The sequence below is a fragment of the Macrotis lagotis genome, chromosome 1 (assembly GCF_037893015.1).
Source record: "Macrotis lagotis isolate mMagLag1 chromosome 1, bilby.v1.9.chrom.fasta, whole genome shotgun sequence".
In the NCBI taxonomy this organism is placed as follows: Eukaryota; Metazoa; Chordata; class Mammalia; order Peramelemorphia; family Peramelidae; genus Macrotis; species Macrotis lagotis.
The window spans coordinates 899213496-899274443 of record NC_133658.1 but is presented as its reverse complement, the minus strand read 5'-3'; the positions used below and the strand labels follow the sequence as shown (position 1 = coordinate 899274443).

General features: G+C 48.5%; 2 protein-coding genes and 1 pseudogene across 3 annotated transcripts; 2 read left to right on the top strand and 1 right to left on the bottom strand.

Annotated features, from left to right (window-relative positions):
• The first annotated feature begins 2152 nt into the window (after positions 1 to 2152).
• LOC141509330 (tyrosine-protein phosphatase non-receptor type 11-like) lies at positions 2153 to 37907 on the top strand. Of its 2 annotated transcripts, none has more exons than XM_074218790.1 (16): positions 2153 to 2218; positions 20013 to 20135; positions 22523 to 22717; positions 29162 to 29357; positions 29433 to 29552; positions 31033 to 31146; positions 31594 to 31690; positions 32117 to 32196; positions 33101 to 33256; positions 33347 to 33478; positions 34003 to 34157; positions 34285 to 34352; positions 35771 to 35922; positions 36091 to 36188; positions 36646 to 36746; positions 36876 to 37907. In XM_074218790.1, the coding sequence occupies exons 1-15, from the start codon at positions 2205 to 2207 to the stop codon at positions 36728 to 36730; spliced, it is 1785 nt and encodes a 594-aa protein (XP_074074891.1). In that variant the 5' UTR covers positions 2153 to 2204; the 3' UTR covers positions 36731 to 36746; positions 36876 to 37907. The 2 variants fall into 2 exon arrangements, with proteins under 2 accessions (XP_074074891.1, XP_074074892.1); XM_074218791.1 differs by lacking the exon at positions 2153 to 2218 and adding an exon at positions 11073 to 11138.
• Positions 37908 to 39794: 1887 nt separating this feature from the next.
• RNF223 (ring finger protein 223) lies at positions 39795 to 55342 on the bottom strand. Its single transcript, XM_074192515.1, has 2 exons — positions 55028 to 55342; positions 39795 to 41577 (listed from the first exon to the last, which is right to left on the bottom strand). Exon 2 carries the CDS (start codon positions 41566 to 41568, stop codon positions 40837 to 40839), a length of 732 nt encoding a protein of 243 aa, XP_074048616.1. The 5' UTR covers positions 41569 to 41577; positions 55028 to 55342; the 3' UTR covers positions 39795 to 40836.
• Positions 55343 to 59033: 3691 nt separating this feature from the next.
• LOC141491580 (large ribosomal subunit protein uL5-like) lies at positions 59034 to 59543 on the top strand (annotated as a pseudogene).
• The last annotated feature ends 1405 nt before the right edge of the window (positions 59544 to 60948 follow it).

The window sequence follows — 60948 nt, the reverse complement described above, 5'->3', positions numbered from 1 at the left end:
GACATTATCCTGAATGGACAATGTCCCCATTCACTGGACACTTCTTTGGGGGACAGTTCTCAGAAGGTCACTGTGCTCACCAGGCATTTTTCTTGAAAGATATCGTCCTTCCTCTGCCTGTCTTCCTTGACCACCATCCATGAGAGATATTATTTTTACCTTTCGTGAAGGAAAGGGGAAAAGACAAGAGGGAAGGGAGTTCCTTTAACTTTTTACACCCCGGTCATGCTTATAAAATCCTTATGTAGCAGAATTCAGACTTCTTGAGGGTAGGGACTGTGCCAATTTGTTTTTAACCTTGGTGTCATCCTCAGGCTCCAGCTCAGTGTATTGACTATATTTGATTGAAAATTTCATTTTGAATGAATTTCTCCCTCCCCACACCCACTCCTACCCCCATCCTTTGGCACTTAGAAGACCCCTAGCTTTGCATGGGACAGTTAAATATGGCAGACCTGAAATGTTGCTTCTTTCCTAACCACCTCAGGATGGCCTTCCCCCACTACGTTTGCTTAAAGGTGATCTCCCCTCCAGGTCAAGATTTCCACCTATTAAAACCCACCCATTCTCCAAGGTGTAGCCTGGATGGATGTCACCTCCTCTAGGACAATCATTCAGTCTATTTATGAAGCCTACTAAGTGCTAGGCCAAGCACAGTCTGAAGTGTCCTCACTCTTCCACCTCACTATTTTCTAGAAACTTTTTTTGTAAGACAATGGAGTTGTGATTTGCCCGAGGTCACACAGCAGTCTCACTATTTAATCCCAATATGAATGCCACACATTTGCAGGTGGACCTGGAGGGTGGAGAACCATTATCTGTTTTGTTGATCTGAGATATAATGCTTTTCCAGAGTGCTCACTCAGGCTCCATGTGAGGGGAGGAGTGACTCCAAGGCTCCAAGCCTGGGTTCTCCCCACCCCACAAGGTGACTATTGGCAACTCCCCATTAGCCACTAGAATTTATCCTGACTTTGATGGGCCTCCTCCTTGAGCGACTCTATCTTTGGTGGCCATTAACTTTGAGTGGTGTTACCATCATTGGACACTACTCTCACTCAATGGAGGCCACAGACTTTGGCTTCCAGATCAGGTATGGAATCCCCTGGAAGACGGGCATCCCTCATAGCCTGTGAAGGGAGAGTCAGCCACAATTGACGTTTTCTATTTTGTTGCAACATTTTCAGTCCATAACAAACCAGGGGGACATTGTAGGACCTTAGAAGCTGCTCCCCCCTTCCCAGCTCTGGTTCCCCAGCGAGCTGAGGGTCTCTCCGCATCTCTTCTCACCTTCTGTGACCCTTCCTGGAGGCCAAGTTGGAGGAAGCTTTGGTTAGGACCACGTGGGAGAGGGAGAGCCACTTTGCCCCGCACCTGTGGGATGAATCTGCTGCCTGGGGGCCTAATCCCACGCCTGGGGGGTATATTTAGTAAATGATCAGGCAAAGGGAGTTATTAATAGCTGGGAAGGGAGGGGAGACATTCTCTGGCAGGGCCTGGGGGTTGGCCACCAGCATCCTCACCTTCCTTGCCTCCGATCTGTGGACCAGTGTGTGTGTTTATGTGGGGGACAGCTCCCCCTCCACTGAGGCCCCCGGGATCCGGGGCCAGACTGATCAGGCTTCGGGGGCGCAGGCGGGCAGGGCAACAGTCCCATTCCCAAACCACCCCAGTCCTCTGACCCAGGTCCGGGGAAGGGTGCGGGAGAGGAGGAAGGGGCCGCTGTCCCCAGCATCTCCCGGAGAGGTCTCGAGCTGAGGGTGTGCCAGGGGAGAAACTGAGGCAGAACTTCAAGAAGGAGAGTGCCCAGAAGCTGCTCTTCCCTTTCGCGTGAGGCGCCCTCGGGAAACCTGACCCGGCCGGTAGCCAGGCTGGGCACCGCCACTTTTCAGGAAACTGGGGTTGGGGTGGAGCGGCCCCTTTAAGAGCCAGGGCCTGGATGACAAGGGGCGGGGCCCTGGAAGAGCGGCCTCCGCGGGGGGCGGGACCTCCCGGGGCGGCCACGTGGTTCCAGGGCCCATATAAGGCCAAAGGAGGCGGAGACTCGCGGAGGAAGAAGGCGGGGCCTGGCCATAAGGGGCCGGGGGCGGCCCCGGGGGCGGGGCCTGCCGGCGGCCGGGGCGGGGTGGAGGAGGGCAGGGCCGGGGCCGGGCCGGGCCAGTGCTCCCGAGCGTGCCAGGGGCTCCGGGCCGGGCCGTGGAGACATGACTTCCCGCAGGTGAGCCCGGAGCGGGTGGGGGCCCGGGGTGGGGGGCTCCGAGGCTCCGGGCCTCGGCCCGGCTGCTCCCGCCCGCCTTGACTTGCCGGCTTCGGGCAATGGGCCGGCGCCCTTGCTCCATCTCCACCCTCCTGCCCCGCAGGGCCCCCTCGGCCCGGGGCAGCGGGGCTGGCTACCCCGCGCTCGGCCCCACCGTCCCACTCAGGCTCCCGCGGCCCCTTCGGGGACTGCCCGGCCCCAGGACTCCTGGGCTCCCGGCCGGCCGGGGCTCCCGGGCGGTCTGACTCACAGCCCGTCAGAAGGGAAACTCCGGTTTCCTTGCGCTGAGGAGCGCTGGGCGGGCCGGGCCGCCCTCGCCTGCCGCCGCTGCCTCAGCCCAGCTGCCATTGGGGACCCGCGCCCAAGGGCGCTCGGGGACCCCTGGGCACCTCCCCTTCCCCCAGCCCCAGCTGAGGAGCCAGCCTCTCCCTGCTCCCCCCTGCCCCCCAGTCCCAGGGGGCGCTGACTCACCTCCTCAGGCCTGGCCTCGGGGGCCTTGGATCTCCTGAGCCCGTCCCGGGCTGAGACTGAACCCCTGGTCCGTAGAGGATGCTGGAGCCCAGGGCCTCCCGCCAGTACTGTGTGACTGGGGCCCCCAGAGCCCTGGAGGGGGGGGCTAGCCAGAAAACTTGAGCCCACCCTTCTCTGTAGTCAACCCGCCCCCTCACCCCATGGGCTCCTCCTAGTGCTCCTCAGGTCGGAGCATTACCCAACCCTAGGTGAACAGTGCTTTGGCTCAGCGCACACCCATCGAGGGAGTGGAGTTCCTGCCAAGTTGGTTCTGTTGTTTGGGTCTCCTGGAGGGGACTCTTAGTCCCTTAGACTCTTAGTGCATGGGCACTTCCAGGTTCTTTGGAAGCCTCCCTAGTCTGTCTGAACTCAGATCTCAGGGCCAATCTCTGAGCAATTCAGCCACAGAAGTCTTCAAACCTTCTCCTGATCATCTTTTGAGTCCAAAGAAACTTCCCTAGGGCTGTTTGGTGGTGGCTGCGAGGGCAGTCCTTCCATTCTGCCAAGCACCATGGGAATCTGAGCTGTAAGACTGATTCTCAAGCTCCAAGGAGTTCCCACCAGATTCCAGATCTCACAAAGAGGACTGGGATGGCCCTGCCTCCCTCCTCTATCCTTTTTTTTTAAAACAAGGATTGGGTCTCTGGACCCAAGTCTTCCCAAGTGAGAAGGGAATCATCTGTTCTCTTAGGATCTGTTTGATCCTCGAGCTAGTTGTGAATTTGGGGTGGGGAGGAAGAGAGAAGCTGAGAGCATGTTTGGGAATATCTTGGGCAGACTGTAGAATTTAGGGCTGAGAAGCATCTCAAGAGATCTCCACAGTCCAATCCCCTTATTTACAGATACAGGGATGTTATCTGTCTTCAGGGAAAATCATTGGCCCAAAGACAGACGTGTGAAAAATGGCTTGGGCAGGTGTTTGGACTGAGGTCCTCTGATGCTGATGGATTACCAAGCAATCATAAAGGCCACTGTATGTTGTTCTAAAGATACAGAGAAAATTAAAAAAAAAATCCTTGCCCTCAAGAAGTTTACAATCTAATGGAGGAGCCTTGGGACATACATCCAGAGGTGAAGGGTAGCCCTGGAAGGTCTGGCATTAGCCTATGGAGTGCTGAAGAAAGGCCTCTGAGAGAAGAGTAGTGGGTGATCCAGTGTTGTTTCCCACTGTCTCTCTCTGCTTCTGATCTGGGATTTATTTCCTGAGTGGGGAGGAGAATTGCACTCTCTGTTGAAGGGATAGACTTTGCCCCACCGCCCACTTCCCATGAGATACTGGCCCTCCTACTGTCCCTTCATGTCCTATAGCATACCCTGCTCATTGGTCGGTAAAGGAAGTGTGTATGGGGAATTCTAGGTCCCTTTCTTAGTTCCCAATTTAATTAGTTCTCCCTAGATAGGGGGTGGATGTTGAAGGCTTGGAATTGGGGGCATGCCTTCCCCTTCCCATCTACCAAGTTCTCCTGGGTCGAGGTGGGGGTGGGTGGGTGGGAATGAAAGCAACAGGAAATGGGGGAGGACAGGACAGATGTCGGGCCCAGGCTGATGCTTCCTGTCTGAGGCGGGAGGGAAGAAGGAAACTCTCGCAGGAACTGGGCACTTCCTGCTGTTTCTGCCTGGGTTCTCACTCTGGAGGTGGGAGGGTGAGAACTAGGGCCACATGCCCCCCATGGCAGCTCTGTGTTAGAGAGAACACCTATCTCCTGCCCCTTATGTGCTATCTGAAAGATTCCTAGGCATCAATTTGGAATCTGAGCCCTTTATTTGACAGATGAAGAAACTGAGGTACTGAGGAATAAAAGTCACTAGTCTAAATAGAATTAGAATTCCAACCAGTTTCTCTGAGTCCAAATCTAGTGCTCTCTTTGCTATACTCCAATCTTCCCCCACATTGGCCATAGTAGGATTAATCTATCTACCACTAGCCAGAGTCTTAGTATCTAGAAAACTGGGTTTGAATCCTTCCTCAGACCTTTGGGGACAATAATTGCCTATAGTCTTTTCCGTCCAGGCCTGGGGTAGGAAATTGCATGTGATGATTAATAATAATAATTAACTAGAATTTATAAAGGACCTATTAGGCTCCAGACATTGTGTGAAAGATGCTATGAATGTTACCCCTTTGGATCCTCTCGCCAATCCTGGGTGGCAGGTGTTTTCATTTCCCTCATTTTACAGTTGAGGAAACTGAAGCAGGCAGGTGTGAAGTGACTTGCTCAAGGTCATACAGCTTGGAAATGTCCAAGATGAAACTTGAACTTACTTACTCTTCACCCTGTTCTATAAAGCCATCAGTAAATCTTAAAACACTTTGAAACTGAAGACCAGCCTTCTGACGCTTGGAGCTAAAAGATACGCACAATTTATTTCTACCCACTCAATGAATAAGGCACTTCATTTTAAGTACGTCAGTCTCCTCATCTGGCAAAATGGGAAGTGGGTGGGCTAGACAACTTTTGAGGTCCTTTCCTTCTTAATATGACCAGCCTTTACCCCTTCTAGTTGATAAGATATTTTCTCTGCTGAAGCAGCCTCCCAGGATGAACCATCCCTGCCTGGGGCTCACCCATTTCCCACTCCTCTCATGTCAAACTGAGGTCTGAGATGAGTGGAATGACTTAATCCTATACTAAACACCCACTGAGATGATCAGGGAGCAAGCTATCAATAGCCAGAATGCCTTTCCCTAGGCCATTTCAATTCAGTGCCTCCCCTCTGTTGATTATCTGGCTTCTGGCTATGGTTTGCTTATACATTAGATTTCAAATTTCCTGAAGGTAGACACTTTCTTTGACCCCCCCCCCCCCCTTTTTGGTATGCTGAGCTCTTTGACCAATGACTGGCACACAGTAGGTGCCTAATAATTGCTTATTGACCCCACTGGGAATTCTGCTCCCAGCGACCTGGGCTGTGATCTCTGACACAGTATTCTCAGGAGCCTAGGGAGGAGTGAGGGGAGAAGAAAAGGGTCTTTCATGTCACAGGAGGGGAATCAGTGAGGCTATCCCCTAAAGGGCTGTGTCCATCGTTCTTCTGGATGTCAGCAGCAGTGACCTTCAGGGCCTGAGAAAGATGATCACAAGGTCTTCCAGTTAGTCCCCTGGGTAGGAGCTGCTAAAGCCCCTGGACCTGGGGAGGGGCTGTTGAGAGTTCTCATGAGGAGAATTGGGAATTCTCCCATGTGCAACAACATTTGGGGACTGGCCCTAAGGAAGTCCAATTGCCAGGCCATAGCCTGGCCAGGGCTTTTGCCCCAGTTCTGAACCTTCCCCTTCTCCTCTATCGCCCATGGAAATCCCCGAGTCTGAGAGCGTACAGAGAGAGAGAGAGAGGGCCTGGCATCAACCTTTGGACTGATTCATAGATCTTAGAGCTAAAAGTGACTTCAGCTATCATCTCTTCCAGTCTCTCAAATGACACAGGAAGAAACTGAGGCTCCAAGAAGGGAAGGGACTTTCCTATAGTCAGATGCTTAGTGACATAGTGAGGATCTGAATCCAGGTTCTTTGAATCCCAGAATTCTCTGGGATCACACCACACCCATCTTCCCCCTGGGCCTGGAAGAGGGAACTTGGGAGAGGGAACTCAATTCACATGCTATGGGGATGGGTGGAAAGTTTACAGCTAAGAGGGACAGGCCTTATTCATTGCCAGGAGAATTATTACTGCTCAGGGAGCTTGCCTCTTGGTTCCATATAGCCCCCTCCCCCCCCATAAAAGCTCCTTCACCCTGCTTGGGAGATGGTTATAATGAAAAGATGAGTAGGTTTATAGTCAGAGACCCTCTGTTCAGATCAGAGTTCAGCTGGTTACTACTGCCTGAGGCCTTGGATAAATCACTTCCTCTCTTTGTTCCTCAGTTTCCCCATATATATAAAATGAGGGAGTTGGACTAAATGTTTCTAGCTCTAAATCTATAAGTCCATAAGTTGGTCTCTCCTCAAATCTCTGAAGGAAACTGGTGAAAGAAGCAAATCACTACCCCACTGTGAACTTCTCTGTACGTCAGTCTCGCCACCTGTAAAATAGAGATAATGCTTCTCAGGTTTGCAATAAGAGGGGTGGATCAGTGGATTTCACCCTGACATAACTATAACTGGACAGGGTGACTAGGGCTCTGCCGCAGGGCGGCCTTGGACAGTGTTTATCCCTCCTTCAGTGGAGGGCTAACATGCTAATTCTTTGATTATCCTTGCCCCAATTTGCTAGATACAATCCTGGAGAATTGTTCCTTTGTATCTCTGACCTTGCAGATGAGCTTTCCCTCAGTGATGATGGTAGACAGTTTTACTTCATAAGCATTTATTAAGCTCTTACTGTGTTCAAGAGTCCCTTGACTTGTATAAGACACACAAGAGAAAACCAAATTAGCAATCTCTGCTTTCAATGAGTAAATTGTGGGATGCTGCTGGATGATGGGACAGGTGTCTTAATAATGTCACATCACTATGCACACTTTCAAAGTGTGCAAATCACTTCCCTCCAACATCCTTGTGAAGTAATAGCGTGGCTATTGTTTCCTCTGTTGGAGAGGTTACACATCTGGCACTGAAGAAGTTTCTGAAGATAGTTACTCTGATCTCCTTGTTTGGCACATAGGGAAACTGAGGCCTAGGGAGGTCACCCTAGGTAGATTGAGTTAGAGCTGCAAGAAAGCCCTGAGTTGATCCACTTTGGGCTTTACAGATTTGGGGGCTGTGGTGGACCTGGCTGCAGATAGGGGGTGGTTGATGCCATTTCCCCCCTCCCTCTTTGGGCTTTTATACCTACTGGGGAGTGCTCCCCTCCCCCATCCTCAGGGAAAGCTCTAACTGCTCCATCCCCTTCCCCTCCCCCAAGCTCCAGGTGTCCTAGACACAGCAACTGAAATCCTTCGAGTGCCAGCTCCTTTGATCACTCCCCCCCCCCAAAAAAAAATTCCTCATGAAGTGTGAAAGCAGAAATAGCTTCTCTGTACTTGCCCAGGGCTAAAAGTAACTCTGTCCTGGTGCCCAGGCTCCTAATTTAACCCTGATGTTCTTAATTTGGCTCCTACACTTGGACCATGGGGTAGGGGGAGGGAGGGAGCCTGGGGTGGGAACAGGGGTTTGGCCAGCATCATTGCCAGATATTGAATGAGAACCAAGTCAGAGAGAGTACCCCCTGTCCTCATCCTCCAGTGTCTGCTCTCTGCCTTACCTCTCCCTTACTCTGAAGTCACCTCCAAAGGGGCCTTACCCTGACCCATGCCCCCAAGATCAGGTTGAGGATTCTCTTTTTTTGGTTTTCTTTTAGTTTTGTGTTTTTTGCAAGGTAGTGGGGGTTAAGTGACTTGCCCAAGGTCATACAGCTAAGTATTATGTGTCTGAGGCTGGATTTGAACTCAGGTCCTTCTGACTCCAGGACTAGTGCCCTATCCACTGCACCACCTAACTGCTCCTGAGGAATCCTCTTAAAATATTCCCATTGGATATGGAAGGAGGGGAAAATGCCCTAAATGTTCAGGAAGAGGGACTCAGGTCAAATTCTGCCTTGGTTGAATTCTAGTTGGGTGACCTTGGACAAATCATTCTACTTCTGTGAGCAGAGCCGTGGGAGGATTGGAGTAGGAAGTGGGTTAGAGGACCAGAATGGAGGATCCCCAGTAGCCTGCCTCTCCCACCCTCAATCCCCAAGAAATCAAGAACCAGATTCTCTGGAAAGTGGATTGTGCCGCCCCCCCCATTTCTTGGTAGTTCTCTGGATGACAGTCCCTATTCTTTTTCACCTCCAACCAGTTCAGATGAACTTTCTCCACGTTTACAAACTCCTAGTTACGGCTCCATCTCGAGTCTCATCTGTGAAATGAGACTTGATGACCCAAAGGTTCTGAATCATAGGATCTTGTGTCCTCCTTGTTTGGGTCTCCCCTGCACATCTGTCCGACTCTCCCTGACCTTCAGCTTTCCATCTGTAATGAGGATGTTGGACCAGAGGTTGGCATCTGAGGGCTCCCCTCCAGCTCTAATCACCAGTGACTCTATTGAGCTGGATGGAAGGGCTGCTCCTTGCAACATAGGGAGGACTCAGACTCCTCTTATCCTGGAGCTGGACAGCTAGCTCTGCCACAGACCCAGCAAGGGCTTCCTGGACCAGGGCTGAAGTGCCTGAGAATGACAGGGCTTGAGGGGTGATGGGAAAAGAAGACAAGGAAGCGTGGATCAGAGCCTTTGGACACTTGACTGTTTGCTATTCTGTTTGTGTTTCTGGGTCCTATCTTTGTCTATTGTGGTTTCCAAAAGACTGGGCTTGGAATCAGGAAGACATGAATTCAAATTCTCTCATTCATTCCCTAGTTATGACCCTGGGCAAGTCAGTTCACTTCTGTCGATCTCAATTTTCTCAACTGAAAAATGAGGATAACCATTGTGCCTGGGTCCCAGAGTTGTGACAATGAAATGAGACTATTTGTAGATGCTTATTAGCACCAGTGCTGGCAGGAAAGAGGCCTTTATTAAATGCTTAGTCCCTTCCCTCCTTCCCTCTGTGTGTATGTGTTCTCTATGGCTCTCTGTCCTTCCCTCCCTCCTCTCCCTCTCTGTGTCCTCCCTCTTTTTCTCTCTCTTCCCCACTCTTTATTTCTGATTCTGTCTGCTTGTCTCTGTCATTCTACTGTCTCTCTCCCTCTCTCCCCCCACCCTCTTTCTGTCTCTGCCTCTCTCCACTCTGTTTCTGTGTATCTTCCTCTCCCTTTCGCTCTCCTTTCTCTCCCTCTCTCTATTCTCTCCACTGTTTTTTCTCTTCTTTCTCTCTCTGCCTGTCTTTTTCTCTTTTCCTTTCTCTTTCTTTTCCCCTTCTCTTTGCCTCTGTCTTTCCTCACCAACATTCTGCCCCCCTCTCCCCCTCTCACTAGAACTTTTTCTTTCTCTTCCACCTTCTGTCTCTCTCTCCCTCTGCTCTGTTCTGTTTCCCTTTCTTTCCTCTCCCCACTCTATCTAGAACTTTTTCTTTCTTTCCCACCTTCTCTCTCTCCCTCCCTCTCTTCTCCCTCTTACCTTTCTCTCTCCCTCTCCTGTTTCCCTTTCTTTTCCCCTCCCTACTCTATCTAGAACTTTCTCCAACCCTTTGTCTCTCTCTTTCTCACTTTTCTTTTCCTTGTACCTTTCTCTCATCTCTTTCTCTTCTCCTCTCCTCTCCTCTCCTCTCCTCTCCTCTCCTCTCCTCTCCTCTTCTCTTCTCTCTGTCTCTGTCTCTCTCTCTCTGTGTCTGTCTCTCTCTCTCCCCGCCTTCTGTTTCCTTTTTTTTCCCCTTCCCCCCCTCTCTAGAACGTTTTCTTTCTATTTCTTTCTCCCTCTCTCCTTTTTCTCTCCCTATCCCCATCTCTCTCCCTTTCTCTTTCTGCTTCTCCCTCTCCCCATCCCCCTCTCTTACTCTCTGAGGACTAGACCCAGTCTACAGCAGGATGGACTTGGGTCAGCCCTAGGGAAGGACTTCCTGACGGGAGCAGGGAACTAAAATAAGCGGCTTGAGAGCTTCCAGAGGAGGGGGAGCTGCTTGATGAAATGCAGCTTTATCTTTGGGCAGGGGTTAGGGAGACAATGCCATAGAATTCCAATTGCTCACTCTGGACTCAAAAGATCTGGGGTCAAATCTTTCTTCTGCCTCTTAGTATCTCTATGACTTTGGGTAGGTCCCTGACATTCCTCATTTGTCAGATGAGGGGATATTGGACTTGACCTCTGAGCTCCTGCATCTAGGACAGATTTCTTGGGCCTCCACCTGGGCTCCTGCCAGTCTCCTCCCCAATCATGCCCCTGTCCTAACCTGGGGATACTGTCTGCCCTGGCTCTTGTTGAGCTCAGCACCTTGGGCAGCTGTTTCTGGGCCTTCCCAAGACTGCCGAGCTGCTAACTCTGTCCCTGATGATGTTAGGTCTCTGCCTCTCCGATCCCTGCTGTACTGTTGGGTTCAGAACATCAATCTCCCCACCCCACCTCCTGCACGTCTTCTCCCCCCACATCCTCCCACCCTCGCCTTCCCCTGAGTTGAGCTGGCCTAGCCTAGAGGAAAGCTGGGTTGGGCTGGGCCTTGCTGTCCTGGGTCCCTTTGGCACAGCTCCCTGGAGCTGCCCTCCAGCCAGACCTCGGGTCCCAGCTGTCCCTCCGCCCTCAGCAGCTCAGGCCTGTCCCCTTGGCCCCGGCCGTGCCCCTATCAGGCTGCCACACGCCCAGCCAGAGCTCAGCCAAGTCCCCGATTAGGGCGCCCACTCCCCGCCCCCTTCCCCCCTCCCCCTGGCTTCTGCTCCCTCCGTGTCCTGTGGTTTGTGGACTAACGTCTTGGTCTGCCTCAGAGCTGGACGGGCAGGCGGACGGAGGGCTCTGGTTGTGTCTCTGAGGCCCAGGGTCATGGTGAGGTAGGGAGAACACTGGGACATGGGGACATGAGGGACACCCAGCTCCGCTGTGGCACCTGCTGGACCATTCCTGGGTTCTCTCCACTGTGCCTGGAAGGCATTAGTCCCTGGGCCCCTCTGAGGTCCCTCGTTTCCTTGGGGCTGAGGGTGGACCCTAGGCTGGAGGGAATGCTCAGGTCTTTTCCAGTTTTTGGATCTTCTCACTCTGCCAAGGTGGAGTTAGGGAAGCCCTACATGGGCCTCTCTTCTGGTTAATCCTGGAATGGGAATGGCAGGAGGGAAGATTCCAGGGAAGCTCTGGGGATGGGGGAGGGAGGAGTAGTAATCTGGTCTGGGGACTGGTCTCCTGGCAGCACCCTAGTTTGAGGACTATGTTAAGGGTGTGGTTGGTGTGACCATGGCTGGGAACTGAGAGCGGAAAGCTTTATGATAAGTAGGAATTGATTTGGGGGCCTTTGGCATCTCACCATTAGCAGTGTCATTGGGCATCGGCTCCAAGGGGCCCCTGATCTCTTGTCCCCAGGAGAAGGGTGAGATCAGTTCTGGAGCCTCCAGAGACTTCTTAAGTGGAGGAGTTGGGGATGTGGGGGGGCTTGATTTCTTTTGTGTGGTTACATGAGGGGACAACCCTCTATTCAAGGTAATGAGGTCCACAGGAGCCTCTGGTGGAGAGCGGTCGGTGTAGGGCTGATGATGGGCTGGCTCTCTAGCCTAGCATTATGGGGGTGAGAGACTCCTTTCCATTCAAGAGCCTGAAGGCTCAGACACTGTACCCTTCTCTGGCTGATGCCTCCTCCTAGGTGACTCCACATTCCCTAGACTGGTGTGGCTGTTCTCACTCTTTCTCAGATACATATCCCTCTCATTTATCCACAGGGACATTGGACTGACCCAGTGACTTGGACTGTGGCCAGTCCAATTGCCCAGTCGTCTGCTAAGATAGTTCATGCTGAAAGGACCCAAGAGTATATAGATTTAGAATTGGAAAGGATCTTTGAGATCATCTAGACCATCCTTATTGTACAAAAGAGAAAACTGAGGTCAAAAGAATTGAAATTACTTGTTCAAGGTCATAAAGATAACAGCTAGCACTTTACAAATGTTATCTCATTTGATCCTCATAACAAACCTCGAAGGATAAATGCTATTTTTAGTTTATTGTCTGCATTTTGCAGATGGGGAAACTGAGGCAAAAAGAAGGAAAGTGACTTGGTCAGGGTCCCTCTTGGACTCTCCTGCCTCCGACCTTATGATGAGTAGGAATTGTGGAAGGGGGTTTTGCGGGGTCACAGGAACACACTAGCTTTCCTCTGATCTATCTTTTGTTATTTCAGGCCATTCTCACTGTGCTGTGGGAAGTTAACTTTGATGGCTTGGGGCCTTGCTCTGATACCCACCTCCCTGTGTGACCTTGAACAAGTCACTTCTCTTGGCTGGAACTCAATTTCTCATCCATGAAATGGGACTCAACGAGGACTTAAGATCCCTCCTAGTTTTTGGTCTTAGGTCCTAGGCTCTCTTGGCGTCTTCCCAGAGAGTAGGGCAGGGGAACCAGAGAAGACACTTCGGGCTCTCTTGGAATCCTAAATCTAGAGTTGGGAGAAACCTTGGGAGCCCTCTTATCTAACTCCCTCATTGTACAAATGAGGAAACTGAGACCCAGTAAAGATGAGGTAGGATTGGCACCCAAGTTCTCCAGGAAAAGGGTTAGACAGAAATATCTGGAACCTAGACCTTCAGTGAGATGGGGAAAGAGATTCAGAGGCAGAGGAAGAGGGTCTAGATTCAAATTCTGGTGCTGCCAGTTGGATGGCCTTTAACGTCCCTTCAGTTTTAGGGGTGAGAGTGGGTTCCCTTTGGCTTCCCAGACTGACCTTGGAGGCTTCACTCCTCCTTCCAGCTTCTCTTCGTGAAGATGCCACAGGATTCTATGGGCACATTGCCCAGAGATTTGAGGAACAAAGTGTCGTGAGCCCTGGGAGAGCAATGGGGATCCAGTCCAGATGGGGAGCAGCTACATTAATCCTGCTTCTCCCCAGGCTCCCTGATGGAGGAGGGGAAGGATGGTTAAGGTCTGCAGGGCAGGGACCAGTTCAGGAAGAACTAGGGCTCTGCTACCTGCTGGGGGTGGGGACCCTAAAATGCCCCAAGGCCATTTGACTTAGCCTGAGTCACTTGTATCTTGGGTTCATCTCCTGGGGTGGGAGTGGGCACTGCCTGGGGACCCCGAGCTGTTGGGCTATGACTCATTTCCTGGGGGCAATGAGACCAGGAGGGGCTGTGTGGCTGGTCTCACTTCCCTAATGATAGTCTGGCCCCGCCAGGGGGTAAGGGTGGGGTGACCCAAACTGGCTTTAGGAAAGCAACTGGTCCTCTGCTCTGCCGGTCCTCAGTCCCATCCCCACCCTGTATCCAGATCCACCCTCCCCTTTGTCAGGGAGATGGGAATAACAATGTAATTTTCCCCTCCTAGACTAGGCCACCCCTCATTCCCATGGTGGCCAGGGTGTGACCATAGACTTATCCTCACCAGGGCTACTGTTTTAGGGGCCCTGAGCTGGGCACACACATTTCTCCAGTGCACCTCTGAGGCTAGATGGGAGGGCAGGATGTAGGTCCCCACATCGAGGGCCGGAAGGAGCCAACTCCCTTTTTAATAGATGAGAAAACTGAGACCCAGTAGACCAAAAGATTTAGGTAAATCGATAGAGAGCTGGAAGGGACCTTACAAGGATTCTGGTCCAATCCCCTCATCTTATAGAAGTGGAAACTGAGATCCAGAGAGATGAAGTGACTTACCCAAGGTCATCTTTGCAAGAACTTAGGTCTACAACTAGAAAGGGCCTCAGACCATTTAGTCCAAACCTCTTAAGCTCAGAGATGGGGAATGTTTTTCCCAAGATCACACCAAGAAGAGTCAGAACCAGGCCCACTAACTCCAAATTCACCACCCTTTCCACTGGACCAGGCAGCTCTTCCCATACTAAACTCCAGAAACAATACAGATACAGCCAGCTTTGGTTGGCAGAGAGTCTGGCTTGGATTGGCTGTTTTTAGCCAGGCCTCATCTTAGCAGGAGGATATGTGGGGAATTTCCCTGCTCCTGGACAGACTGGTGTGACTAGGTCAGGGACAGATGCCTCTGGTTTTCCCCAGCCCAGCTTGAGGTCATCACCAAAGACCTCAGCTCCTTCCAGATCAGGGTCCTTTGCCCCTTGGCCAGGGAAGGAAGTAGGTGAGAAGGAGGGGGAGACCCTGGAACTTCTTCTGGCCCAGGTCGGCCACAGAGCTTTTAGGGTCTCCTAGTCCAATCTGGCCCCTTGAGGAGATTTCCGCTTTGATAAGACCTAGGCCACTCCTGAGAGTGAGATGCTCAGGAGGGGGGATGGAAAATCTGAATATAAGTTACCAAAGGAAAAAACAACCTGGCTGGCCCCCCCTCCTTCCAAACCGCAGCTCTGGCCCAGCTACCTCCCCCACACCCCCACTCCAGGCCCGAGGCCGGGGGCCCTCACTCAGTGGCTTGTATGACAGCCCCTCAGCTCAGCATTTTCCACAGTAGAGGCGGATGCTGGGCAGGGAGGGAGCCTCAGTGACAAATGGAAACGCCTCTCCCTCTCACTGTGTCTCTGTCTCCATCCTTAGGTCTGTCTCTGCCTGCCTGTCTCCTTTCTTCCCCTTGAAACCTTTCCCTCTCTTTGTCTGCCCATTTATGTCTGAGGCTTTCAATTACTGCCAAGTGCTCTCCATTCTTTTCCTCTAGAATATCTCTTACACCTACCCACCCTGGCCACTCTCGCCTCCCCGTACCTGAGTATTGGCACCTTTCCTTTGGAATATTGGGACAGCTTCCAAACTGAGCTCCCTGGCTCCAGGGTCTCCCTTTACACCTAGGCAGCTAGCATCTGTTAGTCAGTCAGCAAACACTGATTAATGCATTGCTATGTCCTACCTGTTCAGAAATCTTACATGGCTTCCCCATTACTTGCAGGATAAATTCCAAACTCTGCAGTTTGGCATTCAAGGCTCCCCAGGATCCATCCTAACCTGCCTCTCCAGCCTTCTCCTTCCTCCATCCCCTTTGCCTATTCTGAGTGTGTCTTCCAAAGTAGGCTGCCATTTCCCTCCTTCAGTCAATCCTAGAAAAAAGTCTAATGATCCTGGCTTGCAGTCAGGAAGACCTGGTTCCCAGCCCACCTTAGACACTCGTGAACCATATGACCTGGAAAGTCCACTCACATCTATTGGACTCAGTCTGTTCCTTTGTCAAATGGAGTAGACTTGAAGGTCTCTGAGGACCCTTTGTTTTAAGACTATGATCCTTGAAGCTATTAAGTGCCTACTATTTGTCAGACTCTAGAGGTGCAAAGACATCAGGAAAATATTGCCCCTGCCCTCAAAAATGTGACATTTTACTGGGGCAATGGGGTTTCTACTGAGGAAAATAAGTTCGAGTTTTGTTTTATTAGAGGGGGCTTGACTAGGATTGAAGGAGCATCCTTGCTGGGGGAAAAGGGTGGCGGCTTCCAAATATTCTGACCTTTGTGATTAAGGACTCCTGTCTAGGATGTGTCTGTTCCCCCTCTCTCCTTTCCTTTCTACTCTATCCCTTTCTCTCCCTTCCTCCCTCCTTCCATCTCTCTCTCTCTCTCTCTCTCTCTCTCTCTCTCTCTCTCTCTCTCTCTCTCTCTCTCTTTCTCTCACTCTCTCTTTCTCTCTCTCTCCCCCTCCCTCCCTGTTTTTTTCCTCTCCCCTTCCCTACAACTCTCTTCTTCTGGGTCTGTATCTCTATCACTTCTATCTCTCCCCATTCTGACATCTCTCACATTTTCCTGTCTCACTTTTCCCCCTCCCCCACTTTCTTCTGGATTTGAAGTCAGAAACTTTGGGTTTGAGTCCTACCTCTAAAGTTTACTGCTTGTTTGACTACCTCTCTGTCTCTCTCCTTCCTCCCCTCCAACATGGGCCTTAGTTTCCTCATTTGGACAATGGGACAGTTGGCATAGATGGCCTGTTAGATCCCTTTCAGTTTGAGAAATATGATTCTATGACTTCCCTGAACTCAGTTTACTCATCTGTAAAATGAAGAAGTTGGCCAGATGACCTCAGTGATCCCTTTCAGGGATCTCTTTGGTCTTCCCATTCTTTTAGTCCCTTGTCTCTAAGAAGGCCAGTGCTACAGGCCCCAGGGCTAGAAAGGAGAGGGTTGTAAAGGCCCATCCTTCTCTAGTGTTCTTAGTGGAAGACCCAGCCTGAGCTAAGACCTCGGTGATCCCTATTATCTGCTGCAAAGAGAGGACTCATAGAAGACCCCAGCCTGATTTGGATCCCAATCTCAGCTCCAGTGGCTCAAGGCTGTGTTTTGCTTTGCTCTGCGAAGTTCCCTTTGTGATGGTGTGTCTGGATAGTCAGGTAGGCAGATCCTAAGGTTGTCAAGACTTCCATTGTCTTTTGGAAAGTGGACAAGTTAGACCCTAGCCTGGACCAGAATTGAATCTATAGTCACAGACACTCAAAATCCTTAGATCCACCTCACCACCATGCTTAGCAGTTTCCTCAGGGGATGCAAGAGAAGGACCACTGATTCTGGAAACCAAAGACCTGAGTTTCAATCCTGGCTCTTTGGTTTGCCACCATCTCTGGCCTTAGGGACCTTGGGCAAGTCACCATCTCCTCAAGTCTCAGTTTCCCTCTCCAATAAAAGAAGATTGACCTAATTGATCTCTGGGTTCCTTTCCATCTCTAAATCTGTGATCGTCATTTAGGTTGCTCAGTATTTAGAATGCTTGACTTAGAGTCAGGAAGACCTGAGTTCACATCCTGCTTAGTAGTCCTGTGACCTTGGGCAAATCAGTTTCTCCCAGCCTCAGTCTCCTTATCTGCAAAATAAAGGGAATAATAGCACCTATTTAAAGAGATTATTGTGAGGATCAGATGAGATAATCATTGTAATGTTTTGCAAACTTTAGAGTGCCAGATGAATCATTATTGTATCTAAGGACTTGATGGTCCCCCAATATCCTGTCTGGCTCTTAATCCTGTAGTGTGGGGACTACAGGACCATGCACATTCCATTCCCTGGAAGACATTTCATAATCCTCTAGCATGCTGAGGTCCCAGAGGGTGATGTTTATTTCCCTTCATCTTAGACCTAAATAGATGTTGGGAGTTCTCACGCTTGGCCACCCTTCTGAATTATTCCGTTTGCATGGAGGTTACAGTGTTTCAGTTGCCAAGTCATAGGTTACAGTATTAACCCGGGAAGCTTGAAGACTTTGGGGGAGGTGAGCAAATCCGTCAGAGAGCCCTCACCTGCTCTGAGTTGGGCTGTCCTCAGGATGGGGGTTACAAAGTAAAAAACTAAAAAAAAAAATCTAAAAAACTACTAGAAATAATCAGCCCCTTTAGAAAAGTCTCAGGATATAAAATAAATCCTCACAAATCCTCAACTTTTCTATATATGACTAGCAAGATACAGCAGGAAGAGCTAGAAAGAGAAATCCCATTCAAAGTGACCTCAGACAATATAAAATTTTTGGGAGTCTGCCTGAGAAGGCAGACTCAGAAACTTTTTGAAAACAATTACAAAGTAAAAAAATTAAAAGACTCCTTGACCTCAGGCAACTTATATCCCATAGGTAGGATATCTTATATCCTGTAGGCAGCAGCATATCGAAAGCAATTACATGGGAAGTGCTTTGGGTGGGATGAAGACATATACCTGGGGGATTATTGTACGTACCCCTGACCTTGCATGGGATTAGGAAGGCTTTATGTAGGGGCAGCTAGGTGGTGCAGTGGATCGAACACTAGCCCTGGATTCAGGAGGATCAGAGTTCAAAACCTCAGACCCTTAATAATTGCCTAGCTGTGTGACCTTGGGAAAGTCACTTAACCCCATTTCTTTAAATGAATAAAAAATAAAGTAGGAAGGCTTTATGTAGAAGGTGATATTTGAGCTGAACTTTGACCAAACTAAAGATCCTAAGAGGCTAAGGTGAAGACGGAAAACATGGAAAGCAGCACCATTGAGTGGAGTGCATGGACATAGGAGATGGAGAAGTCACATGTGAAGAACTTGAAAGAGGGAGCTTTGGCTGCACATATGGTATATATGTGTGTGTGTGTGTGTGTGTGTGTGTGTGTGTGTGTGTGTGTGTGTGTGTATGTGTGTGAAATCAAGTCAGAGAAGACCAGAGAAGATCAGAGAAGATAGAGAAGCCATTGGATCTGACCTGGTGCTAATAGGGAGACTTTGGGAATCCACTGAATATGAGGGTCCAGTAGTAAGCACTTGGACCACTGAAAATGGAGGATGATTGGAATGGAGGTGAACTGGAAGCAAGGGGACGGACATGGGGGCTACTGCAAAGGTCCACTCAGGGCTTTCTCTCTCTGTTTCCCTAGGTATTGGGGGTAGAGTTCACAAGTCACTGGACTTTTTCTAGCTGGCCGTCAATGTTTGCCCTTTTCTGGGAAAGAGGGGAAATCACTGCTGAGTAATTGTTTTTTTCACCAGCTAGATTTCCACCACACCCCTCACTTTCTGTTCCATTTGGGGAGTCTACTTCCCAGTGTCCCCGGATACTCCAGGTTGTATCTGGAGGGGACCAGGAAAAGATTTTTCAAAGTAGGGTTCTTAAACTGAGATCAAGAAATTTTTATTTTATTTTATTTTATTTAGGTTTTTGCAAGGTAAATGGTGTTAAGTGGCTTGCCCAAGGCCACACAGATAGGTAATTATTAAGTGTCTGAGGCCGGATTTGAACCCAGGTACTCCTGACTCCAGAGCTGGTGCTTTATCCACTACACCACCTAGCCTCCCTCAAGGAACTTTTTCTGGAAAAAAAATTTGATAATTTTATTTCAATATGATTGACTTTCTTTGTAAGGTATGTATTTGATTGGTTTAGAAACATGATTCTGAGAAGGCTTCTCCCAACTTTCATGGGATTCTTTACAGGAGCAAATCTATCCTGGGATTTTTATTGAATGGGGGCCCTAAGACCTGAGGAGAGGACCCTATTACCTTATAGAGGCTAGAAGAGGGTTAATATGTGTGTGGTGGGGTCTTTCCTTGAGCCAGACTGCTCAGCATCTGGGAGAGGTCTGCTCTCTCCCTTCTCAGACTCTCCTGTCCCTTCCCTGTCTCCCTCTAGACATAGACAATGTCTTTTGATGGTGAAGGTCAAGGTACAATGAAAGTCAAGAATTCTTGTCCTAAAGGGACCCTGCTCTGGGAGTTAGCAAGTTGAAATCTTTGCCTATAGAAATCTCTTTGCCTATAGTGGGAATGTACATAGCTTTGGAGCAAAACAAGGGGCCTCCTTCTCCAGATGTATTTATTGAGGGGTATGGTAATGGAGAAAAGCAAGTTAGCATTCAGGTGCATATTGAGGGTGGGTAGCATGGGATGCTCAGCCTAGTGTATGTTGAGTTTATTGTGAGCAGTATCTGGTCATGTTTTGGGGGATATGGAGAGGCTTAATTCCAATGTGTGTTGGGGGTAATGAGGGGGTTGGTGAGTATCCAGGTTTGTGTTGGGGAACAAAAGAGGACTTCAATTCCCAGTCCTGTGCTGGAGGCCATGAGGTGGCCAGTAAGTATTTAGATGTGTTTTGGGCATTAAGGGAGAGGGTTTTAATTCCCAGTGAATTTTGGGAGCAATGAGGAAGTCATTGAGTATCCAGATGAGTGTTGGGGAAACTTGGAGGACTCAATCTCCTGTGTGTGTTGGGGGTAATGGGACACCAGTGAGGACCAGAACCCCAGATGCTGGGCCTGTGGTCCATGGTTATCTCAGGGCCTCCCCACTGTGTTGTGGAGTCTAAGCTAGGTAGAGCTCACTGTTTGCCTTATCTCTTATTTCCTCAGGTGGTTTCACCCCAACATCAGTGGGCTGGAGGCTGAGAAGCTCCTTCTCACCCGTGGCGTACATGGCAGTTTTTTGGCCCGGCCTAGCAAAAGCAACCCTGGCGACTTTACCCTCTCGGTCAGGTAGGGATGTCTGGGACCCTCTGGGAGTTGGAGTGTGGCAGCTAGGGGGGCAAACTTCGCTTCCTCAGTTGGGAGGAGGGCCAGGATTCTAAAGAGGAAGAGAGACTGGGTCCAGATTAGGGTGTGGGGCCTTGAGGAGTCGCTCTTCTTTCCATGCAGCAAAGGTCAAAGCCAAGGTGAATGACAGACTCCCCTCCCCCACAGCTCCCATTTCTTCAGCTGGAGGCAGATGTGCGTGTTGATAGAGGCCAGTGGCTCCTGGAATATCCAAATATTTATATGTGTGTCCAGGAGATGTAGCCAGAGACTCAAAGCAGGGGGATGCGTGGGAGGGGAAGATACTTCTCTGAACAAAGGTCACCAGAGAAGGACCTGACCAGCACCCTTACACCTGGAGGCCACACCGAGCCGTGAGGCATGGAATTCTTCCCAGGGGAAAAGCTGTTCTGGGGTCTTTATTGAATGGGGGTCCTAAGGCCTGAGAAAAGGACCCTTGTTACCTTATAGAGGATAGAAGAGGGTTAGTATATGTGCAGCCTTGAACCAAACTGCATAGCATCTGAGAGATGCCTGATCTCCCCTCTTGCCAGATGCTCCTGTCCTTTCCCTGTCTCCCTATGGGCATGGACAGTGTCTGTTTAGTGGTGAAGGTCAAGGAGTAGCAATTAGAGAGTGAACCTACTCTTCTTAGAACTTCCTCCTTAGGGAGAGCATATGGAGAAATAAGATTCTTTTGGTCTGGCCTCACTTGTCTTCTATGGTCTCCTTCTTTAAGAATCCCAGAGGCCCCTCCCCTTCCTCTGCCTTTTTTGGGGAGGGGGTAGACTTGGATAACAAGAGTTCTGCCTTCTAGCCCCATCCCTAGAGTCAATGCCAGTGGGGAGGATAGTTCTATAGTTGGAGGTAAGGCGGGCCCTTCCCCCTTCCGCATCTCCATTTTCTCTGGGCTTGGGTTTCTCTGTATCCCCCTCCCCCCCTCAATGACCCATGTTCTTTGTGTGTGTCTGTGAACTGAGTTGGGGGGGGGGTGATGGAAAGGGGAGGGCCTGGTCCAGCCTGGACTCCCTTAGGGCTCTGGTGTATCAATGGCCTCAATTGTCTGACTGGGGCACCCATCAGGAGGGGGGTTGAAGTTTGAGGGAGGAGTGGTCTTCTTGAACAAGGGTATTGTGTGGGGGGAGGGGGAAGGGAAATTAGAGAGGAGCACCCTGGGATTTCCCACCCAAGAGAGCGGGAGTTACCTGAGTCACACAAACTGGACTGGGTAATGGGGGGAGACATTTGGGGTGAGGGAGCTGGGGAATAAGCATCAGAACAATCTCCCAAATCTTTTCAAAGATCCCCACTGAGGATAAGGTAGCAAGAAGTAAGACATTAAAAATGAACCTTCCCACAGCTTGGGGTCTGAGCCTTGGGAGATGTGTGTGGGTGTTCATGTAGAACGTAAAGACTTGCAAAGTAATTTTTATACTATCTTATTTGATGAGCAGATTTGCCTGTAAGGAAGCAGCCATTTTTCCATCCCCATTTTACAGATGAGGAGACTGAGAAAATGATTTTCCTAGGTCACACAGCTAGTAAAGTCCTGAAGCAAGATTCGAACCCAGGGTATCTTCTTCACTCCAAGATACCTCTCCCTGATACCCCTCCGAATGATTAGAGAATGAGGAAGGCTCTTAGAACAACTTCCTAGGGATATTAAACAACTAAAGGAGATGGGGTTCCCTGGGTGGCAAAATTGATGGAGCATAGACTTGGAGTCAGGAAGACCTGAATTCAAATCCTGCCCCAGATACTTATTTGATGTGTGATCCCAGATAAGTAATTTAACTTACCTGTGCCTCAGTTTCATTATCTCTAAAAAGAGGGGTGGATTTGACGGCTTTGTGATTCCAGCTCTAAATCCAAGATCCCATGACCTTTCCTGACGGAACCCTCTCTAAGAGGTTTGGAGGGCTGTTTCAGTTTTCATCCTGAGGCAGGGGGACTACTGTCTGGGTCCTGCAGATTTTCTTTCCTCTGCCATTAAACAGGAGCCCTCTTCTGTCCAGTTAGCCAATCAACAAACATTTATTAAGCTCCTACTATTTGCTTGACCCTGTGCTAAGTGCTGGGGATCCATTCAATCTAATGGGAGAGGGAAACCAGTATGTACTAACAAGATGAGCAAGAAATAATTAGAGGGATTGGGAAAGACTTTCTGGAAAAGGTGGAATTTTAGCTGAAACTGGAAGGAAGCCGGGGAGGCCAGGAGATGGAGGTGAGGCAGGAGATGGAGCTTCTCATGTGAGGATTGGCCAGGAGGTTGCATGTTGGGCCTGAAGTCATGGCCTCCACCCTAGTCTCTCCCCCTATAGGCCTTGACTGTGTGATCTTGCTCTCTGCAGGAGAAATGAGGAGGTGACCCACATTAAAATCCAGAACTCGGGGGATTACTATGACCTCTATGGAGGTGAGAAGTTTGCCACTCTGGCTGAGCTGGTGCAGTACTACACGGAGCAACATGGCCTGTTGAGGGAGAAGAATGGGGATGTCATCGAACTCAGATACCCACTCAACTGCCAGGACCCCACCTCTGAGAGGTGAGCTCCAGTTGCCTGGCATGACATTCAAGGCCCCTCTGCCTCCCCAATTTCATGCTTGGAGAGAGATGCCCAGAGAGGGAAGGGCTGGAAGGGGGGCTGATTTCTATCTTATTTCAGGGATACTGATGATGGTGATGATGGTGATGAGTGATGATAACTTCAAGAAGACTTGAATTTAAACCCAATTCCCTGACCCCTACTGACCATGTTGAGCGACCCTGGACAAATCATTTAATCTCTCCATGCTCCAGTCTAAGCTACAGACTAGTTATTAATATGCATCAGTGAAGGGAATTTCCACACTGGGCAGTCCCCATTTCCTGTGACAGAAATCCCAAGTCCAGACCCCCCCCCCCCCCAGAAATGTCCAAAACAAAAAAGTTGATACTTGTCAAGTGCTTTGGGGTAGCAAAGTATTCTTGTACATTGTTTTACAACTGAGGAGTTACTCCAAGTCATCTTTATTTTACAGAGAAGGAAACAGACTCAGAAAGATAAACTGGCTTGTCTAGGACAATCCAATTACCAACACAAGTTGAGAGGCAGGATCTGAACCCAGATGAGATCTGACTCCAAGCCTAGAGTTCTTTTGACTCTACCAGGCTGGGTAACTGTCCATGGTTATGCAACAAGAATCACAGAGATTAGATCTCAGGAAGGAGAGTCAGGTCTCAGAGAGGGGGAGGACAGGCTCCTTGGCACTGGGCTCTTTACTCACTCACTCACAGTTGGGGATTTAGCTTGATGGCCCCAGTGTGGAACCATTTCCTCTCCTTATAGCTTCTAGTTGACTGTGACCTGCAGTAGTCCTTCCCTCTTCCCCTGTGACCCTCTGGTCTCTTCTCTTTCTCCATCCTCCCTAACCAGACACATACACATACACATACCCATCAGAAAGGGAAACCAAGAAAGGCTCCCTGACCAAATCTCACTTCCTCCAGCTGAACCCCTTTCCCCTCTCCCCATCCAGGGCCTCCCCCTGCTGCTGTGGTGACTAGTTATAAATAATAGTTCATGTTTCTATAATGCTTTATAGTTTATTGGCCTGTGAGCTAGGTAACACAAATAGAATTATTATTTGTGCATCAATACATACTCTTGTGGGTTTGGGAACCCACACCCAAATAGACACCCATCTCTAAGCAAAAATGTAGGGGATTGCCTCGGACTCAGGACTGAGGGACTTGCCCAGAGTCTGACAGGTAGTCTATATCAAAGCAGGACATTTAAACCCAAGTCTTTTGCCTGTCAGTCCAGTACTGCCTCATCCTCATTTTACAGGTGAAGAAACTGAGTTTCAGAGATCAAGTGACATGCTCCTATTCAACCAGCTAGAAAGTTTGGGATTTGAATTCAGATCTCTACATTTTTGTCTCGTGTTATTTCTAGGCTACTGGACAATCATTGCAAGCCTTCCTAGATCTTAACCCTACTCTCCCTTTATGTGGGAGCTGTAGCAGGGGGAGGAGCTCCCCAGGAAAATCAAGAATATTGAGTCCTTTTGTTTGACTTTGCCCTGATTTCTCTAGTCTGGAGTCACTGAGGTAGAATGACAAGGGCCCAGCAGACCTGGGGTTTAGTCCCAGCCCTCCCACGGCTTCGGAGGGCAAATCTTGGGCAAATCTTTGGGTCTCGGCATCATGATCTCTAAAGTCTCAGCCAGCTTGGACAGTATATGATTCAAGGGAGAAGATGGAATGAGCATATTCTCCCCATGATCCACTTCCTCCAGGAAGACAGGGCCAATATTATTTGCTGCCCTTATAGCCCTCTAGAGTGGTTAGTCCTTCTCTCCAGTGTATATCCCTGTTAAAGCATTTTCCTGCCTCCTTCTAGAGACAATGCCTTTCTTAATGTGGTCGTTCAGGGAGGGGGATGGCATCTGCAACCAGGAATGTGATAGGCCCACAATCCTCTGCCCTGGGCAAATGACATTTGGGAGAGGTTTGAGTTTGAAAGGGCATTGATAAAATGGAGTGAAGTGTGTTAAGCTCCTTGAAACTGGAGGGCTTCAAACTAAGTTTCAGACCTAGCCCTGGGTTACTTCTACCATCACCTTTCTCTGTTCCTGCTTATATGCTGGTGAATCATGTCCAAGTTAGCCCCCAAAATGTGCTATCTGGGCCCACTACAAATGTATGTTGCCTAATTTCCATACCTCCTCCTTCCTCCTCCTTCCTTTTTTTCTTCTTCCTTCTTTCGTCTTCCTTCTTTTTCCCCTTCCTCCCCCCTCCTTTCTTCTTCTCTCCCTCTGATGTTAGCTCTTCCAAATCTCTTCTCAAGCTTCTGACATCAACTAGCTTCTCCTTAGTAGAGAGGACCTTCCCTCTTAACTTTACTGAGAAAATAAAGACCATGCATTGTGACTTTCCTTTCCTCCCCAATTCCCTACCTCCACATCCCTCTACATCATCTACACTCTTCCTTTGCCATCTCTGACAAGGACCTGGCCCTTCTCCTTGCCAGGGCCCTTCATTTGTTCCCTTGATCTCTTCCCCTTCTGTATCCTCTGGCAGTTTACCTTAGTCAATAGTTGCTCTGTCTTTCATCTTTAATCTCTTCTTATCTACTGGCTCCTTCCCCGGTGCTTACAAACACACCCAGGTCTCCTCCTTTCTCAAAACAACAACAAAACCCCTCACTATCTCCCCACCAGCCCCTCAATCTCCTCTATTGCTCCTCTCATTCTCAGCCAAACTAGAAAAAGTGGATTTCTCTCCCTCCCCAGCCCCTTGGAATCTGGCTTCTGTCCCAACCACTCAGTCGAACTGTTCTTTCTCCAACATTGCCGGCAATCTCTGTACCACAAAATCCCATCCACTTTTTTCAGCCTTCATCTGATGACTCCTCCTTCACTTTTGACAGCGGATCACCTTTCTCCTGGACCTTTTTACCCCAGCTGGCTTTGGGGATGAATTGGTTTTCCTTCCCATCTTCCCGGTCTTGTCTGTGTCCAACCCTATCTGTGGGAGTCTCCCAATCCTTAGCCCAATTCTCTTTTTCTCCTTAACTTCTTTTGATGATTTTATCCACTACTGTGGTTTAAGTGTCTTGACACAGATGACTCCCAATGCTTAAGTCATTTCTGAGCTTCACTCTGGCATCACTGCCTGCTTACTAGGTCATCACCAAACGAACCCTGGACATTTCTACCCTCTTCTCAAACTCAGGGTGTCCCAAATGGGACTCATCTTCTCCAGTGATCCACACTTGTCTGGCTCACTGTCCCCAACTCTTTCCTCTTGGCCCATCAGTTGCCACTCACATCATGGCCTGACAGTATCTCTGGCATCCATCCATCTTGCTGCTCGTGTGGCCGATGCTCCACCTCGGCCCCCTCAACCCCTCTCCCATTTGCCTTCACTTGGGTCCCCAAGCCTACAGTCTCCCTCTCTCTCTTTCCCTGCCCCAATTCATCTGCACAGCTGCTAAAATAATCTCCCCAAAGCACATCCCCCAGCCCCCAGCCTTCAAGGTCAGCTTCTTGCCTCTGGGATAAAACAGACTCCTTGGTGTGTCCTCACCAGCCCACCACAGTCTGGCCCGGCCAACCCCTCCAGGCTTAGTTCTCATTACCCCTCTTCATACACTGTGTGTTCCAGCCAAACTGGACTACTCACTATTCCTGAAGTCCAGTACAGTTTGTCCCAGGATGCCTCTGCCAACTCCTCTGAACCAGAACCAAAGGAAAGAGCCTAGAGTTCTGTACATGTAGCAGGAAGAATGGTTGCGCTGGGCTTGGAGGCAGAAGGCCAGGCTGACTCAGACACTGACCAGTGGTGTGGGCTGTGGGCACAGCAGATAGATGGCCAGCTTCGAGGGAAGGAAGACTTGGCCATTACTCTCCCACACATCCTCACTCAGTAACTGTGGGAACTTGGGCAAAAGCCATTTAACTTCTTAGAGCCTCAGTTTCCCCATCTATAAAATAGGATAATCATAGTGCCTACTTCACAGGGTTATCAGGAGGTGGAGATGAGATGCTACAAGGCTGATACCCTGCATATTTATGAGTGGGAGTTATTATTAGCATTATCACCAAATCATAATTACTGACTGTGTGACTTTGAGGAAGTGGACCTCATCTATAGTGAGGGGGAGGTTGGGCGATCTGGGTCTAAGACCTTGGGGGTTGGGAGGTTAGAAGCAGAGAGAGACAGAGTGGGTGTCATAGGTTGGTGGTAAGGGTGATAACAAGAGGATGGGGGGGTATTTCTGGGCAATATGGGTAGGAGAGCCTCATGGCAGGAGGTCCCCACCAAGGTGTTTATGTTAGGGACAAACTGTGTCCCTGCCTTCCTCTAGAGACCCCCCCCCAAAGTAACATGCCTAACAGCCCTCCCTAGCTCTGCCCCATTTCTGCAGAGTGGGGAGAGGCCGCCACCTAGTGGCCAGTGAGGGACTCGCAGGGAGAACCCTCTCCTTGGCCCACCCCACAATATGTCAGTCACCCCCCAGCCCAGCTCTGCCCCTGTCAGAAGCTCAACCACATTAGATCATTGGATCATCGATGGAGATCTAGGACAGACCTCAGACATCATCTGTTTATTTACAGTTGAGGAAAGTTAGCCCCAGGGGCCACCTTCCTGGGTCTTATTCTTTGATTCTATGAAATATAGAAAGTAAGGCATTCCCTGCCTATAAGTGACATATCCAAGGTCACACAGCACAGCCAGACACTGTGATGAGTTTTGGGAATATTAAAAAAAAGAAGCAAAAAATAGTCCCTGTCCTCAGGGCTCTCACCATCTAACTGGGAGACAGCATGAAAACGACTCTATACAAACTATATATAGGCAAGCTAAATGGGAAATAATCAGCAGAGGGAAGGCACCAGAATTCAGGAGGGTGGGGAAAGGCTTCCTGGAGAAGGGGGCTGAAGAAAGCAGGAGGCAGATTAGCAGGGAGAGCATTCCAGGTTTGGAAGTGAAGAGGGCAGGATTAGAACGTGGGTCATCTGATGCCATAGGTAGTTCTTTATACATTGCCTGTGCCTCCTGTATTGGGTGCTGAGGGAGAGCCAGGGGAGATAGAGCTTCCCACAACAAGCAAGTGATGTTATCACACAGCCCTGTACCCTCACAGGTCCCAGTGTTCAGTCTGAATGCTTCCGTTTAAATAAGACATTGAAGGGGCTGCTGGGTGGATCACTGGTCATGGAGTTAGAAAGACCTCAGTTCAAATATGACCTCCAACTTTTACTAGCTGTGTGGACCAGGGAAAGGCATTTTCTCCCTCTTCCACTTCCCAAAAAGACATTGAGAAACTGGAGAATGTGAAGGAGAATGACCAGGATGGTGGAGGACCTTGAGACAGAAGAATGAAAAAGAATTCTACTCCAGTCACTGTGATAAGCCTGGGACACAGCCACCCTTGAGTGGTTCTAGAGTCCAGAGAGTCTGGGTTTAGATTCTTTTTTTTCTTTTAATTTATTTATTTTCACATCATACAATAGTCTTGTTGGGTTTGAATTTTACTTCTGATACTGTGCGACTTCAGACAAGTCATTTAACTATTTTGGGCCTCAGTTTCCTCATCTGTAAAAGATGACCTCTGAATTCCCTTCCGGCCCTTTCTTATTGTCCTGTGAAATAGAAAAAGGGATATAGTCCTGCCTATGAGGAGCTTCCCATCTCAACAAATGAGACAATCTGTATAGGAGAGGGGCAGTCAGGAAAGAGAGTTTTAATCTGGAGGGTCCTAGGGATGCTGAGTTGATCCCTAGAGCAGTTGGCTACCAAGGCCTTTCCAGAGTGGACGGTAGTGTTGAATTGATAACATGAAATATAAATAAGAGGGAGGTTTGTGAATGGATCCGTGGGGCAGATGGCAAGATGTCTGAGTTGATGGATACAAAGTGTGGTCTGGAGCTGGTGAGATACTTTGCCTTAGGTGAGTTTGTTCCTACTCAGTTGAAGGAACTAAGATCATCCTGCCTTGGATAAGAATGTTTAGTGGAGGCCGCTATCACTGGCCTTGAGCATCGGAAGGGCCAGCTTGTGGAAGAGTCTTCTATTTGTTTCCAGCGGGGTTGAAAGCAGTGTGGGGAAGGGTCCGAGAGGTGAATTTAGATTTGAGGTCCTCTGATGCCATAGCTAGTCCTTTAAGCGTTGCCATTTGGGTTGTCCCAAAGTGGAGTGAGCTGCCTCCATCCTTGGAGGTCTTCAAGCAAAGGCCAGATGATCACTTGTCAAGGATATTGGAGAAGGGATTCCTTAGTTGGGTATGGGGTGGACAAGATGGCCTTTGAGGTCCCGCCCAACTCTTCAGATTCTGGGATTTTAGTCATGAGAGGAAATCTGGTCCTACTTTAGAAAGACTCCCAGATTAACCCTGGATCTCGGTTTATCTGCTGGGGGGCAGCCCTTGAACTGAGTTGATTCAGGTGAATGCCATCCCTTTCTTGCCCTCACTTGTCCCATCCTCTCCATCCCCTTCCAGGTGGTACCATGGACACCTCTTTGGCAAGGAGGCCGAGAAGCTGCTAACAGAAAAGGGCAAACCTGGAAGCTTCTTGGTACGGGAGAGTCAAAGCAAACCTGGTGACTTCGTGCTCTCTGTTCTCACCCAGGAGCTGGACAAGCTAGAAGGCGGTGACCGCCGGCCCCGGGTCACCCATGTCATGATCCGCTTCCAGGTGTGGCCTCTGGCAGAGCAGGGGAGAAGGGAGGGGGAGCGTGCCGGGGGTCCCACTCACATGCCTCCTCCCCAGGCTGATGGCAAGTACGACGTGGGTGGAGGGGAGCGTTTTGACACCCTGACGGACCTTGTGGAGCACTATAAGAAGAACCCCATGGTGGAGAAATCAGGGGCCGTCGTGCATCTCAAACAGGTACCTGCTAGTCCCAGAAGTTTCAGGGGTTAGAGGCCACCTCCTTCATGCACAGCCTTCCACAGCCAGGATGAGGAAAGGCCCCTAGAGCAAGGAGACAGGGAGAGTGGCTCTCATTTTTTTTACCTGTCAAATAAAGTCCCCCATGGGCTCCCAAAATTTAGGGTCCCTGTATTTAACCTGGAGAAGGAAGAAACTTAAAAGGGAATTATATTCTGTTTGGTTGGGGCAGGTTGCTGACACAATAGATAGAATGCTAAACCTGGAGTTGGGAAGAACTGAGTTCAAATGTGACCTCAGGGGGCAGCTAGGTGGCACAGTGGATAGAGCACCAGCCCTGGAGCCAGGAGGACCTGAGTTCAGATCCAGCCTCAGACACTTGATAATTACCTATCTGTGTGACCTTGGGCAAGTTACTTAACCCTGTTACCTTGCAAAACAAAACCAAAAAAAACTTGCCTCAGTTTCTTTACCTGTACAATGAACTGGAGAAGGAAATGGCAACCAGTTATCTCTGCCAAGAAAGCCCCAGCTCAGATCATGAAGAATTAGACACGATTGAAATGATTGAACAAGAACTAGGTATTTGGTTGTCCCAGCATCTCAGAATGTCCCCACAACGTACCTACAGACTTATCATCCAGCCTTTTTGATCTCGTAAAAAATTGGATTAGCCCCGTTGTGTTAGGCCTCAGCAGGCAGCGTTAGGAGCCACGGGGGAAGCTCCAGAGAGGCAGATGCAGACAGGATGTCAGAAAACTTCTCAGCCATGAGAGTTGTGTCAGTGTGCCAGTGTGCCAGTGAGCTTCTCTGGGAGATAACAGGCTCCCTGTCATTTGAGAGCTCCATGGAGTACCTGGGTGACTGTGTGCTGGGGAGGTTGGCAGTTGGGGGATATTGGCGGTAGTTTCTCTTTCTGGTATGGAATAGAGTTGTCAGTGACCTCTGAGGTCCCTTCTGACTCAGGTTCTGGAATTCAAAGGGACTGGAGCTACAGTGAGCAGCAAGCGTTTATTAGGCACCTACTGTGTACTAGGCATCACATCCCAATCATCCCCTGCTCTCAAAGCGCTTACCATCTAGTAAAAAGAAACTCTTAGAGGAAGGTCACCAAGTCCTAGGAAGCTTTGATGGCCAGACCATAGGACTGGGTGGGGACCAGATTGTGGGGGGCTTTAAATGTCAGACTTGAGCAGGTTGACTTTGCTCATCACAGAGGCAATGGGGAGCCATTGGAGACTTTGGAGCAGTGGAGGGATGTGTCCAGACCTGTGTTTTAGGAATATTTGTTTAGCTGCTGCTTGGAGCTTAGACCAACTGCAATTAAACAGAAAACATCCAAGTTTCTCTGAATGAAACTTTACTTTTGCTCCCACATACCCATTGCTGGAGTAGAGGGGGAGGAGATGGTTGGGAGAGCTAGGACTGGGGGGAAACAGAGGGCTGGCTGAGCTGACCCTGATCCTGTTCTTCCTGCCAGCCATTCAATGCCACCAGGATAAATGCTGCCAACATTGAGAACCGTGTCCGAGAGCTCAACAAGATGGCAGATCAGAGTGAGAAGGCCAAGCAGGGATTCTGGGAGGAGTTTGAGGTATGGGTAGAAGATCTGGTTGCTGCCCCTAATCTTGATCTCTAAAGCCCCCAGATCCAGCATCAGGGGACCTGACACTCCTGAACTCTGTCCTTGCCTAGTATTATGACCTTGATTATGTAACTGGGTCTCTTCAGACCTTGAAGAAAAAGGGCAATAAGGATGATCTTGGTTTGAGAATGGGGTAAACCAAGAGGAAGAGACTTGAGATCTGGGGGTGGGGTTAGGATTAGCTATGGAATTAGGCTGAGGCTGGGGTTTAGTTAATTAAAGGGTTAGTGTCAAGGTCGAGCCATGGGTTGGGGGATTGAACCAGGGCTGATCTGTGGGGCTGGCGTCAGGACTGGAGTCAGAGCTGAAATTGGGACAAGGGTGAGCCATGGGGGCAGGGGAGGGGACCAAGGTTGAGCTGTGGGGCTGAGCCAGGTGTGGGTCTTATCTCCCCAGATGCTGCAGCAACAGGAGTGTAAGCTTTTGTACCCCCGGAAGGAGGGGCAGCGCCCTGAGAACAAAGCCAAAAACCGCTACAAGAACATTCTTCCCTGTGAGGATCTCAGGCTGGGGGGTCTGGGGGTGGGAGAGAACCCATAGACCTGCCCTTTCTAGGCCTGGATTTCTTTTCCCCTTTCCCCTCCCTCCAGTGGGTAGTTCTTTGAATCCTTCATGTCCTGGGCTAACTCACCATATCACTCTCCACACCACTCCCCGACAAAGTCATTCACACACACACACACACACACACGTGTTCCTCAGGCATTCATATCCCCCTTCTCTTTACCACAGCTTCCTCTGCCCTTCAGCTTCAGGAAGGTCAAACACTGGCAAAGAAAAAAGAGGGAGGGAGGGAGACCAGGGCACCCTGTATCCTGGTATCCAGTGTCCCAGTGCCCTATAGGCTCTGGGCACCCTTTTTCTTTACCTCCAAACCATTTCCGATTCTTTCACCCTTTTCTCTACCCACCCCCTGCAGTCGACACCACCCGCGTTACCCTGAGAGATGTGGATGGGAGTGTGCCAGGTGCTGACTACATTAATGCCAACTATGTTAAGGTATGTGTGTGTGTGTGTGTGTTTACCTGCAGGTGTGGTCACATACCACATGCTAGTGAAAAGAATATTAACTTTGGAATTAGACAGAGGCTCGACTTACCCACCTGGTGACTTTGGACCTCTTAGGAATCAGTGTTCTCCTCTGAAAAATGAGTGACCAGGAAGGGACAATGAGTCTAGAAAACCTCTCTAAGGAACTTTTTGGCTCATATGCTTGTGACCTTGTTTATACAGAGGAATCTGTGTAGAAAGCGTGGTATGGTGTAGAAGAAACTGGATGTTTGATGACTGGGGTCTGGGTCCCAGCTCTGCAATTTACTTGCTGTGTGACCTTGAGCAAGAAATGGTCATTGCTCAGTGCCTCAGTTTCCCCTTCTTTAAAATAAGGATTTGCACTAGATGACCTCTAAGACACTTCCAAGTCTCAAGTTTGGGGACCCTTAGCCTTGGCTTCAGGGGAACTGGGGGGCTCGGGAAGTGACCTGCTTTCCCTGACAGGAATCTAGCAGCTGTGGTTGGAAACCATCTATCCTCTAGGCTTTGGGATTCATTACTGAGGGCCCCATTTACTTCAAAGTTCCCTTGTTGGGCAAAGCCCCCAAATTGGGGTTTAAGCCAAGGTTACCTGCTTCTAATCTGCGAGTGGATCTGTCCCTCTGGGTGTTTCTCTCATCTCCTGGAGGCTAAATTCACTTTTTGTGGCCACTTGGACCTGGAGGAAAGTCCCATTGGGCTCCTGTTGGACCCTCCCTGCCCCTGTGGCTCTGCTCTCTACTTTTCCCACCTTCATCCTAGCTCCAATGGAGGCAGAGGAGCCACAGGCCTAAGGTGCCACTGCAGATAGGGCCTGTGACTGTGACTCTGACCTTGACCACTGAGCTGTTTGCCCATCCCCCCCTTTTAGAGCATCCCTGAGGATGGGCAGAGCCAGGAACCTGCCAAAGTGTACATAGCAACCCAGGGCTGCCTACAGACCACAGTCAACGACTTTTGGGCCATGGTGTACCAAGAGAACACGCATGTCATCGTCATGACAACCAAGGAGATGGAGCGAGGAAGAGTGAGGGAACTGATTTTGATGGGTCTTGGGGGGGAGGTTGAGTCACGGTCCCCAGCAGGGTCAGGTTTCACTGTCTCCCTCCACCCTCAGAACAAGTGTTTCCGATACTGGCCGGATCAACATTGCACCAAAGACTATGGTTGTGTCCGTGTGCGCCATGTAAGCGAGAGGGAGGCCCAAGGATACTACGTGAGGGAGCTGGAGATGGGCCGCACAGACAGGGTGAGCCTGGGGAGGGCTGGGGGAGGGAATGGGAGGGAGGGCCTGAGAACATGATCTTCCTTGCCATAGTTTGGGAGGAGGCCCACCCAGAAGACAAAAATGGAGGGGTGGCAGTTGGATCTGCTCCAGGGCAGCTTTACCTGGGGAGAAGGGAGCCCCTCATTCCTCTCTCCTGATTCTTCTGTTTCTCAATTTAGTTTGAGTTAACAAGCCAACATCTCCCAGACACGATGATGTGGATGGGGGAGGAGTGAGGGGAACATTCTGGAAAGGGTATGGAGGTGAGAGGATCTGGATCCTGTTTCTAATACATATCACCCTTCTAAGTTTGTCAGCAAATCAAGCATTTATTAAGGGTTTCTTACAAGGGACCAGTGCTAGGGATCCAAGCAAGACAAATGACCTTGGACAAGTCATTAACCTTTGGCATCCATTTCTTCAACTGTAAAATGAGGGACTTGCGCTTTTTACAAATGATGAAGTTAGGCACCTTGACCACTCTGCTTCCCCCTGCCCGGGCTCAGGAGGAGCAGCTGAGGAAGGTGACACATTACCAGTACTTCAGTTGGCCAGACCACGGGGTCCCCACCGAGCCTGGGGGCGTTCTCAGCTTCCTGGACCAGGTGAACCAGGCCCAGAGCAGCGTTCCGAACTCTGGGCCCATCGTGGTACATTGCAGGTAGTTCTGTGGTTGGACTTTGTGAGGGGGTGGGGGAAGGGCGGCTGGCCATAGGGATCTGTGGGAATGGTTGGGGTAAGGGAGGGCCACCAGCAAGTCCCTCTGGGTGACTCACTTTTGTCCTTAGTGCTGGCATTGGACGCACTGGCACCATCATCGTGATTGACATCCTGGTGGACACCATTCGCAGGCAGGGTATGGCTGTTCCCCAGCCCCCAACACTCCCAGGTCCCCTCCAGATCCCAAGCTTCATGTCAGTCCATCAGCATTTACTAATCACTTACTGTTTGTCCAACTCTCTTCTGGGCTTTGGGAGAGAGAGAGAGTCAGATAGTGACAGAGACAAAGAGACAGAAACAGAGACAAAGAGATAAGAGACTGACAGGCACAGAGAAACACAGAGAGACAAAGAGATAGAGATAGGGACAGTTTAGATAAGAGGAGATCCCTGCCCTTCCAGGGCCTGCAGTCCAGTGGGGGACACACATGAGATTTCAAAATAAGTGTGTCAATGGAGAAGTTGTTACCAAGCCCAGGAGATCATTGGGGATCATCCCTGGAAAAGGTGGCATTTGGGCTTTAAAGAAAGAACAGGAATTTGGAAGTGAGTGAAATGCACTCTTTGTACAACTTTGACTCTTGGGTAACAAGGTGATGTTGGCCAGCGGAAGAGTCAGGAAGACTCGAGTTCAAATCCAGCCTCAGACTTGTGTGACCCTGGGCAAGAACTACCTGCCTGGGTTTCTTCATTTGTAAAACAGGGACATAAATACCACCTACCTCACAGAGTTGTGAGGATCAAATAAGATATTTTAAAATGTTTGGCACACAGTGGATGCTCTACAAATGCATATTTCCTTCTCCCACATGCAGTAAGCTTTCCATAAATGCACATTCCTTTCTCTAACACAATAAGAGCTCTATAAATAAGAGCTCTAGTCCCTTCTCCATATACAGTAAGTGCTCTATAAATGCATATCCCTTTCCTAATCCAGTAAGAGCTCTATAAATGCATATTCTCTTCCCCATATACAGTAAGTGCTCTGTAAATGCATATCCCTTTTCCAAGAGCTCTATAAATGCATATTCCCTTCCCCCTACAGTAAGTGCTCTATAAATGCATGTTTCCTTGCCCCATACAAAAAATTCTCTGTAAGTGTTCCCCCCAAAGTAAGCACTTTATAAATGTGTATTTCTTTGCCCAAGTCTCAAAACTTCTCCCTCTTCCCATAGGTCAGTCCATTGAGTGTTTAAAGGGAGATGGAAGAGATGTAAAAGTGTTTATTGGTGAAGAGACTGAGGAGAGAAGGGAAGAAGACTCAAGAGAATGAGGAGGATGGGGATGGGATGGAAGAGGCAGGGAAGCACTAGGACCAGCGATGGAGAGAGGGGCATGTTGAGGAAATCTGAGGAGTAGGCATGGTGGGTTGGAAGGGGGGGTTCTGTTGGACGATTTCACTTTTCTTCAAAGCAGGCTGCTTAGACCCCTTGTTTGGATCTGGGGATCCCCCTCCAACTCCATGACCCTTGTGTTCCTGCCATGTAACCTCCCCCACCTCTACCTAGGGGACCCCAGGTCCATGAAGTTGGTGTCTTCTCCCCCTCCCCACCAGGACTGGACTGTGATATAGACATCCCCAGGACCATCCAGCGGGTCCGACAGCAGCGCTCTGGGATGGTGCAGACTGAAGCCCAGTATAAGTTTGTCTATATGGCTGTGCAGAGGCATATTGAAGGGGAGCAGTGGCGGCTGCAGGAGGAGCAGGTGAACCAGGCCCCCCTTCCCCAGACTGTCTCCCCATGCCCTCTGACCCCCAGGGTACTATCCTAGGTAAATCTGTTTCCCACTGTCACCGCCTGGCTTCAATCTCCTCTCCCCATTTTACTTCCTTTTCCTGTACTCCCGTAGTGACCTCTTTCTCCCATCTTATAGCGCAACAGGCGGAAGGAGCGGGAATATCTAAACATTCGTTCCCCACCCTCGGACACCTCCAGGAGCAAGGGACTGTCACCCTCCAGGGCCCAGTCTGTGTGAGTGGAGACAGGGAGAAGGTGGATGGTAGTGAATGGGGGGGAATCTGAGGGGAATAAATGGGTGACACATAGTCAGAAATAGGGTAGAATGAGGGGGATTTCAGCAGTGGATGGTGTTTGGGTGCCCAGCCTATCTAAGTGGGGCACTAGGGAAGAGGGCCTCCTAACACCTCCCCCAACATTAGCCAAGGTTCCCACCAGGGGGCAGCAGATGACCATGGGCCCTACTGGGTAGCCTGGGGTTTCTTGAGTGAACCCATCCCTAGACCCCCCAAGAGCTCAGGGTCTCTTAGGGAGACTTGATAGGGAATGACTGGCAGGAACACAGAAATAGACTTGGGAAAATAGACTTGCTGCTTGGGTGGGGTCTGAAAGGGGGCAACTCCTAGTCTCTAGAGCTGCCCAGAAGCCCCTCCCCACCTTGAATCTGAGACCCAACTTTGCTCCCCACCAGGATGAGCGAGGATTCCGCCTGCATCTATGAAAACCTGAATGTTAGGGCTCCCTCAGTATCTGGACTAAGCAATGTGGGAAGATAAGACTGAGGTCTCACAGGTACCCCATGGGAACTGGGTGGAGCTTGGGGTTGGCGATGCCAACCTAGGTGGGGCCCTGAAGTCGAAGGTGGGAGGTGGTTCTTCTACTCTGGGCAGACACCTTCCACCCTCCTCTCCCTCTCCCCAGGACTGGTCATGTTCACATCCGTCCGTCTATCTGTCCATCCTCTCCTCTCGTTGGAGCAAAGTCCCATGAGCCACCGGTGACTGGAGCCTGCAGCAGGAAGCTAGCTGGAGTCAAGGGGGAGAGCATGTGGTCTGGGGGCTAACTGTGCTCCCCCTGTGCCAGCAATGCCAGACTGGTCATAGGCTTTTCTTGGTTGGGGGTTTTAAAAAAAGGAAATTTTTTTGTTGTTGTTGTGGGGAGGGGGTTGGTTTTGTAAAAAAAAAAAAATTGATAGTGACTTCTAGGGACTAGATCTTTTCAAGAAGATATATTCTGGAGGGACTGGGGTTCCTCTTTTTCAGACCATAGTCCCTCCCCCACTTTTCTTGTGAGATCAAGTTAGGACTGGGGTCTCTGGAGGGAAGGGCCATCCCCATCCTCTCTATTTCTTTCTATATCTGAACCCTACCTAAAAAAAATGTGGCAAATTATATCTGAACTCTGAACCAGGAGCAGGAGCAGCTCAAGGGAAAGCTAGCCTTCTGACTGACAGGAGTGGGGGGGTTGGGGTGTGTTTGTGTTTGTGTATGTGTGTGTGTGTGTGTGTGTGTGTGTGTGTGTGTGTGTGTGTGATGTGGTGTTTCTTTTTGTAGCTGAATCTGTGTGACAAGGAACTTTAGAATGTGTAACGCCTGTTTGACAGGTGTCTGTGGGGAGGTGTGTGTGTGTGTATTTGTGTGAGTCATTTAGTCAACAGTCATTTATTAAGTGCTTACTGTGTACCATACCCATTGGGGTGAAGAGAAAGGCTAACACTTTCAGTGGCCAAGAAGCCCTCAGTCTAAGGGGGGAAAGAGTCTGCAAAAGTCCATGTGACTGAATCCAGATCTGTATGATTGCATGTTCAAGTGTGGGTATGAATGGGGGGCCTCCCTTCCCTCCTCTCCATTGGTTCCTCTGGTTCCCTATAGGCTTCGCCAAAAGTGCCCCCCAACCTTGACCCCAGCATACAATGGGTTGCTGATGACTCAGTTTCTAATAAATGCTGGACCTTCTCACAATGTTGGCTTTGAGCTTTTCTTTGTCCTATGCCAGGGTGGGGGGAGGGGGAATCTGAGATGGCCCCACCCTCCCCCTGCCCCCAGCATAAGGCAGGTCCAGGGAGGAAGTTGACTCTAAATTAGGAGGTAAGAGATAAGGTGAATGTGAGGACTCAGGAACTTGCCCCTCCCTGGCCAGCCCTCCCCAGTCTGTGGGATGACTGGGTCATGGGACTCTTGAAGATGGGGAGAGGCCACTGGAGCTTATCTGGTCCCTAGTTTAATCTGCCTTGCAGGGAATGGATGATGAGGTCAGAAGATGGGATAGCCCCATTGAAGGTGGGCGGGGTGGGCCATGGGGAGGGGATACCTTAGGGCTTTGGCTCCTAACAGTATCCCATAGGATGTAGGGGAAGAACAGAGAGGTAGAGGGTCCCAAAACACCCATGCCCATAGGGTACTTATTACTGCCCATGGCCTATTGGATGGGAGTACTTGGGGGTAATCAAAGTTCAGGGAAATTCTGGATGCATTCTAGGCTTCTCCCAACCAAGCAGCTAGTTCATCCTCCCTGCTCAATTCTCCCCTTCTCATTCAGCCTGGATCCCCCTTCCTTGTTGAGGGACGACTAACATCTCTGGTATGAGAATTGCCGATCTCTCTCCAGGACTACACCTTTGGAGTCTACCTTCAGAGTCTACCTTCACCCAACTCTCACCCATGACTTCTAGAACCTGGAACATGTGCAGCTGCCACATCTTGGTAAAACCACCTTGGCAGACAAGCTAAACCAGGTTAAGATTAACTGAAGGACCTCAAACCCTTTGGTGAGGTAGGGGGGCATCAATACAAGTATGGGAAGACTTCCCCTGGAAGAAGAAATGGGCAGGTGAGAACTTGTTCCAATGGTCTTGAAAGCGGCTGAAGGGAGTGTTGTGGATTGATTAGACCTTGGCCAAACATTGAAGACCCTAAGGTCATCTACTCCATCAAAAGCCATCATCATCCTTCTGCATTCATCCCAGGTCATTCTGACTCTTGTGGACATTGTGGAGGCAGAGTCCAGAGTTCCCAAATCCAATTCACCCACCAGTCAAGACCTCTCAAGATATCACTGGTCCATTTTGAAGGGAAGGGCAGCCATGCCTCTTCTCCTACCTCTTACCACTCCTATCTTCTTTCTTTGTTCTTTTCTTCACTGTCCCCCCACCCCCAACCAGGGCAGCTAGGTCGAAGCAGTGGAGAGAGCACTAGCCCTGGTGGAAGACCTAAATTCAAATCTGACCTCAGACACTTGACTCTTATTAGCGCTGTCATCTTGGGCAAGTCACTTAACCATGATCACCTTGCATCCAGGACCATCTCCAATCATCCTGATTTGTATCTGGCCACTGGACACAGAAGGCTCTGGAGGAGAAAGTGAGACTGGTGACTTAGCACAGCAGCCCCTCACTCAAGTCCAATACACATGGCATCACTTCCCTGATGTCATGGTCTTCTTTGAGAATCAAGGACAAACATCATCAAAGTGGTTGTCTATGTCTCTCCTCTCTTTGCTTAATCACCTTAATAAGGTGTATTGGATTGGACAGATTTACTTCATCCCCTAGCACCCACTTCATTATCACCTCTATGCAGAGAACTTCCAGATCTGTTTCCAGTCTCAGTTCTCTCATCATTGCCCATGGCTTGCCAGACATTAGCCTAGCCCCCTGGGCCATCTGCCTGTATCTCCATCTTAGAGTTCTCCTCATAGTGTAGGGGTAGTGAAAGTCAGTTGACTTGGCCGTGGTCACACAGCCCAAGTGCATTAGAGGCCAGGCTTGGACCCAGGTCTCCCCGACATGAAAGCCAGTTCTGTCCATGGTGCCATCCTGCCCTCACTTAATAAAGATTTATTAGACCCGAACAAAGAATGGACCCTTGTAAAACACTGGGCTGCTTGGGCCTTGGACTCCTGTGAGACCCTATCCCTACCCCCATCTTCTCTGGAACTCTGTTCAACCTGGGATGGTTGAAATCCTCAGAAACTGAAGTCCATGTTTTATTTTCTTTTTTTTTCCATATGCACAGTTACAAAATTATTTATTTATTTATTTAGCAAACAAACAGCAGTTAACAAAGGGGGGGGCAAAAATTGCCCCTTGGTTCCTGTTAGCTTCCTAATCATGGGTTGGATATGGATCTATGGGGTGGGTGGACTGAGGAGTGGAAGCTTTTTCCCATCAGTTAATGCCCAAGATCTGCTCAGACCAGTGGAATAATGGGGGGGGGGTTAATATTAGGGAGGTCAGCAAAGGTCTGGCTCAATGACCCCACCTGAAGACTGACCAGGAAGTGGGGGGGGGACGGATCCTTGAGGGGGGGGATTATGTATTGGGCAGGGAGGGCAGGAGAGCAGGATGGGGTCTAGGGGAGGGACCAGCCCTGCCCAGCCTGGGGGAGCCCCTAAGGAGAGGATGGTGTAGAAAGCACCAATGCCTCAGGGGTGAAATGTTCACATAAAAATAAAAATAAAATACAAGCTATAGAAAATTATAGATCATTAGGGGTGGGTGGGGGACAAGGGAGGTCCATTCACTTTGCCCCCAACCTGACTTATCCCACCTTCCCCACTTAGTTCTTTTTCACATTTTAATGAAGGATCCATTAGAACTCTGGGTCAGGAACCAGTCCACTTGGGGGCCAGTTCCAGCTCTGTCCCTGGTGACCTTGGACAAGTCACTTCCTCTGTATAGGAGTTGGCCAGTAGGCTTCCTTCAACCCTGCCATTCTGTGAGGCTATGGATAACTTGAGTAAGTATTCTCTTCACTTCCCCCCCACTAGACCCCCAAACGAGTAGTCTGGAGGAGATCCTGGGAGTCTGAGAAGGCCCAGTAGGGGAGGTCCAGCCACAAGGTTATTGCACTCAAAAAACAGGGGGACTGGGGCCCCAGGTTGGCTAATTATCATTCAGGAAATTGGAGGGGGTAGGCCGGTGACCCACGGGACTGGTGAAGCAGCGCAGGTTGCCCGTCTTGAGGGCGCACTGAACGGGCCATAGGACGATGCAGAAGAGGATGACTAGTAGCACAGTGATGAGGATGACTCTTTTCCAATCGCTGCAGTAGGAACAGCGGGCCAGGAAGCCCCTGCGTCGTTGGGGCGGGCTGGGGGATGGCAGATGGACAATGTCTGGCTTACTCATGGCCACATCCAAACAGATGCAGGTTGGGGGTCCCGAGTTGCTAGAGGGCAAGGGAGGTCTGTAGCAGAGCTTGCTCCCATCCATCCAGACGGGCTCCTCCTTCCGCAGATGTGGGGCCAGGGAGGCCAGCAGCTCTTGGTTGGTACGCAGGGCGGGGGCACCGGTCAGCGGCACTGGCGTGGGCTGGCGGCAGAGGGGGCAGGGGATCGAGTCATCCGACTGTCCGGCGGGCTGGGCTGCCATCAGCCGAGCTAGGCACTCCAGGCAGAAGACATGGGTACAAGATAGCACCTTCGGTGTCTTAAAGATATTATCATAGCCTGTAAAGCAGATAGAACATTCCAGAGGGGAAGCTACTTTCTCTGATCCATCCTCAGGAGAACTTGGGGCTGGAGAGGACACGGGCATCATGGGTACCACCGCTGTGGGGCTGCTCACGTCTGGCAGGGGCGCCCCCGTGTGCCATACCTGCTGGGTTGATGACATGACTCTGATCTGGGGAAACAAAGAGAGACTGAGTCAGAAACTGGAGAGCCCCTCCCTTCTCTCACCCCATCTCTTCTCCTCAAAGCCCCTTTCTGCTCCCCAGACCCTCCAATCTAGGGAAGTCCTGATTTAGACCTAACTCAAGTCATTCCTGCCATGATCTGAAGCCATCCACTGCCCTCCATTTGGTTTAGACAAGATCCCACCCTCCTCGAAGGATGGCTGAACCATTGGAAGTCTCCAAATATTTACACACACACACACACACACACACACACACACACACAGGGATAATACATAGACATATCTGTAGCACAGATAGATAATTCACAGATTCATAGATAACATACATTCAGAATACATACACATTATCAATACACACAGATAATGCACATATCTATAATATACACACATATAGATTAAAATGCATACAAATAGTGCATACACATATCTATAATATACACACATATATAGATCTCACACACATAGAGGAGTTGGTTGCTAAAAATTTTTTTTTAGGTTTTTATTTTATTTTTGTAAGGCAGTGGGGTTAAGTGGCTTGCCCAAGGCCATGTAGCTAGGTAATTATTAAGTGTCTGAGGCCAGATTTGAACTCAGGTCCTCCTGACTCCAGGGCCACTGCTCTATCCACTGTGCCAGTTAGCTGCTCCTGTCTTTCATTCTTGAAGAAGACCATAACATCAGGGGAGGTGATGCCATGACAAAAAAGCAAACTGGATTTGTGTGTGTGTGTTGGGGGGGGTTGGTTGTGCTAGGTCACCAGCTTCACTTTCTCTTCTGGAGCCATGTAGGCCAGATATAGATTAGGATGAGTGGAGTTAGCCCTGGATGGGAGGCAAACAGGGTGAAGTGACTTGCCCAAAGTCATATAACTAGTAAGTGTCTGATGCTAGAGTTGAACTCAGGTCCCCCTGACTCCAGGGCTAGTTCTCTACCTAATGCATGTGTGTGAGTGTATACACACACATACCTATATATACATGTGATCCCCCTTCCGTATCCACATAGGAGAATATATCTGTTATCTTCTCTGATCCTCACAGCAACCATGTAACTGAAGCATTGCTATTATCCCATTTTACCAATGAAGATGTTGGGGCCCATCTGAGCTGTTAGAGTCATTTCCAAGATTTGAATCCATATCCCTTCAAGTCCAGAACATTATTAGCTGGGCCAGGCCACCTCTGAGGAATGGAATTCTGACTGGATTCAAACCTAAGTCCTTTCAATGCTAAGCTCAAGAAGAAGGACATTCTTTAAAGCTGAAATTCTCAGTCTATTCAGTCATGTCCAACTCTCCATGACCCTATCTGGGTTTTCTCAGCAAAGATACTGGAAGGATTTTCCATTTCCTCCTCCCAAGTCATTTTACAGATGAGGAAACCAAGGTAAGCAGAGTGAAGTGACTTGCCCCAGATCATACAGGTAGTAAATGTTGGATTTGAACTTGATTCCTGACTTTGGGTTCTCTATCTGCTGCATCACCTAGCTGCCCCATTCTCATTTTAGCCTTGTGGAGTTCACTCTCTTTCTAAACACTCTTATTTTGGATTTTCTTTCTCCTTAGGAAACCTGTGCTGTCATTCTTTAAAGGTTAAAGAGAGATAATGTGAGACAGAGAGGCAGAGAGGCAGAGAGGCAGAGAGAGAGAGAGAGAGAGAGAGAGAGAGAACAGCTACAGAACCCCTCCCTCCCAGGGACCTCCTGGGGTTTTAGCTTAATCACCTATGAAGGGCTGGCTGAATGGAGGCAATATTGACATTGGCAATATTGAGCCAGATTCCAAGTCTTCATCCAGGAATGGGAAAGAGAAGAAAAGGGGGGCCATCATGGTTAAGGGGAAAAGAAATTTTCATTAGACCTTTTAGGGGGAGAAGGGGAGGACGGTTATATAGACAGACAAGTCCTTGTTTCCTTTAGTTCATGGTGGAGGGTGGCAGGGTTGGGGATGGGGAGAAATGGTGATCTTGCATTCATCACCTCCTCATTTGCAGTCTGGGGCCCTGCCCAGGCTGCAGGGCTAACAATAACCTTGGTCCAGGGAAAGAGGATAATTTAGCTGGAAGGATGAGGTAGAGCTCCCTGCCTCCTGTGCCCAACCCAATCAATGGCCAAACTTGTCAATTCTAGTGCTTTGTCTCTCCTGTATGACCCCTTCTCTCCACTCAAAGGGTCACCCTTCTCATCACCCCTCACTCAAACTATTCTATTAACAGACATGAGTTCAATCTCACGGGCAAAGAAAGATACTAGATGCATACAGATGTCCTTGCTCCAATCCAACCCCCCCAGCTTCCAAATTAATAATTGAGAGACATCAATGGAGTTCCAGTCAATTTGAGTGACCCTGGCAAGTCATCAGCCCTATCTGAGACTGCTTCATTGTCTGTTTAAGGTTTTTGCAAGGCAATGGGGTGAAGGGACTTACCCAAGGCCACACAGCTAGGTCATTATTAAGTGTCTGAGGTCAAATTTGAACTCAGGTCCTCCTGACTCCAGGGCCCTGCGCCACCTAGCTGACCCTGTTTCATTGTCTATTAAAGGAGGGAGGTAGTGTGTCATAGTGGACAGAAAGCCAGCCCTGGACTCAGGAAAACATGGGTTCAAATCTTGTCCATGATACTAATATCGATTGAGCACAACCTCCCAGAGTTTTAGGCAATTTATACAGACAGGAAGTTGCTGACCTAGTTTCCTAGGTCAATGAAAGCAAAAGTCTAGTCCCTAAAGTTAATAGCACCTCCCTCCCAGAGGAAAGAGGATCAAATTCATTAACATAAAATTCATTATCATAAGCAAAGTGTTCTGTACACCTCCCAGGCCACAGTTCTCATCCCCTCCCACTCCAAGGCATTCCTCAGGCCAAGCAACCTGGGTGTGGTTTGGGGGGATGGGAAAGAGCAGCAGATTCCCCCTCCCTCCCCAAGCACTGGGGTTTCATCTTTATTAGCTAAGAGGGGTGGGCTGGTTGGGTGTGGGGAGGGAGGGAAAACTGGGTCAGAGACCAAAAGCCTGGACTTTATCATTTCCTTGCTCTAAAAATATCACTGGCTCCCTATGCCTATAGGCAAAAAATAAAAATTTCTTTGCCTAGTTGCTAGCTTACTGACAGAGGACCCAGGTTTCAATCTTACCTTGGACACCCATCATTTGCATGTGACTGTGGAAAATCACTGCCCTCCTCTCAGCCTCAGTTTCTTCATCTGTCAAATGGGTAGGATATCCCAATTATGCCCAGCTCACATGATGCTTGGGAGGCTCCTATTCTAAGCCCAGGTTAAAAATGGTAGTGAAAGAGGTCAATCCTTGTGATGATAGGATTTTGACTCTTCCATGAACTTTGACATACAGTCTCTTATCTCTCTCTGAGCATTCACATAAATCAGTGGGCGTCTCATCAAAAATCTCTTCCTTCCAGACTCAGATATCATCCACCACTCACACTCCCTTCTGTATTCTGTCCTGGCAGTCCCTGCTCTGCTCTAAGAGGGGAGATAAAGATTCTGACTCTGGAAAGAACCTCAAAGGCCACTGAATGCAAGCCCCTAGAGGTAATTGAGCATCAGGGATTAGAATTCAGGGCCCTTGACTTCAGGGAATTCTGCTTTTTCCACTGACCATTGTCTTTCTATTTTAAAGAGGAGAACACTGAGGGTGACCCTTCGGAAGTGAGTTGGCCTGACTCAAGGATATGGCACCCATTCCATTCTGTTGGTCTGACTCCAAGGTTGAGGTCTTTGAGATGTAGCTGGATGTCCCTTCTTGTGGAGGATGAAGCCAGGGAGAGAATATAAGCAAAGTGCTCTACAGACCTACAATGCTATCAAAATGATAACTATTATTAGTCATAAGGATTTTTTTTTTGGGGGGGTGCAGGTTGGACTGGAAAACTACTGAGATCTCTCCCAGCTTGGACATAATGGAATTCTATATAGGATTGGGGGCCAGAGCATCCTGGTTAAAATCCTTGTTATACTGTGATCTTGGACAAGTCTCTTCTCTCTGGTCCTCAGTTTCCCTATCTGTAAAATGAAATAAGATAAAGTTATTGTTCAGTCCAACTCTTCATGACCCCATTTGGGATTTTCTTGGCAGAGGTACTCAAGTGGTTTGCCATTTCCTTCTCCAGCTCATTTTATAGATGAGGAAACTGAGGTAAGCAGGGTTAAATGACTTGCCCAGGGTCACATAGCTAGAAAGTATCTGAGGTCAGATTTGAACTCAGGAAGATGAACCTTCCTGGAACCACCTAGATTTCAAGAAAGCAAGTGTGAAGTAACTTGCCCAGGGTCACACATCTAAGTAAGTATGGGAGACTGGATTCGAATTCAGATGTTCTTGACTCTATAATCAAGGCTGTTGGGAGTCAGGGTCTCTAAGATGTTTGGCACAGTCACAGCAAGAAGACTCAAGGCAGTCACAGTGCCTGATGGAACAACATTTCCTTCTTCCATATATATAGGGATTCCATGTATACCAATATTTATAGGTTTATTATTGATTGCAATATTTACTCACCCTAATAGTGGAATGACTATAAAGGAAGGATTTCAGAAAAATTCCTTGAATAAAATATTGTAAATTCTGTCCAAATCTAACAGGACTGCCTCTCCCTGAGGCATACAAAAGGCTTCAACATTATGAAATCTCTGGAAAACCCAACACTGGGAATTCCAAGGAGATGTCAGAATGTAGACAGGGAAAACAGATACAAGTTGGGTCAGATAGAATTCCAGGGAAATTAATAGTTTTGCCCCCCTTACCATACACAGGAATATATGAAAAAGATGGTGAGAGAATAGTTAGTACAGGTGACTGATATGTGAACTCCAGCAGTCTTAGTTTCATGGGAAAGAATAAAAAAGTCACAGAAACTGTGGTTTCTACCAACAAGGCCTGAAAGAAAAATTGGTTATTGTAAGAATTAACGGATGGGTGGACAGACAAAACGACCCTCGCTATAGATTGTTACAGAAGTGCATCGAAGAACATTACACAAAAAATATAAAAAACTTTCCGTTAAAAGAATTGCTTAATTAATAACTTTAAATGAATTAACAATTATACAATGTAGTAATAAATAAGGTAACAGACAGGTTGAGGTCATCATGGTCTGAGTAGGGATAAGAAATCAATTAACTATGTGATTATTAATTAAACTTGTAATCACATGATTAAAACTTGTACACTTTTGTAACCAAGGAAATAATCTTAGTTTGCTTGCTTGTTGCATACATGATTCTGAGACTATAAAAATAAATCCAAGTAGCTGACAGTCAGCCAACCTGTGCCTGCCTTTACCCCTTTGTTGACTCAACTCATTTTGTGGACTCTATCCCTCTATCCCTCCTGTCAGGTTCCAAGGACCCCTCGGAGGTTGGACCCCCACACAAGGTTCTTTCTAAAATAAGACAAAGGGGTCAGACTGAAAAACCTATAAGGATTTTTACCTCCACCTCCTGACCTCCCTGACTCTCTCCAAGTCTCAACTACAGTCTTCCTTCTAAAATTCCTCAATTATTTCCAATTTATATATTAGATAGTATATATACATATTATATATCTATGCACATATTTTATATTATTTTACATATACCCACATATTATATGTATTATAAATATACCCACATATTATATATGTAGGATCTCCATTTTATGTAGTTATATCATTTGATCACACCTGGTTACAAATTGTCCTCTCTTCCAGACTGTAAGCTCCCTGAGAGAAGAGTCTAGCTTTTGCCTTTCTTTGTATCCTCAACACTTGGCAGGGTTCTCAGCATACAGTAGGAGCTTAATAGAGGCTCCCAATGAGCCTCCTTTGACCATTTGTCAGGTCCCAGCCAGACTGGCCTTAATTAACTGTTGCTAGTAGCCAGGCTTGTTTCTGTCACAATACCTTTCTCCTCAGGTCAGAACCTGTTTGGACCTCACTCAGTGCCAGAGTTATTAGGGCCTACAAATATTTATTCCTCACTGGGGCGGGTTCCAGAAAGGGACAGTCACACCTGTGGCCATGCCCTGGCTACCAGTGACTATGGGAACCAGGAGTAGGGCAGGATTCATCCGTGCTGGATACTTGAGGAGTTGGATCATCAAAACCCAAGAGAATTGCAGGCCTGTGACTCCTAAGGGACACAAGACCTGGGAATGAGGGCATGTGATCTGTCACTTGACTAACAGGGCTCATTGTGTGGTGGCCAGTTCAAGTCCTGACTCAGCATCCAACATGCTGGGCCACCTTACACAAGTCCCTGCCCCTCTCTGAAAAGAGGGGGTTAGATCAGACAGTCTCCAAGGCCTCTTCATATTCTCTAAGTCTCTAAGGAACAGACAAAGGAAGACACCAAGACAGAGCTCTCTCCCTTGAATGAATGTACCAACACAAGAAGTCATCAATAGGATTCTCAACTGGAGCCTCTCCATCTCTTGCTTCCCCTGAGCTGTCTCTCCTTCCCTCCTCCTCTCTGACTATGGATCCTCCCGGCTTTCTTGAAATCCAACTAGTGCCAGGAAGGTTCATCTTCCTGAGTTCAAATCCAGTCTCAGAGTCTTTACCATGTGACCCTGGGCAAGTCATTTAACACTGTTTGCCTCAGTTTCCTCATCTGTAAAATGAGAGGAAGGAGGAAATGGCAAACCCCACTAGTATCTTTGTTAAGAAAACCCCAAAAGGAGTAATGAAGGGTCAGACAACAAAATCCCAGCTGTTACAGGACTCCTTCCCTATCTGCTCTTCATTCCAGTGACTTCCTTTTATTAAATACTTTCTATTTATCCGGTAGGGAGTTTATTTGCATTAGATGGGAAGCTCCCTGAGGGCAGGAACCCTCTTTTGTCTTTATATCCCCAGCACAGAATAAATAAAGCCTGTTGATCCAACTAGTGATTTTTATCACAAGTTGAGGGTAGTATATGTGTAGCTTTTGGAGGGCCTGGGTTGGGCAACTCAAACCTCCAAAATGAGGCTTGATGTCAAAGGGGAAATCTGATTTAAAGTATAAAAACAAATATTTCTTTTACAGCAGCAGGTGAATATGATAGCAAGAGTCTTCACTTGAGGTCTGACCTCGGGGAAGACCCAGCATTTATCTAATCCAACTGCTATAGACATGGAGATTGGATTGATCAAATGAACCAGGACAGTCTCCAGTTTGGCCATTCAGGATCTGAGTTGAAAATTCCCCTTTGTTACTTAGTGCCTCTGTGACCTTGGTGGAGTAATTTCAGTCCTCTGGGCCTCAGTTTTTTTTAACTGTAAAATAAGACTTGACAGCCTGTGATCTTATCTGATTTCTATTGACTAAACTGAAGGTGATGGGTAGACTGGACTCTAGAGAAGGGAACATTTGCTCTGGGGATGGGATGTGTTCCTCCTCCCCAACTCTGGGTTCCAGCCCCACCAGCCTATTGACTCTTCTTTGTCTATGGTATTCTCTCTCTTCCACCTTCCAGTCTCTGCCTGTACTGTGGCAGATGCTGGGAGTGCACTCCCCCTTGTCAAGCCTGCCCTTGCCCTGCTCCAAACCCCCACCCTTACAGTGGGGTGCATAGAAGGGCCAGAGTCAGCCTAGGGGGTGAAGGAAGGGCCATAGGGGAAGGCCCTTTCTGATGCTCCTAAATTATTTCCGATTCGTGTTAGAATAGGAAAAATGAATGGGGGCTCAAATTTGACCTTCATCTCTAACTGGGTCAATTTGGGGAAGTCATTTAATGTCCATTGGCCTCAGTTTCCTCAATGGTCAGGGGAGGGGACTGCACAAGAATTGCTTCAAAGCTCCTTAAGGGCAGGAGTGGGAACTTAAAAAAATATTCCTGGGATTACATTGGATTGAACTGAGGTGCCCCCTGTGAGGCAGGCAGGACCACAAACCTCAGAGCTTCCATAGAGCCAGAAGTCAGACTGGGGTTCAGCATTCTGGAGAAGCACTAGAGGATGCCATTGTACAGAGTGGTGAATCTAAACTCTGGAAGACCTGAGTTCAAATCCAGCATCACACACTGTCTAGTTACTTCATCTGCCTGCCTCAGTTTTCCCATCTGTAAAATGGGGATAGTAATAGTACCTCACTTGAAGTCTATTTGTAAAGGGATCTCCTATAATTTCAGTTGTAGCTGACTTTGTGACCCCATTTGGGATTTTCTTGGCATATTCTGGAGTGGTTTACCGTTTCCTTCTCCAGCTCATTTTACAGATGAGGAAACCGAGGCATAAAGAGTGAAGTGACTTGCCCAAAGTCACACAGTCAATTAGTATCTGAGTCTGGATTTGAACTCAGGTCTTCCTGATTATAGACTCAACATTCTAGCCACTGTACCACCTAGCTACCCTGTTCTATAAATGCTAGTAGCCATATTAAGTATTTGGGGTTTTTTACATGTCCACCTCTGAGAGGTGACTGTAAAGGTCCTATGGAAACCCATGACCTCATTTATAGAGGTGAGGCTTCTGCAGAGAGGAAGGAGAGGTCTGGCTGAGCCTCAGTTTCCTCATGTGCAAAAAGGGGCTGGTAATCCCTGTACCCTGTCCTTCACAGGGAGGTGTGGTTAAGTGTCATTTAGGTAATTTTGGAAGGTCTGTTGGGAATATTAAAAATAGCTGTGGGTCTGTCTCCTCCCTGACCAGAAATGTTAATCCATTTAAGGGAAAGCCTCAGGGCTGTCCTCTCAGCCTTCTAGTCCTCTGCCCCTTCCTTCCACCCCTAGGCTGACTCTGGCCCTTCTATGCACTGGGGTAAGGGTAGGGGGTTTGGGCAGGGCAAGGGCAGGCTTGACAAGGTCTAGGGTTTTCGAAAGGTGCATTTCCTGTCTCCTGGCAAAGGAACTGGCCTAACCCGATGTTCCTGTCTGACAGAGTGGGGAGATCTCAAAGCCAACTTTTGTATTAACAGACTGACTCTCCTGGGGCAGGAAATCATCTCTTCCACCTGGAGGATTTGGGGAGGCCTCCCTCCTACCCCTCAGACCCAGTATCCCTGATCCCTTCCTCCCCTGCCAGGTGCTACATTCTCTTGGGACTCCAGAGGCAGGAGCCTCCCAGCCTCAACTCTCCATCTCTCCTGCCCAGGTGTGCACTCGCACAAACTTGAAGGTTTGCCAAGGGCTTTCCCTCAATAGCCTGTAAAGGAATGACTCTAGGTAAATTATTCCCATTTTACAAATAAGGAAACCAAGGCACAGGCACAGTGAGGTGAATAATAATAATACTAGCTAGCATTTATAGGCTACTTTAAAGTTTGAAAAGGGCTTTCTCACAATAACTTGTAAAGAAATGACTATAGGTGGAATTATTTCCATTTTACAAATAAGAAAACTGAGGCAGAGAAGTAAATAATAATGATGATGATAATAATGATAGTATTTATGGGGCATTTTAAAGTTTGCAAAGTTCCTCATATATGTTAGCTCATTTGCTACCCCCAACCTGGGAAGGAAGATGTTCTCATTACCCCTCTCAGTCCTTAGACTAGGTAAGATTTCTTGGAAGTTTGTAGGCCCCAAATCATTCAGCCTCCGAGAGAAGGGAAATAGCAATTGTCTCTGCTAAAGCCAAAAACCCTGAGGATCTTTCCCTCCTAGATTGATTTTTTTTCTTTTGACTATGCAAAAAGAGAGCATTCTTGGGCTCATTTCCTTCTAACCAGCCTTAATGACTGAGAAACCCTGAGGGTCTTCCTTCCCTTCTGGACTAGGTAAAGTAGTCATTCTTGGTCTCTTTGCTTCCTTTCTTGCTTACCTGGCCTAAATCACTGAATGGGTGTTGCCTCAGTCAAACAGTGACCTGGGGAAAGACCCTAGCTGAAAAAGGGCAAGGTCTCCCACTGCATGGGAGACCATCTCCTGTAGTCCTGATCCAAATCTGGATGACACCAGAGGTGAAAGTAAGGTTGGAGACATGGCACAGCCCTACCTCATTTAAACCTAATACACCTGCTTGTCATGGCATCACCTCCAAGATGTCATGGTCCTCTTTCAGAATGGACAAAAAAAAAAACAAATGAGGAAACTGAAGTAGACAGAAATTAAGAGTATCCAGGATACACCAGTTACTAAGTATTTGAGGCAGGATTTGAACTCAGGTTTGCCATGACCCCAAACCTGGCCCTCTGTTCCATGCCATTTACCTGCCAGAATCACACAGCTTTGCCACTTCTAAGACAGGCCAACTCTTCTAGAATGAGAGATTGTCAGCTATAGTAGGAAAGGAGGCAGAATTTGGAGTCAGTGAAAGCCCTTCTGTCACAAGTAGCCCGAGTGACCCCTGGTGACCCACAACCTCTCTCAGTTGTTTTGGATTGGATGGTTGAATTCGATCATTTCTGGAGTTTTTTGGGTACCATAGTGCATAGAATACTGGACCAGGGGCCAGGAAGATCTGAGTTCAAATGTGACCTCAGATATTTACTGTGTGATCCTATTTGCCTCAGTTTCCTCATCTGGAAAATGAATAGGGAGTATCTCTGTCAGGAAAACCCCAAATGGGGTTACAGACTTGGACACAACTGAAACAATTCAACAATAACCAAAACAACTGATGGGATTTGAACCCATGACCTGGGAGCTGTTCTCTTGTCACTGGAAGGTCACTTGGATGGCCTTCAGCCCATAAAGTCACCTGCAGGGTAACAGGTGGAGATGGCGTCCCTGGAGAGCTTCCTTTCCCTCCTCTGGCTCAGGACAAGGTCCTGTCCTGTAGGGGATACTTTTCCTGTCTTTACTCCTTTCCCTAGTCTAGTCTCCTGGAGTCTCACTAACCTCTGACCTTCTATCAGATTGGGGCCATGATGGATGGAAGACTTTATTCCTGGTCAAGATTGTGGTCAAGACCCTGATATGCCAAAATGGGGCGGGGGGATTGTGGGAAGAGAGCACAGCTCAGGTGGTCTGCCTCGATGGTACCCGTGGGATTGGCAGAACTTGAGAAGGTAGCAGGACATCCCCGTCTCCGTTCTACTCATCTCCAGTGTTCTTGACTTGGTTCTCCCTCTTCCCTTCCCAAACTTTCTCTTATGAGAACAATCCACCTTGGACTCCTGCTGGTCTGACAATAGTCTTTGGGCAATATAGGGACATGCCTATGTGGAAGAATGATGTATTTAGGTTACTTTTAATGGGGAAGGAGAGGTAAGCAGAATTCCTTATTGGCCCTTCTGGAATCATCTGCCTTCCTCTAGATCCTCTCTGATTCTCCTCTTCCCCAGGGCCAACACCACCTCCGTTTCTTTGCCTACCATCCCAAAGCAGAGGATGGTACCTGTGTAATCAAACTCTTTCTGGTTTCCTCAATTGCTCAGCCCTGGGGATGGGGGTGGGTCCCTGGTGGCTCTCCCTAAGTCAAGAGAGGCTAGGGCTCCTCCAGGTCCTTCCCAGCTTCATGGGCAGCCACCGTGTGGCCATTAGTAAGCCAGACCAGGCCTAATTATTCTGGTTAAACAAGTTTCCCCAGAAGCACACTGGTTTGAGGGGTGGGTGGGTGGGTTGGCATGGCTGGGGCCCCTCAGGGAGGATTCTCCCAGCCCCAGTCACCTCCCCCTGCCCTGCTCCCTCTCCTCCCCAGTTCTGTCCAACAAACCTGGTGAACTACAGGAGAGTAGCAGCTAGATAAGTCAGGATTCCAGCTGGCTGAGACAGTTGTCACCCTGTCATAGTGTCACCTGCCTGCTGCTAGCAGAGGTGACTCCTCCACACGTGGACTGGCCACACACAGCAGCACCTGGGGATGGGGTAGGGAGGAAACCAGGTCCCCAGGCTCAGATATTCCAGGCTGGGCTCTAGCCCCATCCCTGGATATACCCACAAATGCTGGGCTTCCCAGAATGTAGGCCAGAAGAAATATCCCAGAAGGGCTACTAAGTTTGCCAGATCATACAGGGAAAAATTGTTCCCAAGGCTTCCCAACAAGCAGCCAAACAAGGGGAGAGTCAGTCAGCGTGATGGGGTTCAGGAAGAACTGAGTTCCAATTCTGCTTCAGAAGCTGGCTGTGTGATCCTAGCATAGTCAACTACCTCCTCTTTTTCTTCATCTGTCAAACAAGACGTTTATATGGATGGTCCCGTGATCTCATGAATTCAATCAGAAAATGAGCACATTGACTATACAGCCAGAAGACCCTAGGTGACCTTGGACAAATCACTTTATTTTTCTGAAACTCAGTTTCCTCATCTGTAAAATGGGAATAATGATAACAATAACCTCCTTATTGAGCCTACTTCCCAGGTCTCAAAAGAGATAATACTACTAAATAACTTCACAAACTAGAAATTGCTGTGTAAATTCCAGTTATTATTATAATTAAATATGAAAAATGCTCATTTTTCTAGTTCAGAAATCTACTTTCTTCAATATCACAGACCCCTGGGACAATCTGGTAAAACTTAGGGGCCCTTCTCAGGATGATGCTCTTAAATAAATAAAATAAAATACACTGGATGACAAAGGAAGCCAAACTCTAACCCCCCCCCCCCAAATGATTATTTCCTTCCAAGTTCCAGAACTACTAATATCTACTCACAGAAGCCTGGAAACACCCCAGTTCCAGTATCATAAATATTTTTCTCTAATCTAAACAATTTTCCCCCCTCCCCCCAACCAACTCATGTTATTGCTATCTGTGGTCAGATGGGGCAATGACTTGCCCAGGGTCACACAACTGAAAAGTATCTGAGACAGGCTTCCAACCCGGGTTCTAGATGCATCATTCCTGCCATGAGGTCATGCTCCATGTCTTCAAATATTTCTAGGCAATTAAAAACTTCCCTTAGAAGCCCCATCCTTGAATTTGTAGCTCACATCCTTTTTCTCACTGGCTCCCAAGAGAAGGGTAGTTGGTTCCCACCTGGGAATCCCTTCTGTTCCCTTCCAAGCCTGGTCTAGTCTAGAATGCCCAGCATTCCTAGGGGCCCAGAGTATTTGACACCCAACAAAACTGGCCCCGGGGACGATGAGGGGGGGGGGGGGAGATGAGTCTCCCCTGCACGTGATTTGACGTCACCAGGTGACTTGAGGCTGGTCGAGTCAGCCTGGCTACCTATTGATTTCAGATTAGTTAGAGATGCCCTGGAGGCCTGGCAGCCTCAACTGAGGCCCAGCCAGGCCTAGGGATAGACAGTACAGGGTTGGGAGGAGGGACATACCTAGACTTTCCCACCCTATCTGGCTGATGGCTTGTTAATAAGGGAGTTTCATTAACTATCCTCCTGACTCGAGGTCACTTACTCACTCACTCACCCACTCACCCAAGTCCAGTCAGCCCTTGACCCTGCTGGGGGTGGAAGAGGTAGGACATCCCTGGGTCCTCTGTCTGCCAGCTCCCCTCACTCACTCCCGACATTCCCCCCAATCCTTCTCTGGCCAGGGGCCAAGGGGCAGCCCCTAGAGGTGGGCCAGCCCCAAACCTGGAGGCTGAGCTAGGGGAATGGCTCTAGTGGGAAGACTTACTTGGGGTTCCGGATCAATGGCAGGTGGTCATACTCTGCTAGGTAGTGCCAACTGACGCCCTGCCTGGCCCTCAGGGCCAAGGGGTGGGGTGGCGACTTGGGCTCAGCTCCTGAGTCTTCCTGTCAAAGCTCCTTCAGAACTTGCCAGATCTGTGACTGGTCCCCTCTTCCTCCTGCTCTGGGTGGCCCAGGTAGCCCAGGTGGTCTAGGGACCTTCAATTGGCAGGAAAAACTGGCAGAGTCAAAGTTTACAGCAACCAGTGGTGTTCCCCAGGGCAGCTGCGTATCATCGTGGGCCCAATGACCAAGTGGGAAGGTGTGCTCTCTCCTGCTTAGTACTCATTCCTCCTTAGGTGCTATTTATGGTCTCTGGGTAAGTGGCCCCACCTACCTGTTCAGCCAGGAGGGGAGACTCTGATTGGCTGCCAGGCCAGCAGGTGTGTGGACAGCACCTCTGCCAGCTAGGAGGAACCACTTTAGAAGCCAGGTGTGTGGATGGAGGGGGATTCTCCTGGCCTGGTGCTGACCACTAGCTGAGTCCTATCCTGAGGGTCTCAGGTCACCTCACTCCCTCTGGAAAGAGGAAATCTCTCTTCCTGGGGTTCTCCAGCCTCCTCAATGAAAGGTTTCCCAGGGGAGGGAGAAAAAGGACATCCAGCCCTCCCAGGTACATACTCCAGGGAGGAATGTCTCCCCAGGATGTACTCACTTCAGGGAAGGGGTCTTCCCTAGACCACCTTGGGTCTTCCCAATCCGGGAAGCTTTACAGTTGCTGAGAGCATTACCTTAGGAGGACAGCAAAGCCTGGAAGTGGGGACCCTCAATTTCATTAGGGGTCCCTATTCCCTGATACTCTTCTACCAGAGACTCCCCCCCCCACACACACACTTCTTGGAAAGCCTGGAGAGGCCACTTCTTTCCTTTGTTAACTTGTAGGGAGGGATCAGGAGTATCTCTGTCCAGTTGGCATGAATGAAGGCTAGGTGGTGGGGCTGAAGATCCAAGGTGGGGTTAGGGGTTGTTTGCTTGTTTGCTGAGTCAGTCTCATTACCTGGTAGTGGGAGAAAAGAAGATAGTTTTTTTCCTTTTGGAAAAGAAGTCTGTACTCTCTAAGGGTGGAGAATTTCATTTCTCTCTCTCTCTCTCTCTCTCTCTCTCTCTCTCTCTCTCTCTCTCTCTCCTCTTTTCCCAGAGGCCTGGGAGGAGGTGACCTTATCTGGGATGATATGAGGCTATACAGGGTGACCTCTGTCTTTTGGAATGAATTCTCTCTCTCCCAGGCCCTTGGGGTGATATATTTCCCTTTAGGACTTGGTTGGTGAGAATGGGAAGGGGGTGGGGAGAAAAACCTAGGGTTGATCTGTCTCCCTGCCCCATAGTAACCTTTTCCAGCTGTCCCTGAAGGCCTAGGGAAAACCCTCTGGGGGGAAAGAGAGTGACTCTCTCCCTAGGGATGATCGTTAAGGGCTTGGGGATCACTTATCAGAGATCCTCTCTGTCTGGGAAAGACTCGAAAGATCTTTTTTCTTGGCATGTTTGGTGTTCTATTTGATATCTTCCTGAGAGTTTGGGACTGACATCTTTGCCTAGGGGATCCTGGGGGTGTCTGTGGGGGTGGGGTGGAGCCCAAACTCTCTTGGAGAGTCCCGGTGTGAGTATGGCTTCTTTCTTGGAGGTTGGGGTGATTTCTTTTCTTAGGAAGAATCACTGCCTGAAGGCATAGGGTTTGTTTGGGTGCACGTGTGTGTGTGTGTGTGTGTGTGTGTGTGTGTGTGTGTGTGTGTCTGTCTGTCTGTCTGTCTGTCTGTCTTGTATCTCCTTGTGGGTGATGTTTCTCTTTGTGGGTGACTAACCTCTTTCTCAACCTAGAGAAGTACAGGATTTTTTCTTTAGTCCCTGAAAAAAAAGGCCTTTCCTGACTTCTTTGAGGGATAGTGTTCTGGCTTCCTGGATTCTTTCCCTGAGGCCCTGGGAGTAACCTTTTTCCAGAAGTCCCAAGACTGGCTTCTTTCCCTGGGGGGAGACTGGTGCTGATTTACATCCTTAAGTATAACTTCTCTCCTGAAGGCCTTTCTTTTAATTTCTCTCTTTCTTCAGGAGTGACCTTTCTTCTTAAGGACTTTTTAGAACTGGGAAGTCATAGTCTTTCCCCAATTATTTATTAAACCTTAGCGATACCAAAAAAGAGACACTTTAGAACCTCAAAATCCAATGGGGGAGACAACCAATAAACCAAGATGTAAAACTGAAGTTGTTTGGGATTGTTTATTCTTCCTTCCAGAAGAGGACTCCTGATATCAGGAGGGTGATGACTTGGGTGTGAATTGGATTTAGGTGAAATAGAGTTGTGCCTGGGGTGGAGAAGAAGGGGGTGGTGGTAGTGGTGGTAGGGAGGAGATCTGACTAGGGTTTATCAGCTGTCCCTAAGTATTTGAAGGGCTATTGCATGAAAGGATTATTCTCCTTGGCCTTAGAAAGCAAAAGCAGGATTAAAAACTAGTTTGATAGAAGTAAACCCTATCCAGAAGGGGGAGGGGGCTACCCAGGGAGAGAGCTCTCTAGAAAGAGAATGGACTGCCCAGTGAGATAGCTGACTAGATGGGAAACAGACCATTTTAAAGGTAGCGGGGTCTTATTTGTAGGGGATGGTTTTTAAAAAATTTTTTTATTTTATTTAAGGTAATGGGATTAAGTCACTTGCCCAAGGACACACAGCTAGGCAATTATGTCTGAGTGTCTGAACTCAGGTCCTCCTGCCTCCAGGACCGGTGCTCTATCCACTGCTCTACCTAGCTGCCCCCCAGTTATTGGAGATATTAATGGAAACTGTGAGGGTTGGATAAGGTACGTTCTAATTATCCACCACCATGATTATAGAGGAATGGGTGGAAGGAAGACATTCCCACCTCACCAGAATTCACAGATCCTTGATGACCTCCTCTCCTTAAGCCCTCATCAATGTTCAGAAACATTTGCAAAGTCATGATCAAGTCCAGACTCTCTTTTTCATGTACTATTCATATAATCTTAGGCAACTTCATAGATTCCAACTTTCCTCAACTATCAGATAAGAAGGCTAGACTGAATGATTAATCAATTAACAAGTATTTTAAATTACTTCCATGAAGTATGCCCAAAGGGCAACAAAAGTGTGTATACACTTTGATCCAGCAATACCACTGCTGGGTCTATCCCCTGAAGAGATGATGAAAAAGGGTAAAAACATCGCTTGTACAAAAATATTCATAGCAGCCCTGTTTGTGGTGGCAAAGAATTGGAAATTAAGTGAATGTCCTTCATTTGGGAAATGGCTTAGCAAACTGTGGTATAAGTATATCATGGAACACTATTGTTCTATTAGAAACCAGGAGGGACAGGAATTCAGGGAAGCCTGGAGGGATTTGTATGAACTGATGCTGAGTGAGATGAGTAGAACCAGAAAAACACTGTACACCCTAACAGCAACAAGGGGGTGATGATCAACCTTGATGGATTTGCTCATTCCATCAGTGCAACAATCAGGGACAATTTGGGGCTGTCTGCGATGGAGAATACCATCTGTATCCAGAGAAAGAACTGTGGAGTCTGAACAAAGACCACAGACTATTCCCTTAAATTTAGAAAAAAAAAATCTGATATCTTATTGTCAGATCTTGTTATCTCTTATACTTTGTTTCTTCCTTAAGGATATGATTTCTCTCATCACACTCAATTTGGATCAATGTATCCCATAGAAACAATGGAAAGACTGGCAAACTGCCTTCTGTGTGAGTGGGGGGGGGGAGTAAGATTAGGGGGGAAAATTGTAAAACTCAAAATAAATAAAATCTTAAAAAAAATAAAAATAAATTACTTCCATGTTCCTAAGAATGTCCTAGGTCAGAAATGGTCAGCCAAAGTGGCTCCACTGTAAGGTCTGTGAGTGAGGAACTTCAGCATTTCTAGTCTGGATGAAAGTGAAGAGATATATCTTTTAAAAAAATCACAACAGCTTCCGGTTATCCACCATGGTGCAAGATCAAAGTGAAAAGGAAAACCCCATGCTGGAATTGAGAATCCGAAAGCTCTGCCTCAACATCTGTGTTGGGGAGAGTGGGGACAGGCTGACAAGAGCAGCCAAAGTGTTGGAGCAGCTTATAGGCCAAACCCCAGTGTTCTCCAAAGCTTGCTATGCTGTCAGGTCTTGTGGAATCAGGAGAAACCAGAAGATTGCAGTTCACTGCACAGTCCGTGGGGCCAAAGCTGAAGAGATTCTGGAGAAGGGACTGAAGGTGTGAGAATATGAATTAAGGAAAAATAACTCTTGGGCTTTGGGATCCAAGAGCACGTCGATCTGGGGATTAAATACGACCCAAGCATCGGTATCTACAGCCTGGACTTCTATGTGGTGTTGGGCAGACTCGGGTTCAGCATTGCAGACAAGAGGCTGCATTGGGGCCAAACACAGAATTAGCAAAGAGGAAGCCATGGGCTGGTTCCAACAGAACTATGATGGCATCATCCTTCCTGGCAAATAAAGTCCTGTTTTCTATTAAAAGGTCAATAAAATGATTAAAAAAATCACAACAACGGAAAAAAATAGATTCAAAATAAATACAAAATTGTTGCTTCCGATGGCTGTCTCCCTTCTCATAATCCTGTCCTCTTGTGGTGCTGTCCTCTCTAGCTTTCTCTTTAATATTCTGACCTCAATGAGCCTTCCCCTCCCCACATCTCTGATCTCCATGGTCCTGTTTCCTTGAGGTTCTAACTTTTCCAGGAGGGAGGGTCCTGGCAGTTGGGGGCCATGAGGAAAGGCTTCAGGGACTCTATGAGGTAGAAGTAAGGAAAGAGGGTGTTCCAGGCCTGCAGGATGGTCAGTGCAAAAATGGGGAGGTGGGAAATGGAAGATCATGGGTGAGGGAGAGAGAGCCTGCCAACTGGATTCTAGAAGGTGGGAAAGGAGAGAACTATGTAATACCTGGCTTTAAAGGCAGGTTGGAGCCAACTCATAGAGGACTTTAATAAACAAACTGAGGAGTTTATATTTGATCCCAGAGAGCATAAGGAGCTTTCGGAGTAAGAAGGGAAAGCTGGGGGGCTTCAGGTGATGAGGGCTGAAATGGCAAGACTTGGCAATGGATGGGCTATATGGAAAGCAAGACAACTGGAAGGATGGTAGTGCCTTGGACTGAAATAAGCAAGTTTGGAAGTGGAGAGGGCCTGGGGAAAAGAGAATGAATTCAACTTTAGATTTGCAGGAGTTTGAGATGCCTAAGGGACCAGCAGCTTGAAATGTCCAATAGACAGTTAGTGATTTGGAGAAGAGTACCCTAGAGAGACGCTAGCTGGGCAGATCAATCTGGAGTAAGCTACATAGAGATGGTAATTAAACCCATGGGAGCACTTGAGGATACCAGATAGAGATCTCCAAAGTCCTTTCCAAATAGAAATCCTATGGTTCCTTAATCTTGAGAATACAAATTAGGGGAGTCTGGAGACAGAGGGAGCTCAGGTGATACACAGGGAAGGCAGAAGGAAGTGAGGGGCCCTGAGCTGACCCTTCTCATGTTTTCTCTCTCAATGGGAGTTAGTCTGGCTCTCAGAGTGATGGGCAGGGGGCATCTCATCTAGTCACCTGCTCCTTCCCTAAGGATATATTTTTTAGGTTTGTTCCAGGGCTAAAGTAATCACTAACTCCCTTGTCCCTCCACTATACAGTGGAAGGAGTCTTTGGGCTCTAGTCCTGCATGACCTTGGACAAATCATTTCCTGTCTCTAGGTTTCTATATCCTTAAAGTTTAAACTAAGGTATTACTGAGGGGTCTCAGCCAGAGAAGGGACTTCTCTGCCCTGAAATCCCTCCTGATTCTGACATTCTATGTTCTGAGGGCTCTCTTAACTCTTGATTTTCTGTTGTCGCTCATTTGTTTAGGTGAGAGT

Bases quoted from the DNA above. Each gene is read 5' to 3' on its own strand.
- RNF223 (XM_074192515.1), bottom strand. From the start codon at position 41,568: ATGTCATCAACCCAGCAGGTATGGCACACGGGGGCGCCCCTGCCAGAC.
- LOC141509330 (XM_074218790.1), top strand. The intron at 31,147-31,593 runs GTATGGGTAGAA...TTATCTCCCCAG, and splicing joins GATTCTGGGAGGAGTTTGAG to ATGCTGCAGCAACAGGAGTG. The intron at 34,353-35,770 runs GTATGGCTGTTC...CCTCCCCACCAG, and splicing joins GGACACCATTCGCAGGCAGG to GACTGGACTGTGATATAGAC.